Source organism: Polistes dominula, unplaced genomic scaffold (genome assembly GCF_049000335.1).
Source record: "Polistes dominula isolate Pdom_NZ unplaced genomic scaffold, Pdom_raw_medaka contig_15, whole genome shotgun sequence".
NCBI classification, from domain to species: Eukaryota; Metazoa; Arthropoda; class Insecta; order Hymenoptera; family Vespidae; genus Polistes; species Polistes dominula.
The window spans coordinates 2,863,263-2,935,351 of record NW_028300915.1 but is presented as its reverse complement, the minus strand read 5'-3'; the positions used below and the strand labels follow the sequence as shown (position 1 = coordinate 2,935,351).

General features: G+C 27.0%; 6 protein-coding genes and 1 long non-coding RNA gene across 9 annotated transcripts in view; 4 read left to right on the top strand and 3 right to left on the bottom strand.

The window, feature by feature from the left end:
* LOC107071355 (uncharacterized) overlaps positions 1-806 on the bottom strand; it is a 10,310-nt gene extending 9,504 nt beyond the window's left edge. The window contains exon 1 of the mRNA XM_015330303.2: positions 358-806. Within this exon, the coding sequence (XP_015185789.1) occupies positions 358-479 (122 nt within the window). The 5' untranslated portion in view covers positions 480-806. The remainder of the gene's footprint in view (positions 1-357) is intronic.
* Positions 807-14,625: 13,819 nt separating this feature from the next.
* Positions 14,626-24,116, top strand: LOC107071346 (putative fatty acyl-CoA reductase CG5065). The gene is made up of 8 exons (XM_015330280.2): positions 14,626-14,950; positions 21,112-21,391; positions 21,792-22,108; positions 22,202-22,449; positions 22,538-22,724; positions 22,797-22,982; positions 23,067-23,327; positions 23,404-24,116. Exons 2-8 carry the CDS (start codon positions 21,149-21,151, stop codon positions 23,477-23,479), a joined length of 1,518 nt encoding a protein of 505 aa, XP_015185766.1. The 5' UTR covers positions 14,626-14,950; positions 21,112-21,148; the 3' UTR covers positions 23,480-24,116.
* A 143-nt stretch (positions 24,117-24,259) lies between these two features.
* On the top strand, positions 24,260-29,117 carry Gnptab (N-acetylglucosamine-1-phosphate transferase subunits alpha and beta). Of its 2 annotated transcripts, none has more exons than XM_015331759.2 (7): positions 24,260-25,378; positions 25,748-26,169; positions 26,260-26,471; positions 26,542-27,289; positions 27,375-27,546; positions 27,628-27,815; positions 27,885-29,117. In XM_015331759.2, exons 1-7 carry the CDS (start codon positions 25,226-25,228, stop codon positions 28,192-28,194), a joined length of 2,205 nt encoding a protein of 734 aa, XP_015187245.1. In that variant the 5' UTR covers positions 24,260-25,225; the 3' UTR covers positions 28,195-29,117. The 2 variants fall into 2 exon arrangements, with proteins under 2 accessions (XP_015187245.1, XP_089026182.1); XM_089170056.1 differs by having other exon boundaries at positions 25,273-25,396.
* A 1,037-nt stretch (positions 29,118-30,154) lies between these two features.
* On the bottom strand, positions 30,155-32,715 carry LOC107069275 (uncharacterized). Its single transcript, XM_015326448.2, has 5 exons — positions 32,320-32,715; positions 31,568-31,826; positions 31,054-31,283; positions 30,604-30,960; positions 30,155-30,378 (listed from the first exon to the last, which is right to left on the bottom strand). Exons 1-5 carry the CDS (start codon positions 32,573-32,575, stop codon positions 30,227-30,229), a joined length of 1,254 nt encoding a protein of 417 aa, XP_015181934.2. The 5' UTR covers positions 32,576-32,715; the 3' UTR covers positions 30,155-30,226.
* Positions 32,716-35,688: 2,973 nt separating this feature from the next.
* On the top strand, positions 35,689-47,405 carry LOC149033166 (uncharacterized). The gene is made up of 2 exons (XR_016175882.1): positions 35,689-36,014; positions 44,372-47,405. It is a non-coding gene; the product is annotated as an uncharacterized LOC149033166 (long non-coding RNA).
* An 11,105-nt stretch (positions 47,406-58,510) lies between these two features.
* Positions 58,511-61,833, top strand: nvd (cholesterol 7-desaturase nvd). Its single transcript, XM_089170058.1, is given in 5 exon segments — positions 58,511-58,600; positions 59,709-59,863; positions 60,036-60,249; positions 60,252-60,452; positions 60,675-61,833. Coding segments are annotated over 5 exon segments (1,437 nt in total). The 3' UTR covers positions 61,452-61,833.
* A 149-nt stretch (positions 61,834-61,982) lies between these two features.
* Positions 61,983-72,089, bottom strand: part of exp (expansion) — a 10,588-nt gene continuing 481 nt past the window's right edge. Inside the window, exons 1-10 of one of the 2 annotated variants that reach the window (XM_015329347.2) lie at positions 71,159-72,089; positions 70,569-70,782; positions 66,323-66,453; positions 64,398-64,555; positions 64,048-64,279; positions 63,702-63,900; positions 63,371-63,609; positions 63,150-63,243; positions 62,772-63,002; positions 61,983-62,217 (exon numbers count right to left, since the gene is read on the bottom strand). The exon at positions 71,159-72,089 is cut by the window's right edge and continues 481 nt beyond it. In XM_015329347.2, the coding sequence (XP_015184833.2) occupies positions 62,102-62,217; positions 62,772-63,002; positions 63,150-63,243; positions 63,371-63,609; positions 63,702-63,900; positions 64,048-64,279; positions 64,398-64,555; positions 66,323-66,433 (1,380 nt within the window). In that variant the 5' untranslated portion in view covers positions 66,434-66,453; positions 70,569-70,782; positions 71,159-72,089 and the 3' untranslated portion in view covers positions 61,983-62,101. Of the gene's footprint in view, positions 62,218-62,771; positions 63,003-63,149; positions 63,244-63,370; positions 63,610-63,701; positions 63,901-64,047; positions 64,280-64,397; positions 64,556-66,322; positions 66,454-67,082; positions 67,879-70,568; positions 70,783-71,158 lie in introns of those variants that run through there. The other variant, XM_015329355.2, reaches the window with a different exon arrangement.

The following is a 72,089-nucleotide window of genomic DNA, read 5'->3' as shown; positions in this document are numbered from 1 at the left end:
GAATAACTCTCGAGACGTTTTAAATTATTTTATTCAAATGTAATAGAATTTTATGTTAGATAAAATTTCCTTATTTTTTTTTTTTTTAAATACAAAGTGAAAGGAACATTTTTATTTCTATAAAAATTCCTACTTTTAAAAAAAAATTATTTCGTTTTAGTTGGAAGTATTTGATTGAAAACAAAAAATCATTGAAGTATACGTTTTTAAAAGAAAAAGAAAAAGAAAAAGAAAAAGAAAAAGAAAAAGAAAAAGAAAAAAAAAATTATTATTCTCTTTCTTAATGATAAAATAAAATCAGTACAAAGAATAAAGGAAAAGAATTAGTATGAAAAAATATGTTGGTTAGATGCTTACCTGATAATGAGACCGGACGGTCTGGCTTCGGTTGGTTCTGGTATCAAAATCGTCGCGAGTACGCTGAGCACCAGAAGAGTCACCAATGGGCGTGATGTAATACACATTTCGTACTTGGCCATATTTTCTTTTATACTTTTTAAATAAATAAAACACTCGAACTTATGTTCAAAAAGAGAACAATTTGCACCACGAAAATAAATGAGAAAGAATATTAATTTCTTTCACAATTTTCTTCTTTTTTTTGTTTTTTTTTTTTCACGACAAATAGTCAAACAAAATAAAGAAAAAAAATTACAGACAAGACAAGGCAAGAAATGATTTTAAAAATCAAATGATAAATAATAGAAGAGTATCGTGTTAATCCTTATATGGAACTTTTGGTATCCTTTTGTCTGTAAACGCGATTGTTAATGCCCCTCTTTCACTTTGCTGCTTTTGTCTAGTTGAACTGTAGCATACCGTCACTCGGTTCGAGCATATATACTCGAAGCAGAGTTAACGCCCCCTCCTTCCCCTTTCGACAGTGGCATCCCCCACTCGCTTCAACTCGAGATCCTCCCTCACCTTTATCCTACCATATTAGACTTGAAACCCCTTTTTTCTTTTTTATTCAATTTCCTTCAACGATTCCGTCATCTTTCCCATGAAATCTCAATTATCAACCTATTCTGCTAACTTTCCTGTTTTCGTTAATTTTTTTTCTTTTTTTAGAAGTCTGACAAGTTATTTATACCGTATATACCACGATTGGTTTGAAATTTTAAGATTTGAATTTTACAGTTAATACTTTTTGTCATTTCATCTTATATATTATTTTTATTTATTATTCAACTTAATAATTTATCAGTTTAATTATTTTCAAATTCAGCGTTAATGATTGTAGAATAGCAAAATATGCAATAAGATGCAATAGTGATAAATTGAAATATTATATATTAATCATTCTAATCGTGCACATTATGAAAAAAAAAAAAAACAAGGATGTCGATGTATATTTATTTAAAATAAAAAAAAGATTTTGTTTTCTTCATATACAGTTTCTCTCCCCCCCCCCATACTGTTTTTCTTCTTCTTCTTCTTCTTGAATATCTTTGACTCGTAAAAAATTACGAAGATGACTAACGTAATTATAAATAAGATTAATTGTTCATTATTTAATCTAAACATCACGTTTTTCCAACGTGTATTATATCTTTTTCTTCTTCTAGTATTATCTCAAGAGTTGTTTCTAGGTATCCACAAGTTTCATTTGTGAGTAAAAAGTAGTTTTTTATTTTTCCTCTTAGAACATGTACCAATGACGTAGATGTAAAAGGATTTTCCATGTATACATGTGTTTTATTTGTACAAGTAGTCATGCACTACTTATAATTATTACATGTGCAAGAACACTTGATTCCCCCCATCCCCCTCCAATTGAAATCCCTCCCCCCTCCCCCTCCAATTGAAATCCCTCCCCCATCCCCCTCCAATTGAAATCCCTCCCCTTTTGGCCCTTATCACTGATAAATTAAGTTATACATTATTTTCTACTCTTGTTAATCAGTTTTCAAGTTGTTAATTTGACGAAATCACTAGATCATGACACGATTACATTTCCTTTTCTGTATATTCCCAATGGAAACGTTCAATACGGATTGATTGCTGATTCATTGAAAATTAAAATACAGTATGAAACATTAAACAGCATGTACTTATATCAATACATATATTATATACATGTGTGCTCGTCTACGAAGCGGATATTTATCTTTACTAGATTGGCCAATATATTTACTTGATAACTTCCAATAAATGATACCTACAGTTGCACAACAATTAGTCATTTAAGTGGTCAGACACATTCCTTCGTGTGATAAAATTCAACCAATGACTTTAATTCAATGCGAAATTTGAAGAATTAGGATAACTACAGTAATCTTAATATTATCTAATTAATAATATGGCGAATAATATTTAGAACAAAAAAAAAAATAAACCCGTTTACTGTAACGGGCAAATATTTCTAACGATATTATAATATTATATCGTTAATTATAATATTTAAATATTTATAACGCGTAAATAATTTGAAATAATAAACGTAATAAATTTAAAATAATTATATAATATTTATAACGTAAATAAATTTTTTATATTTGATTGACAACGCGCGACGTCTCATTTTAGCAATGTTTTAATTAGGTCATGTAAGATTTGAAATTTTGTGTTAACAAAAATGGACAAATTCTATTATAAATATAATTATATAATTAAATAAATGGAATTGTGTTGAATAACTCGGATTAAAATAATTATAAATAAATATATTTATTTTATTGATTTAGAAAATGTAATATTATGAATTTTGATGCAACGTATCACAAAATTGGGTGAACTTGTTTATATCCTGTAAATTGAAATTATTTCAAAATTTAACATTAGATAATATTATAATTGCAATTATTTTATACTCAAATAATTTATAGATTTTAACATTTTATTAAATTTTAAGATTCATGTTTCATCATCTTACTTTCGAATTACACATTTCATGGTAGATACGTGATTTGGGGAATTTTTTCTACGAATCGATTTGGGTAGCGTTTACTTTCACAGAATGAAAGGTCACTAACTAACGAAAGAATGTTGAACAGTCATTTAGTCATTCCTTTGCGTTCGTTCGATGTCAGAAAATTATTGTATTGGATTATCCGGAAAGTCCTGCATGCCGATTTTCGGTATGCAGGTGGCATCAAAAGACAAGTCTTAATATATTACAAAAAAAAAAAAAAAAAGACTTAAAATTTTCAAATTACTTGGAAGATGAAGAAACACAGAATATGGTACATATATATAATTTAATATATTTATAACAAAAATTTCAATGTTCGTTCTCTGTTTTAATCTTTCGTTAAAGTCTGCATGAACTTTCCAGACAATCCAATATTAAAATGATTGGTAAAAGCGTATTACAAATAATCAATAAATACTGTTTTTCTAATATGTAACGAATATTGCATTATTTTATGAAATCACATGAATTAATTGCACACTCATCTTTACTTTGATACTATCTATGTTTTTGATATTTTACGTTACATTACTATATCCAGTTAAACATCATTTTTATTTAAAAACTATCTATTATATTTAACCTCACGATAAGAATGTATCTTGATGTAATACTTTGACTTTTAACTTTTCTATAACGAATGGAAATTTAATAAACGTTTATTAAATGTTTCATAGGTATTATTAAATGTTGATACGATAATGTATATCCTTTTTTATTTTTTTTTATAATTTTAAAAAATTTTGTTTCAAATCCTTTTTCAAATATACAATTTCCGGTTTCATGTCATTGATATCGCATCTTTATCTCTCTTTGCATTTTTATATCTGTTATTTTATATCTATATTATTATAACTATACACACATACATACGCACTATCGCTAGGGACACGATGTTTCATGTCAAGTATACTTTAAATAATCGCATATGTTCGCGAACTGTTACGAACAAGCCAATACCTGGAATTTGAAAATGAGAAAAATGTTTAGATTTTTTGTCCTTATCTTTGTATTAAAAGAGGTTATCAAATGGTCATGAATATTCGTCAAATTAAAATTTCATATATAAGTGCGATAATTGTTACGGACTATGTGTGTGGACGAGCTGACTATGCGAACCAATTTATCTTTTAGGATTTATTTGTGATAAAAGTGTAAATTATTAAACGTTACGTACGTAACTTTTTATTAAAAAAATAATAATAATTTATAATTGTGTTGTCAAAATTATCAAAATGTATAACAAATTTTCAATACAATAATAATCGGATAACGAATTTGAACACGTTCGATAAACGTCACACATATTTTTGGTTAAACGTTAAAATTAAAAAAAAAATAAAATAAAATAAAAAAATAAAATAAATCAAAATTTAGTAAGAAATGTAAAAGATAACGAAAGAGAGAAAGAAAGAAAGAAATAGCTTCTCAAAATATATTAATCTACTAAATGTTTACGAGTACTCCGGTCAAAGTACGTGCTCGAGCTGCAACAGGTGGCTTTCCATGTTTCTCTCTCTCTCTCTCTCTCTCTCTCTCTGTCTTCTTTTTTCTCTCTATCTTTCTTTTTTAATTTATCCGAGACATTGGAAATACTTCACTAGACTTCCCTTATTTATTACGAAAGAAATAAATAGTACGGATTATTCACGATAATGTTGCATTCTCAACATGGTTACGTATAAAATTGCATTAGAGATACAAATTAAGTTTTAAATAAACATAATGGAATTTCCTATCTACGATCAGGTTGTTTCCGCTTGATGTTGCAAAATTATGTTATCTATGTATGTGTGTATAGAAAAGGTATAGTTCAGTAAGTATTATAATTATTTTTCTTTAAAAGGAAAAAATACGATCATTTAGGTATTTTGAAAAGTGTTTTTTGATATTTTTACATACAGATATCAAATTTACATATTATACAAGTAGTTTTCATTTACGATGGATTTATACTTTAAATGAAATAAATTTTTAAACAAATTTTCCAATTTATACTTTAAATAAATAAAAAAAATTATATTATTTATTTTTAATTTATTTTCTTCGGTTTTTTTTTTTTTTTTTTTTTTTTTTTAAGGTACGATATTCAAATACATTTTAAAAGTTAAGATTGCAATTTGTATAATAGTAAATAAATGATATATATTTCTATATATATATAAATGATTAATAGATGATAAATAATTTTTTAAAATTATTTTTTTATTTATATAAATAAATATAAATGATTAATAGATGATAAATAATTTTTTTGAATTATTTTTTTATTTATATAAATATATATAAATGATTAATAGATGATAAATAATTTTTTTGAATTATTTTTTATTTAATAAAAATTATCTATGATACTCGTGTCAGTTGATTTCAATGAGACATCCTGATTATTGTTATCACTAAGGTACCAATGAGACAGATACGATGTTCGAAATTTTTATAATGATATATATATATGTATATATGGTTAGATAGTGGTGTATCCAATTAAAAAGTTTACTTGACACGCAGTATTCCATCGTCTATGAATAGACAGATAGTTATCGAACCTCTCGATGTAATTTTTATGCCTTTTTATACCTTTTTTTTCCTGGAATGAAAAAGCCCAAGTTAATTTTTATCGAGGTCAACTAATTAGATGATTAATGTTCTATGAAAAGCATAAATGCATTATGTGCATTGCGTATTCTTTAGAAAATTGTCATTAGGAATCTCGTCGTAGTAACATTCGTATTATGTTGTAGATAAAAAAAATTTGATAATTAGACTAGATCAGATGTTTGATAATTCGGCGTAAATTAATTTTTATTGATAATGGTTAAAAACAAAAAAAAGCCATTAATATTTTCAATGTCAATGACTATCGTTAGATCAAAGAATGTATTTTTTTTTTTTTAATGCAATATTAACCGAGAATGTTTAAAGATACATTTACATATTTTGATACTTTAGTATCAAAGTACCGGTAAAGTATCAAGTAAAGGGTTGGGGATGAAGAGGAAGGGACAGGGGTGAGTTGGAAGGAAGGGAAAGGGTGGGACGGTACTCCGATCATGAACTAGGAACCATCCTCTTCGAAATTCACCTTCAGAATGACAAGTGGTCATCTATGAAACTGCATTTATTCAATGTTGTTTATATGACTTCCAGAACGTTACGCATGTGCATAACTGAAATAATTCACCTAATTAATACAATTTAAGATTATAACGTTGTAATTTTAGTAATTTTTGCATTCTAATGTAATTATTATATAAATAATCTTAAATTCTCTTTATTAGGAATATTATTACTGTTCCACACATGCGCAACATTCGAAATGTCATATAAACTACTACATTGAATATAAGAATTTTGATAGAGGACAACGTGCCAGTCTGAAGGTGAATTCCGAGAAAGACTGTACTCCGATCATATACTTGGTGTTTTTAAATAACAATTCACATTTCTTTCGATTAATTAACAATTCTTTTAATACTCTAATACACTCTACTTATATTACAGTAAAATTTGACTCTCGTAGTCATCACTGCACATGAGCGTCCAAATAATTACATTGGAGTGTTAAAAATACTAAAATATGAACGTTATTACCTTAATTTCTATTAATTAGGTGAATTATTACCGTTTCACACATGCATGACATTTGAAAAGTCATGTAAACAATATTTAATATAAGAATTTTCATAGATGACCACCTTTCAGTCTGAAAGTGAATTTCGAAGAGAAAGGTACTCCGATCATATACTTGGTGTTTTTAATTAACAATACACATTTCTTTCGATTAATCAACAATTCTTTTAATACTCTTATGCATTTTATTTATATTATAATAGTTATTATATACGAGTTATATACAGGGTGTTAAAAAAAAAATCATTTAACATTTCTAATGATATTACTTATTTTTTTGATGCTTACAGAAGTTTTTTCATTTGTTTTAACAACATGTAAGATCCGTGAGAGATCTTAAATTTATCAAATTAATCTGTTTAAGTCAATTTGAAAGGTTTAGGTTTAACCTCGAAATAAAAATTGTCTTTATTTTCACAAAAAAAAAAAAAAAAATGAAACTACTTTCCACACAACCCTATAATTTTCGCATATCTTTAACATTATGAATGAAATGAAATTTGATTAATATTTTCTAGGAATGATTTATTTAGATTTTGCTTTGACGTGGATCGGAAAATTCGATCATGCTATAGATGTACATGATCAAGTTGTGTTTTCTGAGAAAACGTAGAAATGTGGGATGGGAAATGATTTTCTTACGTAATCAGATTAAAGTTTTTAGACAAACTATATATATATGCGTAATTCGTGGAAAACGTTTATAAAGACAATGTATGAAACATCAAGTTGGAACTCCTAGCAGTTTGTTCAAAATTGTGATCGTAGGCGTGCCTCGTACGAGGAAAGAATTCGAAAATATTACGCGTGCGAGCTATGCTCAGAGTTCAGAACAGGAAATAATTCAACAGACGAATTTAGATACTGTCTTATTTATTTATTTTCAGTATCTTTCTTTCTCTTGTTCTATATATTTCTAATTTTGGATCTTTATCTCTCAATGAAGAAAGAAATACAAAAATAATCATTCAATTTTCCATTATTTTTCAACACAAGGATGATCATTATTTTTTATCGTATACATTATATTTATTTATTATTAATATTACATTATCCGATTTATCAAAATCATTCACATTATTTTGATGAAATGTTGGAAAAGACAATAATATAATAAATTTCATTTACAGAAATTGTATAAATTGATTTAAGTGTGTGAATATTTATTCTTCTTATTTATAACTGATAGATTGTTCAGTAATTGTTATAATTTATTTTTTTTTTTTTATAAATTTTTGCCAGAATTTTATATAAGTTATAATGTTATTTTGTGATTTAATAATTATTATTAAATAAAATTAATAATAAGTGTAATTATTATATTGTTATATTAAAATTTATATTATTATATTTTAATATAATTATATATTATAAATTTAATTATTTTTAATTTTTTTATTATTAATTTATTAAATTACATTAATTACATTATTAATTTATAATATATTTTTTTTTGTTATACATATAATTTCAAAAATATATATGATTTTTTATACATCTATGAAAATTTGATACATGTACAATGTATACATATAAATTATACACATGTATAACAGCAACGTTATTTATATTATTAATCGATGTTATATTTTATTAATGATATTATTACTAATAATATAGTATTATCATTAAAATAGATATTTATCTGCGAATGGAAATACATTGTTTTGTTATTTATTTATTAGTTTTATTGATAATACAAATTTTCTACCGTATTTTCTGCACATACATACATATTAGAGGATAATCATTCGACCGATAAGAACATAACTTACATTAATGGATTTCGATATGGGGAACGTGGCGCAACTCATGTGTTATCGTACTTTTGAGAAAAATGCAATAAACGTGTCGGTTTTACGAGCCAGACGGAATACTCGTGGTATTGTCAAGGGAGATTTTTATTTCTTTGTAATAATATAGTAGATATATATCTACCTAAACGAAAGATAAATATACAGATATAGAAGCTCTATTAAAATTAAAAAAAAAAAAAAAATTAAAAGAAATGTCATAAGTATTTTTTTCAGGGTATTTTTTTTTTTAGGTGTATGCATTTTTCGTAGAATTATTGCAAGCTTCGTGACTGTAAAATGATTGGATTGTTTTTTTATCTTTTTTTTTTAACACGCTTAAGTTCATTAGGCGTTAAAAAGCAATGTCATACACGTGGTCATGTATTATGTTTAAAAAAATGTACTTCCTTAGTCGTAAAAATTTTTTTTCTATTAAAATTAAAACAAAAAATTAAAAGAAATGTCATAAGTATTTTTTTCAGGGTATTTTTTTTTTTTAGGTGTATGCATTTTTCGTAGAATTATTGCAAGCTTCGTGACTATAAAATGATTGGATTGTTTTTTTATCTTCTTTTTTTTTAACACGCTTAAGTTCATTACGCGTTAAAAAGCAATATCATACACGTGGTCATGTATTATGTATAAAAAAATGTGTTTCCTTAGTCGTAAAAATTTGTTTTTCTTTTTTTTTTTTTTTTTTTTAAGAAAAACTTGAATGTAAAATATTGCATAAAACTATTAAAAATTTTTCGATTTTTTTTCGTCACATATTAAATATAAAAAAAAATATATATATATATATATTTCTTCAGTAGTAAAAATTTGTTTTTGTATAAAAAGACAATTCAAATGCAAAATTTTTGCATAAAGTTATTTAAATTTATGAACTTAACTTAAACTCGTGTTTATCGTAATTGAATTGTTTATAGTACATATGTAAAAATATTAAAAAACACAATGAATGATTTAACAAATGTGATAGTGTTCGAAGTAGGACACGAGAATGGTTGTCGTCAGACACCGAGTAAAAGCAAGAAATTGTGCTATCGATAAATAACGTGCTACGTCACAAATTTATTTTCTTTTTCTTTTTTGATTTTTCTGTATTCCTCTTACCCCTCTCTCTTACTTTCTCTGTCTCTCTCTCTCTCTCTCTTTTCTTTTTTGATCAAGATTCAAATCGAGTGATTATATTTTTAAGAACACGCCTCCATACTGAAATTGCGTCACGCATACGTGCCTCCGTTTCTGTGTGGTGATTAGCATTTCTATTCTCAAACATACGTAAGCATTTATGCGATGTATCTAACCGATTTTGTCTGAACGATAATATATAGAACGTCGAGACTGTTATCTTTTATCTTACAATTAAAAAGATCAACAACGACAAGTCTTTATCTTCAACACTTTAGTCGACACGTTTTACTTAGTAGGGGGTCTTGTTTAATTGCATCATTTCACTCTAATCTCTTATAACTTGATGTAACTTTAAATTCACACACACACACACATACATATATTTCTTTAATTATTTTTCTCTTTTTTTTTAAATTTGATCTCTTCAACAAAATAATTATTAATTCATATATACATTCATATATATATATATATATATATATATATATATATATATATATATTGAATTATATATATAGTGTTATATTATATATATTTATTAATTTATTATTTTTATATTTTATATATATATATTTTTTTTTGTTTTGTTATATATAATATAAATTATATATATTACATAAATAATATTATTGTTAAATAGTAGTAATACTATAATATATATATTATACTATTTATTATATATTATATAATTAATATTATTATAATAAATATTATATAATATAACAATATAAATTAACTAATTAATTTTAGTAGTTAAATAATAATTATATAAATTAATTAAATAATTAATTTATAAAATATATATATTAATATAATTATATATATATATATATGAAGATCTTTATATTGTTTTTTTTAATATGAATTTATATTCTATAATAATACAAATAATATTTTAATTTTTGCAATAGAAAATTTATTAATAATTACACAAGAAAAAATTAAGTTATAAAAATTTAATTTCTTAGTTTGAATAATGTATTACTTATAAAAATATTTTAATTGTAACTATACATTATATACAAATAATACTTAAAATATAATTAATTATAATTTGCATGATTACTATTGTTGTAACATATCATCAAATATAAAATCATCGGTTTATTTACAAAGATTTTTTATTTTTTTTATTTGGTCTCATATGTTTACATTGGAAAGTAGACTGTCCAGAATTATAAATAGAATTTGTATTTATTCGTAATGTGTCCAGGTCGTATGATGATAACCCGATCTAGTTAGAAGTTGATGTAACAAAAGGAATTCAAAAGTTATTGGAAATTGATATATTTCGTTAGAAATAATTAGAAAACAATGTCAGCATAAATAACAGATATTCATAGCGTGTAGAATTGGTAGATATGTAATTACATTGTAAAACAACTTTCTCTGAAGTTGGAAAATCCCGACACGTTCTCGTCATGATCATCAAGGATCTGTTTTTGCATCATCCTAACATTTTACATCATACTTTTCAAACATCAATGCACACGCGATAATTAGTTCATTTATTTATTTATTCTAGATCTATGTTTACTCATTATGTCATTCTTTTAACATTGTAATCATTTTATATAATCGTACGCGACGTTACAATAATAATCGATAATAAAAATAATAACAATAATAACTATTTATATAAGAAAATAAAAATGCAAATTTTTTTTATTGAATTACATCAATGTAATATTATAATCAATAATTATGGTCATATTAAAAAAAAAAAAATAATAAAAAATGATTCATGAATTCCCAATCGAATTTATCGTGACACAAATGTCCCCATTATTTTCTTCTAATTAAATAAAAAAAAAAAAAACAATTTATTTTTATTAATGTCAATAGAATCATATTGGTGAACAAAAATATCGGTAATGATAAACTACCGTTTCCGATACGACGAAGAAACGGTAAGGTCAGTTTCCAGGTCGTTTTTCTATCTTTCTACTTCTCTCTTTTTCTGATGTAACTTGGTAAAGTCTTAACTCGGTAGGTCAAGAAACTCTCTTTCTCGTTTGTTCTCGTTTTTTTTTCGCTTCGGTTATGAGGAATGTACGAAGAAAGCTGAATCATGTGTTTACATGTGATACGAGCTAAGGTTATTCCTTACTTTTTTATTTATTTACATTATTGAATGCGTATGTAATACTTAAAACCTGATACACATACATATGCACCTGCAGGATTGGAAAGTAAATGTGCAAGATATGACATCACGAAAAGTTCAATAACAAATATGTTTACATCTTGTTGTCAATCAATAGATTAAAAATTTAAGTGATACGAGGTAAGGTGTTTTTCCTTACTTATTTATTTATTTACAGTTTTGTTTATGTACATACAAAATACGTGCGTTAACACCTGATACACATACATATGTACCTGCAGGATTGAAAAGTAAACGTGTGAGGTATCACGTATGACGACATATTACGAAAAGTGCAATAACAAATATGTTTATACCTTGTTGAATTAATAAATTAAATATTTAAGAACATTTATTTGATTATATTTCTTTCCTATTTTAATCGATTACGTTCGAATCGTTATTATCTACATTATCAATAAATTATGTGTTACCACCCCTTTAATTGTCATTCAGACGTCTTTAGGGACTTCCTTGGTATTTCCAATTGAAATTTCAATTAAAGAACAATGCCATTTAATAATAAAACTACGTTGGTATATACTAAGAATTCGAATTTTAGTCAATTGTTTTTGATTTATGAAATGAGTCACGTATTCATCTTTTTAAAGATTATGATACAAATAGTAAATTCATTCATAAATGAGATATATGTATTATATATTTCGTAGAAACTTATGTCATTCGATCCTTTTAACTACTTCACTTCTTCTTCATTGATAATTTTTTTTTTCTTCACAGTATGTGTTATTTATGATAAGACGAAATTATAACATTTTTCCAAGAAACTTCAATTACGTTTTGTTGTATTTAAAAATATCTCACTTATTACATATATCTATAATTTTCATTGAATTGCGCAAACAAAAATGCATAATTATTTTCTATTCGAATTTTTTAATGAATATAGATTGCAATTACTATAATTATATTAATTTAAATATACTTTATAATATATTGTAACCTTACGTAATATTATTATTGATTTTATACGTAATAGATTTTGATACAGGATTTCTTAAAAGGATCAATTGGAAAGATGATAAATTTACGTCAGAAATTTGCAGTTGTTATTATTCAATGAATTGAGTTGTAAATAAGAATGGGGTTTAATCACCGCGACGATGTCATTCATTATAAGATTGAATTTTTTTTTCCTGTTAAAGGCAGACGTCAATGAAACGACAAAAAATTACTTCAACTAGTTGAGGAAATATTTCGAGGAAAGGATGAATGATTTGTGCCCAATGACGTGCATCTTATAATTGAATATTATTTCTACGCATTTTAACCCAATCTCTGATTTTTTTTTACATATAGTTTAAAACTATATTAAACTATATGTAATATAGTTACATTATATGTTAATATAGTTAAATTATATGTAATATATATTAGCAATATATAATAAATGTAATTTCCCGAATTAAAACAAATTTCATGAATGAAAATTATATGAATACTTTGTAAAAATGTTTTGACCAATGACACATTATTTTTGATTTTAAAATTAAATTTCATAGAGGTGACATTTGTCAAAAGTGTGTTAGATTTTTCATATCTTAAAAAATATGAAATGTTATATTTTTTAAAATAAATTATATATTTATATATATATTAATGTATATAACATACCATGTTTTAAAATAAATTGGTATATATTTTAAAATATATATGATTTATGTTATATATAACGTGAGCAGGTATATACGAGTACAATTTGCAAGCTTGTTGATCGTGTTGCAGTTACTCCAGGCTCACTTTGAAAATTTTAAAGCTACTCTTGTTGACGAAACACATGGAAAATGTTGAATTTCTAAATTTCACGAAGATGTTTTATAATATCTTTAAAATGATTATTTAAATTTTAGTCTTATAAATGTAATACAATATTATTTACTATACATTGTTTGAAATTTAACAATAAAAATTCGAACGTGAATTTATTGGAAATTTATAAGGTCATTAGATATATATAGATGACTGCTAAAAACATCTCGTTTATATATTTCATTATTTTGTCAAATTAAAAAAAAAAAAAAAAAAAAAAAAAAAACAATCAAAAATTGAACATTTCTATATAAATCAGATTTCTCGTTTGGCAAAATATTGAAATGTTTCAAATTCATTCAATATTTGTATATTAAAAATCAAAATATTATTCAAAAGTGAATTAATTTTAATGAAATTTAATTGAAAATATTAGTGATAATGACGTGTTTTCTTTTTGTCATAATTCATGAGAGTAGAACTGTATCTTCAACGTGTTATCATGTGATGACACGTTATCTGATCATTAAAATATTATTTGTCTTTTTTTTCCCCTTCTTCTTCTTCTTCTTCTTTTTCTTTTTCTAGAGAGATGGAAGAGAGGATAAAAGGTATAAAGATCTAAATGGTGCGAAGTTAAGTCATTGAAGAAAGTAACCATCGAAATGAAGTTTACTAAAACTGTTTGTTTATTTATACTTTACTACTAAAAAAGAAAGTATTCGTAAAGTTTACAAATTGAAAGAAAAAATCGAACAAGTCAAGTCAACAAAAATTCTTAATTATTTATCAAATGAACAATTATTTTATTAAATAAACAATACGATATTTAGATTTGATTTGAAACAAACAAATCAAACGATGTTTCATATGATTTAAAACAAATTTTTCTTCCTATTTTTTTTTTTTTTTTTTTTAATTCCTTATTAAAATACAAAACATTTTATTATCGAATGATAATTCAAAGGCCCGTTTATTTTTTATTTCGTGAAAAGAACGTTTTAAATAAAATAAAAAAAAAAACCGATATAAAAGAAAAGAAAAGAGAGAAGAGAGAGAGAGAGAGAGAGAGAGAGAGAGAGAGAGATAATCGGTAAACAAAGGAATAATTACTGACGAGTAAAACGAAAGCGTTTTGCAAGCAACCCTTGCAAAATTAACCCTTAGAAGTGTTCCATCTGGCGGTGTATCGGTGTACTATCAAAGCATGGAGCGATTCGCAGGCGTGGACGGAGTCAGTTTTGCCCCTTCTGTCCGTAAGGCAGGTCGAAAGGGGGAGAAAAAGAGTGTAGTTAAATAGTTTAGTGTTCCTACCGGCTGAAATTTGCACATATAGTTTGTGTTACATAGAAAGGATGAACTAGTTTAACTAGTAATAATACTTTAGTAGTAGTAGTAGTAGATAGTCAAAAAGAAGGGTGTGATCCATTTTTAGGGGTGGGGGGTGGACAAAGAAAAAGATATAGAACAAGGAGGGAGGAACCATAGGGAAAAACCATAGGGAAAATATCCTTAGGGGATATATATGTATATTTGAAGTGAAGACAAACAGGGGTATGTTTCAATCCTTTCTTCTTATTATTATTATTGTTATTGTTATTATTATTATTATTATTTCATTATAAATATTTAGATATTTTTGATTTTTTGTCCTTTTTATATTTTTCTTCCTTTACTTTTTTTTCTATCTGTCAAAATACAAGTTTAATTTTATTTATATTGTATATCTTTTCTCACTTCTTGTTCTTGTTCTTCTTCTTCTTCTTTTTTTTTCTTTTTCTTTGTTTTTGCTTCCCGTCATTTGATTTTATATTCTAGATTCAATTATTAATTCATTTTTATACTATTATATTGAGTTATTTCTTGCAACCATACTTTTAACACGCAGATGCAATTGCGCACGTCTCGAAGGACGCGCGAGCACAAAGTAGAAGTATAACAGTATATACGTATATGTGATGATGACATGAAGTACAAGGTTGCACGTGTCGTTACTAGCTGTGCCCTATCTTTGATACTCACTATCGATGAGGATAAAAATCTTTTTGCAAAAATGTACCAAAATACAAATACCCCAGTCAAAAAAAAAAAGAGATGATAAAGATTGAACAAAATAATATTACAATTACTATTATCTTTTATTATTTCCTGGAACACCGTGTTTTCCTATTTTTTTTTTTTTTTACATGCGTGGCAATTTACGTGATGAATTATCTGTATTTTTTTTTTATAAAATATAATGCGTCATTTTTTACGTATCGATATTCAAATTTTTAATCGTTTGGTTCAAACAACGTTTTGCACAAAGAAGGATAAAATTCGACAAAAAGAAATCCTAAAAGAAATTATAGATTCATTGCCAATATCTGCTGCTTACATGTACGTGCGTGTGTGTACACACACACACACACATATATATATATATATATATATATATATATATATATATATATATATATAGTTGTGTACGTTTTATGGCGCACGCTTCAATACGTTAGGACGAAGTGCAACCTGTTAAACTTATGATAGTTATATATATTTGTACATATATATATATATATATATATATATATATATATATATATATATATATATATGTATGCATATACGTATACGTATACATCATATCTACATATATGTATATAACTGTATTATTTTTTTTTTTTATTGTAGAAATAAATGTAAAAATACCATCAATTTTAAACACAGTAAAGAAGGTTGCACGAATACGTTTTTGCATACGTAAGAGATAAGATAAATATGGATAGAAATCGCGTTATGCAGTTTTGTCCTTGAATATTAAAATAGTTTCTTTGAAAAAAAAAAAAAAAAAAAACAATTAAAAAACAATGATCTATATTTTCATTTGGACAATTTTCAAAAAAAAAAAAAAAAAAAAAAAAAGAAAATAAGCGAATAGTCTAATCAGATTAATTTTTTTAAATTTTATTACACGTTTTTTTTTTTTTTTTTGGTTTTTTATTTCAATATATAATAGAATTAATATTACATTATTTGTAAGAAAAAAAAAAATTGTGCACTCCAGTTGGATCAACAATGAAGATAATATTAATCAAGCTACGTCGAACGAAGAAATTTAATTTTTTGAATTTGGATGAAAATGCAATAAAAGAGGGGAAAAAAGCAATAAAACAAGATCATCTTATTTGAGTATTTTTTTTTTTTCAAATTTCAATGTTGTTTTGTGTCAATAGGAAAAGAAAAAAAAGTCAGAGTTGATAATACTGTATCAACTATTTCATTAATCTCTCTTTCTCTTTCCTTTTCCTGCTTCTTATTTTTTTCCTCCCCCCTGCAAGTTTAAGATTAAAAAACTTATGTAAGATACGCATAAAAAAAAAAAAAAAAAAAAAAAATAGAGAAAACAACATGCGCGTAAATGATCGTTAAAATATTGTACATATTATAAACGTGATTATATTCGTCACACTTTCTTGATATATCTAACGTGATAACAATTTTTAAAGTAAACTACAACATATTTTTACAATTAACGTTTTTTTTTTATTGTTCTTGGATACGCAAATAATAATACTTTACTGCATGCGTGTAAATAGTTTTTCTTTTTTTTTTTTTTTTCTTTGAGAAATATAAATTCTTTTATTTTTGCATTTTTTTTTAATTTTCACATTCGTTCGATCGTGTACCGATTTTTAAACGAAGCCCTGTTTCCGCATGAAAATAATTTTTCTTCTATTTTTTTTTTCTTTTTTTTTTTGAGAATTATAAATTCTTCTATTTTTATTTTATTTTATTTTTTTTTTTCTTATTTTCACATTCGTTCGATCGGGTGACGATTTTTTAAACTAAATCCTGTTTCCAGTAACGACAATCTATACAATAGTTCTTTCTTTTTTTTTTTTTTTTTTTTATTATCAAACATATTGTCCGTCATTTTTGCGAATTATACGATTGGTTGGGCGGTCCCTTTGAAAGTGGCCCTATATACTCCCTTTTTTCATTTGATTTCATCGTATTTTCCTCGAATCCTCTCTCTTCTCTTGCGCCGAATGTCTGCGCTTCGGTACAACGTCGATAAAGGAAAATCGATTCGGTTTTCATCGTTTCATCGTTTCATCGTTTCACTCTATATCTATTTATTACAATAATAAAAAAATAAGGTACAATATTTAAATAACATCATACATAAATAACATTTTTTTAATGTATTATATTTATCATTAATTTAGAAAAAAATATCAACGCGGAATTTTTGTTAAATTTAATATATCTATATACATTTTTATTTATTTATTTATAGCTGTTATTTATAAGTTCAATGTTTTACGAATCTTTATCGATTAATATTTTAAACAAATAGGCCAGTATTCATGAGTTTAAAAATGAAATAGTATAAGAATCTATATCACCCTGTATTATAACTTTTAAAACAATTCTCTACTCTCATTTTAAATACCAATTATTATTTATATCTAATAAAATATTCATATATACTTCAAGCATATATTTTTTAATACACTGATCAAAACTATTGATCAACACTTTAATGGCCGCACGTTTACGCACAGTCAACTTTGTGAAGAATTCATTTGAAACAAACTTTATTTAATTCACGACAAAATTAACATGAAACAAAAAATAACAATTTAACAACACAAATTTAATTTTGTATATAATTTTCAATATATAAAGTTATAAAAATAAATAACAACAAATAATGCTTACTCCAGCTATCACACAACATGTTGTGTGAGCGGCCATTAAAGTGTTAAAGATTTTTATTAAAATATTTTTTTCTTTGTTTATTCATTCTTTAATTTTTATGATTTGTTCTTCCTGTTTTTTTTTTTTTTTTTTTTTATAGATCATCTTTTCTCATAATTCATTTTCCTCGCATAACATTTATTCTTCAGAACACCTTAAGGTTTGTTGTGAACTTGACGAGTTCGAGTGTAACCAAGACGACGCAATGCAAATGTTCGTCTTCTAATGCAATAATTAATTGAAGAATTTATATGCATTAAGATACATATTTATTTTATTATTTTATAATATGAAAAACATTCATTTTTTTTTTGTTTATTTAAATATTCAAATTGAATCATAAGTGAATAATTTTTTCATTGCAGCAAATTGCACGATCCTTACGATCCTAATCAATCAATCAGTTACTACCCACATCATATTTTATATTAAAAACATCAAAGACAGGGTCATGGGTATGATAAGATCAGTTTTTTACTTTATCAGTATAATAATAAAAAAAAATTCAATTTACATACGTTTCTGTTTCTCACAAATTATCCATTCTGTGTTCTATAGACCACGGTTATACCACTCTAAACTTTATTACATTTAATATTAACGTTATTTTTGATTTACGAACAAATTGTTCTTGACGAAAGTTTGAATAATTTCTATACCTCCACGAATGTATAGAACTTCATTTACAATTCTTCTATCAAACTATGTTCAAAAGTAATTTTAAAGTAATATAATAAAATATATAGAATAATTATTATTTTTATATTTTATTCTAAATGCATTTTATTTTATATTATATATATATATTTATTATACTATTATTTTATATTTATTATTATTATATTATTTTATTATTATTTATATTATTTTATATGTAATACATATTTTTTTTACTATTTTATATATATATATACATACATACAGACGTATATTCGTAAAACAAACTAATTACCTTTAACATTATATTTGAAATAATAAACCCATTAATTACGACATGTTTTTCCTCACAAATGAAATTCTAATATAAAAGAAATGAATTATTATTAACTTTTATCCCATCATAATTTTGTGAGAAAAAAATAAAAAGAAAAAATTACCAAATTAAAAAAGAAAATTTTGTTTTTGACATTGGTTAGCATAAATGTGAGTCTCTCATAGATAGAGAAAGAGATATACACGCATCTATATAGAAGAATAGATAAGCGTGAAATATGGGTTATGGAAAGGGTGACATTTCGATATTTATCATGCATAGGTATGGCGACATCGATTATTTTGTGGCATGCTTTCCATGCGCACGTTCACATCGTTGAAAAGGAGTATAGCAAACTCATACCTGTATATGAGTATGTGCTATATTTTCTATTCACAATATTGTACATTTGTAACCACATTTTGCATTTACATGAACAACATAACTATATTTATAGTATCCAAGACTGGCCATTAATGTATCGTATGTAAACTCTTGTCATCTCTTACCGTAATATCTTTAGACGTATTTATAGTCTTTTTACAAGATCATTCTATTGGAAATCATATATAAATTATATATTTATTTATTATTTATTTATATATTATACTACGTGTTAGTATTATATAAATACTCAGTGATCCAATATATTAAACAAAAATATCTTTTTTATTTATATATTTTTTTTTTTTATGGAAAAATCTTGTCAAGGATCAACTTATACTATTTTAATAATGGAATTCTCGTGTTCTTCATGCCAGGAAAAGTACCTTTTCTCAAGGTCATTTTTTTAAAGTTTAGTAGTTTCTCTCTTTTTTTTTTTCTTTTCTTTTCAAATGGAAATTTATAAACATTTTTTTGTCCATAAATTAACTTCGCGTTTTATTATGAATAGAACTATATTAGAATACAAATGAAATGTTTTTTTTTTTTTTTTTTTTTTTTTTTTTTTAAACAAATTTATAAACTGTTAATTAATCGTATTTCGTTTCTTATAATTAAAGTAAAAAATAAACATCATTGGGAAAATTTTTAATGACGTTTATATTTTTTACTATAATTAAATTTCTTTCTTTTTTTAATTAGAAGTGTATTATGCAGCATTACATGTGCATTATTATAAATGATGCATATAAAAAATAGTAACAAGAAAATAAGTTTGTTAATAATTCTTTATATTCCTGGTGTGTGTGCGTGTGCGCGTGTGCGAGTGTGTCTATGTGTGTATGTTAGTTTATAAAAGTTTTCTAGAACACGCATAAATGTAAGAATAGTTTAAACTATCAAGGGAGAAGGTTGGATAGGTGAATTTATACAAGAATAAAAAAAAAATATCTCACGACGATCGATTTTATTCACGTAAGCTGTCCTCGTGATATTTTTATCAAATCATTTCAAATACAGAACAATACAAATACAAAATCATAATAACAAATAGAAAACATAAATAAAAAACTATACATATATATATATATAATAAATCGATCAATTTCTTAGTATGTTTGAACAAACATTAGCATCGTTCTTCGACACATAAGTCATAAAATAGTTCTGGAACATTAATCGATTTATCGTTGAAAACAATAATAATAATAATAATAATCTAATAAACTATTTATGAAGAGAATAATGAAGAAATAATTGATAATTAAATATGATAACCTAATTTTATATCATTCGGATTTGTTAATAAATAATGTCGGTATGTTTATTAATTCATATTTAAATTAACAAAAATTTCATTAAATAAATGATATAATAATATTTTATATATTTAATATAAATTATATATATATTAATATAAATAAAATATTATATGTTATATAAAAATAATTATTTGTTTTTGTATTAAATTGAAAATTATGACAATATTTATTGACCAATCCGAGATAAATTGATTAAAATAAACAAAATGATATAATTATTAATTCTTATTATATTTCTTATCGTTATCTCTTATTTATTTATTTGTTTTGTTGTTGTTTTTGTTGTTAAGAGTTAAGGAAAGAAGAGTTTTTTGAGTTATCATCAAAATGGGTACAACAAGTGCTTACACTGATTCGGAATGTATCAGAGATAAGACCAGTGATACTTCGATCGAGGCCTTCTTTGCAGATTCAGTAATATTCGTAACCGGTGCAACTGGTTTTGTCGGAAAAGCTCTCATAGAAAAACTTTTACGATCGTGTTCACGATTAAGCAAGATCTATTTACTGATTCGCCCAAAAAAGGATCAAATAGTTAAAGAAAGATTTAAGATGCTTATGAATAATTCGGTAAGTTTTAATTGCGTCCCCCGTGTCTGGTGTGTGTGTGTGTGTGTGCGTTACATATTTTATTTTAAATTAATATTACACACTCCCTTTGATAAAACCCAATGTTTTATTCAATATCGTGAAATATATGAAAAGATAGTAGAAAAATGGGTCAAGTTATTTTATCAATTCTTACAAATTACAAAATAATTTTATAACTCGATGTTTCAATATTGTAATCAAAATATCAATTAGAAATATAGTTATTTGAATTGTTTTTAATAAAAATCTACGCGAATCAAATTAAATTCAATTTTTTTAGATCATTGACGATCTCTCTGCTTAACTTTACCCATACGATTATTTAATTCATTATCTTAAGACTAAGGAATAATGTGAGATGTTCTTTTTTCTTTTACAGATTTTCGATAAAATTCGTTGCGAAAATCCCGATTTAATAAACAAAGTTTATCCGATAAAAGGTGATGTGAGCGAAAAAGACTTGGGTTTGAGTCACGAAGACAAAATGAAATTAACTCAAACCGTAAATATAGTTTTTCACTGTGCAGCTACTGTGCGTTTTACCGAACCACTCAAATTAGCCGTTAAATTGAATATTAGAGCAACGGATAGGATTTTAGATTTATGTAAATCTATAACACGTCTTAAAAGCTTTGTCCATGTTAGTACAGCTTACAGTAACGCTGATAAACACGAAGTAAAAGAACTCGTTTATAAGTGAGTTCATATTTTTATCATATTCAATCGTTCTTTGAATGAAATAACGTGAAAAATATTGAATAATGACAAATGAAACAACAATTTTTACAGAACAAAAATAACACCACAAGTCATCATGGATATGTGTGAAAATCTTGATGATGATACATTAACGTTATTAGAAACAAAATTACTTGAAAAACATCCAAATACTTATACATTAACAAAAGGTATTGCTGAAGAGCTCGTATCGAAAAAAGGAATTGATTTACCAACTATAATAGTTAGACCTAGTATAATTTGTGCTGCTTATAAGGAACCACTTCCAGGATGGGTAGATAATTTATATGGTATTACAGGTATGAGAGAATAAATTATATAAATTACTTATATTTATTTACCTAAATATATCAAATATTGTTCATTATTATACTTTGTATTTTGTAGGTATTATAACTGAAATTGGTAGAGGTACCATTAGGAGTATATACGGGGATAGAAAATTGAAAATTGATGTTGTACCAGTTGATTATGTTGTTGATACATTGATATGTGCAGCTTGGCATGGTACAGTACATCGTAATGGTTCTATTCAAGTTTACAATTGTACAAGTAGCACTAGCAATCCTATCAGGTAATTTATTAATGACAAAAATAAAATGATTAACAATATGTTTAACCATGACAATCTTATATTTTTTTACAGTTGGGGAGATTTTGCTAAACACATAAGAAAACATGTTATAGAATTTCCATCGAAATATGTTATGTGGTATCCTAACGTTGCAATTAGAACCAACAAATTAATTCACAAAATAATAGTCGTTATATTACACTTTGTACCTGCATTCTTATTGGATATGTTGTTAATATGTCAGGGTAGTAAACCGATGTAAATATTATCAAAGAAAAGGTAACTCTTAAATTGATAAATATGAACATATCTATATAGATTTGTTTCATTTTTATTATACAGGATGTTAAACCTGTCGAAACGTATCGATCGAGCTGCAAAAGTTGGATCATTTTTTGCCTTACACGAATGGAATTTTGCTTTAGACAATATGATGGATTTGATTAAACATGTTAAAACTATGAACGATTGTAATCATTTTCGTGTTGACTTTAAAGACATCGATTGGGATGCGTATACGCGTCAATATACTTTGGGTATTAGAACATACATTTTAAAAGATGATCCTGATTCCTTGAAAAAAGCACGAAGTCGACTTTCCAAGTGAGTTTCAACTAATTCATTCATTTTTTTCATTTCTTCTAATCTAATTACATTTTTGTCTTTTTCTATGTTACAGGTTGTATTGGCTACGTAAATTAATTCAAGTAATGAGCATCTTATTTTTGTACAAATTTTTAAAATACGTTGGCTAGGGAATATTCTTTTTTGCTCAAAAAGCAAACGAAAAATTGATTAAACGTCATTAGGAAGAATTATATTGTGGCCAATAAAATCAATTATAATTTCATAAATATTTGGTTTTTTTTTTCTATAGATAGAAAAATCACCAAATTATTGTAATATAAATTATTTATTGATGACCAATTACAATTTTAACAAATTTTTACGCTACATCGCAGACAAGAAAGTAATTATAAATAGAAAAGTTGTCGAGACTATGATAAATAAGATTTTTCTTTTTTTCTATTTAATCTTTAACGCAACGTCCAGAAATTATTTAAATGTACATAATTCTTTATAAGAGCAACAATTACGCTTAAACACTTGAAAAAAAAATGTACAAATTTGACGTTAGGTAGAGTTCTATAAAAAGAAAAGAATACAAGAAGATAAAATAACGTGAAGAGAAAAAACAAGACGGACCACCGATTTTTAAACGTTTCGATTTTAATACTTTTCGTATTTATTGTAAATTAATTAAATCAATCGATCAGAAATATTCGCATATTTATTGTAATTTTACCGTTTATTCTTTATTATTATTTAAATATTTATTATTTAATTGTATTATATACGAAGATAAATAAATACATTTGAAATACTTTTAAACACGTTGAAAATTAAATTGTATTATATATATATATATATATAAATGTTTATTAAAGATATTATATTTTATTGCTTAGTTTGAACGAAACAAAAAAAAAGAAAAAAAAGATTGAAAATTTTGCGCCTGAAGAAAGGCAACACTCCAGACTAGGGGTCTGGATAACACCCCCCATATATGGCAACCCGTCGTTCATATGCATAACATCGTATTGCCTATCATAAGGGGTATTAAAAAAATTTATTGACAATATATATGAGTCAAATTACTAATTAGAAATATAAAGCGTTGCCTATCATCAGTGACACTAATAAAAACACGTGATTTGTTATTTTGGTAACTTCATTTAATTATTAGATTATTGGAATTAACAATAGTAATTAATTTATTTCTTAACAAATAGATCATTTTGCTTAACTTATATAGATATCATATTATTTTTTCAAATTTTTTAATAAGATCAAATTTGACAGTGTCTTGCAATATTTTTTTTCTAGCTTAATGATTTGAAACCTCTGCTAAAAATATTAATTTATTAAAGCTGTAAATAAATATATTTAAAAATAGCAAACGTGAGAGCGTCAGAGCTAGCTATTATTATCCCACGGGATCATACCCTTAACCAGTGAGACATACTTCCCAGGATATTATATTTTTTTTTTCATTCTCTTTCTTTTCAATGCCATTTAAACAAAATTTTGTCATTATATTAAATCATCATTTTATAAATCGAAAGATTTAAAGAACGATAATCGAAACATGCGCAAAAGTATCATAACCTTGAATGCGGCAAACTGTATTACAATTGAGAGTTAACTGCGTTTTATTGTTGAGAGAGACCACCATGGATGGTGATATGACAGCGGTTTATTAAACGTGAATGTGTGTGCTTGTGTGTGATATGTGTTCAAGTTTTCTATTAGTATACCGATGGTGTATTAGTAATAAATTAACCTTCTATGAAGAATAAATATTGATGTATATATGTGCAATTCATCAATGCAGAGGACACCAACACAAAGTTAATCATTAAATCAATTGAATTTGCATGATCACGGCTAAAGAGCCGTGAATTGCTGCTGTTTGATGGACTTTAACGTGTTTACCGGCTATGTCAATTACGTGTAAAATATTTCTTAATATAATGAGCGCATGGAAATTGTTCCAACGACGATGTTACGATATTCTTTCGTACAAATATTCGCTCTTGGTGATTCTAGTTGCATTTACTTGCATATTCATCGGTATTATACACTTTGGAGAGGTTAGGATTGACATATGAGTAACTAAGATTTCTTTATTATTTGTTTCTTTTTCATTTATTATATTTTATTTTTATATTCTTTCAAATTTTATTAATTAAAATTATGATCTAAAGTGTTATAACATATTTGATTTTAAATGACTATAATTACGTCATTACATTATCTTATAGATAAACTTAATTATATTTTAAGGGAAATTCATAAAATTTTGGATTTTTTCTAGTATTAAAAAATATCTTTTATTATTATTTTTTTATTTTTATAAACAAATAATTGTATTAATTTCTATTTAAAAATATTTGTATTTTTAATGTATTTTTGTAAAAAAAAATTCAAAATAATTTGTAAATGTTGCTTTTTTTTTATAGGTTTGGTTGGCATGGAGTAAAGAAAAATATGAAGCTGTTTTTCATTCCTTCAATGACAATATATTAGGAAAATCTTTTCAAAAGAAATTATGCCAGCACGTACCTATTGATGTAGTTTATACGTGGGTTAATGGATCCGATCCACATTTTTTAAAAAGTCTTCAAAAACATATTCCTATTACTGATAGTAATACAGTTTCATCAAGGTTCAGTGACAAAGATGAGTTAAGATATTCTTTAAGATCATTAGAAATGTATGCACCCTGGGTCAGACATGTTTATATCGTTACCAATGGACAGATTCCAAGTTGGTTAGATATGGATAATCCTAGGATGACTCTTGTTACTCATGATGATATTTTTCTTGATAAAAGTCATTTGCCAACTTTTTCTAGTCCAGCTATTGAAAGTCATATTCATAGGTATATTACTTAAATTTGAATTTTTATCTTTTATCCAACACATGATAAATAAATTGTACATTGATCATGTGAATGATTTTGTGTTTTTAGAATTCCTGGTATTTCTGATAAGTTTTTATATTTTAATGATGATGTAATGCTTGGCGCTGAAGTATGGCCAGAAGATTTTATAACTCAAGCAGGTGGTCAAAAAGTGTATCTAGCATGGTGGGTTCCTGACTGTTCTGATATTTGTCCATGGGCTTGGGTAGGTGATGGGTCATGTGATCCTGCATGCAATACAACTTTATGCGAATTTGATGGTAATTGGCTTTTACAATTTTATATGACGGTATGATTTATTTGCATTATTATAATATCTCTCCTATTTAGGCGGAGATTGTAATTCTACTTTATTATCTACTGATAGCGAGCCATTCGAGGAAGAAAATGATTATCCATATAAATACTTACAAATAATAGAAGATAAAAATAAATCTACCACTATGATATATGATAACTCAGAAGTAATAAATAATAGCGCTGTAGTTGCATCTGTGCATACTGCAACGATTACTCATAGAACATTAAATTCAAAAAATCATAGTTCTTCTACAAGTGATATTAAAAAGTTTTCTGATATCAAGGAATATTATGATAATAATAAAACAATAAAACTCAGCGACAGTAATGACTTACCTGATAATATACTTGACAATTCTAATCATACTAAATTACATATACAATTCAAACGCTACCTCAATGATGATATCATTAATCTAGTACAAGGAAATAACACTATTAAGTCAAATAAATTCAAGTATAGCGATCAATGGAAACATAAAAAGAGACAGCTTGATACATATGCGGAATCTTTGCTGCACGTTAACAAAATATATAATATAAATTATGGCTTTGACAGAAGAAAAGTTCCAGCTCATATGCCACACTTGATAGACAAATGGATTGTTAATAGTATGCAAAGAAAATTTGAGTCTGATTTTATTAAAACTTCTAGTCATAAAGTAAGAAGTCCAGAAGACATGCAATTTGCATTCTCATATTTCTACTTTTTAATGAGTGAGAACCTGTACATACCGGTTGGAGATATATTTGATAAATTTGATACTGATAAATCAGGGTAAATAATATTACATCATTTTATTTAATTATAATTAACTTATAATAAATATAATAAAATAATATTGATATATATTTCTTTTTAGAACTTGGTCGGATAGAGAAATACGAACACTTTTATCTAGATTGTATCCTTTACCATTAGATTATAATTTGGTTGTAGAATTTGAAGATTCAATCATTAATTGTTCTAAACATTTAGAACTTAAAGAAGATATAAAAGCACCACCTGGTGAAAGATATTTAGATTCTACTTTGGTTAGTAAATAATAAGATGTAAAATTTCTTGACTAATATTATGAAACAAATATAATAATATTTTTTTATTAAATGTTACAGCCAGTAGTATCTAAAGAATTAATATCAAATTGTGATTGGGTTGCATCAAAAATTGAGGCAAAATTTGGTGAATGTAAACGTTACAAACACGAAGTTATAAAAGCTGGAAAAAATGAGATATTTGAAATGTTAACCAGTAACGTGTCTCTAACTGTGCAACTCTTAGATGAGATTAGACGTGATCCAAAGTAAGTTTTACTTTAATACATTAAATAAAATAATAAAACATGTTAATTATAATTTTGTATATGTTACAGAAAATTTATATGTTTAAATGATGATATGGATCCATCACGTAATTCAGAAAATGAAGTAGTACGAGCATTATTGAATGATTTTTATCGTTCATTGTATCCTTTGAAAAGTACATTTGAACTACCTCCACAATTTCGTAATAGATTTTCTTATCGCGAAGAACTTATCGAATGGAGATCAAATCGTGCAAAAACACGAAACTTATTATTATTGCTCATAATTATGTTATTTATCATTACGATTTACCATTTATCATATTATCATATACGAAGAATATTTCGTATTCGCACATTACCTACTCTCCTTGTATAATTATAACTAATGAACAAATATTTTTTCAATATTGATTTCAAATACGAATCAATCATTCGTATATACCTAAGTTTTAATAGTAAGGTGAGAAGAGAAAAGTAAAAGATAGAATAGTCAGTTAAATCGGTATAATCCGATTTATTTATAAAAACAATTATCTTCAGTCAGAAGAATTAATCAGATTTGATCTCAGGAAAAAATATTAATTGTATATGTATTCTCTCATGTAATTTTTTGTTTATTTCTAAGAGATTTACGTATTAATGAAAGAAATGAAAAGAAAGAGAAAGAAAGTTATTTCAGTAAACAATTTATCATTCAATCATAAAATCATTCTTATATGGACATTTTTCATTATTAAATAAAAATAATTAATAGTTGGGGTTGTGTATGTACATATTTACAACGAATTGTAAAAAAAAAGGTGAAAAACAAAAGCAACATATTGTTATTAGATAACAAATTATTATGATATATTGTTGAAAGTATGTGATATTATGCATGACTTTGAGAGATTCTTTTCTAAAAAAAAATAAGTAACAGCGTTTTGACTGTGATATATGATAGATATTAATATAATGATTATCTTTCTATGAAATAGAAATATATATATATGTATATAATATTGTTGATCTTATATAAATAACAAATTTTCATAGGTAAAGAAGAAAATGAAAGAAAAAAAAGTTAAATAACAATTTTTCATAGCTTTTTTTATTTCTGTGTATTATAATATAATATTTTTAAAACGTAAAAATTTTCTAATTTTAAGTCTAACTGAAATATTTGCTAATCATTAATAATACAAACTGACTAAACTATATAATAGCTTAATTTTTATGTAATACTTGCAAAAGGATATGATCTTTTTAGCTTCTTATTATAATTTTATTAAGTACTATGTTATTATTATTATTATTATTATTATTTAAAAAAAAAGGTGACTAAAGACTTGAGTACAAGCCAAATTTTTATTTGTACAAATCAATTGTTTTTTTTATTCTAGTTAAATATAATTAATTGTGAGTGATATATTTTGTTTTTATTGATTGATGTTTAATATAGTCAAAGTAAATGGCTTTATAACTTACCATATAAAGTGTATATATTAAGAATCAATAAAATTTGCATATCTATATCTATACATAAATGTTCCAAATAAAATTGAAGAAGAAACAAAACTAGTCATTTATATCTGGATAAAAATGATAAAATAAATGTGTATTTAGATACACGATGTTAAATAGACAATTTTCTTTTTCTAAACTTAATCAATGATACATTGTACACAATAGAAAGAAAAAGAAAGAGAGAGAAAGATAGTAAATAAAATATATTTATTAATAATAAGTGAATATATATGGGATGTTCTGTAACTGATGATATCACCTTCTGTTTGCTTGTACCATCAGTTACACAGGACACCCTGTATATATTCATAGAGTTGATATATAATATATGTCATATAATTTTTAATAATATATTATAATTATATTATTTTATATTAACTATACGTTTAGAACAAATAATATTATTTATATAGAAGTGTATATGTACAAACTTATGTCAATAATAAATTTTCTGTAGTTAAAAGAAAATACAACAACAAAAACAAACCATAATATTCTAACGAAGACAATACTGGTGATATTAACAAAAAATAATCTCGACACATTTTTTTGTGCAATTATAATGAAATCATATATATATATATATATATGTATCTATATATACATATAAGTATAATATTTGTTATATGATGGTTGCATCAACATATATATACCAAATAAACTATATGTCATTCTTTATATACATGTATTAAAACAATTTTGAAATAAACTTGATTTGTTTTATGTGCTTATAACAAAAATGAAAATATTGAACTGTGACAGATTTTTCAGATAAAAAAATATTAATCTACCTTTCAAAACGTTTTAAATAATTTTATTATAGAACGAATAATTTATTCTCAGCTAACAATAAAGGAGATTGACTAATTTTTGAAATTTCAAATATACTGTATACATTACTATCATGATTCAGATTGTTTTTGCTTACATAGAGGAGGACATTGTGGATGTCGAAGATTACGTGGTCCTATCATTCCTTCTTGTAATCTAGCACATTCACTCATCCATACAGCAACACTTGCTACATCTTCTGGAGATAAACGAGGACCTATACCTGTAACAAATAATATCAAAAATGTGCATAATATATTACAACCCTATATGAGACGTTCACTTTGAAATTGACCTAAGTTAATTTGTCAGTTGTTTATTGTTAACTGTAGTAACATATAACTGTCATAGAAAAACACTTTGCAGAATAAAAAGTGAACTCAAAAAATAAAATAAAAATTAATATAAAAATTAGAATTTAAATTGTTAATGAAACAAAAAGATATACCTGGAATATTTGGATAATATGAAAGTAATTGAGTATTAGCAATTTTGAATTTTTTTCTTTCTTTAGCTATCGACACGTCACTTTTATTAGACGAATTTCTTCCATTTGCGTCATCGTTTGTTACGTTTTTCACTTTATCTTCACTTTTAGATGATTTTGTTCGAACATCTTCCAAATTAAAAGATTTACTTGGTTCTATTGTAAAGTCAGAAACATTGCTATCATCTTCCCGTTTCAATGTTCTATCTGATGATGATTCTTCTGTATTATTATTACTGCATGAAATTTTATCTTCGACATTATTCGAATCCTCATCTCGAGTTGAACAACTTCTGCTAATTTCTGGTGATAAGATCACTAATGAGAATCAAATTATTGATTAAATATTTAATTTATTACTTCAATACATTTTGTTTTGTATTAAAGTGAGAGAATTCAAAAGGTATTTACTGTTCGAGGAATCAGCAGCTTCTTTAGAAATTAAATCCAAATCTAAATTGACATCGGCATCGGTATCTTGACTAGCAATCGAATATACTCGATCAATAGAAATATTATCAAGAGATTCATGTCCTTTTGAAGATGAACTACTGTTAGATTCATCAAATACAAGAAATTCTGTTGGATCTTCATCCGATGAACTTCTTTCACTACCATCGCATCTAAGACCAGCTAAATATCTATAAATAAGATTAGAATATTATTTATGATTAATTATACTTCTATTTGTTTGGTCAATATTTTATACAATACATTTTTAATGTATGCAATTAATTCGTTCACTGTAATTAATAATTTGTGAGTATTTTTATTAGATAATCATAGAGTATTTATAATTGTAGTAAAAAAATTATTATCCATGCTCTCATATTATAATTATAATAAATATTGATCCAATAAATTAGAAGTCATATTTGAATATATTATATCTAAGAGATTGAATTTTTTAAAATAACGCACAGACCCATAAATTTCCATGAATAATGTAACAGGAACCATGGCCGATCCACCATCAGGTTCATGTGTAAATAATTCACAAATCATAATCATTGTCTCACGTAAACTAGATCCTAAAAGTCCAACGGCTATTGCCAAAAATTTTTTCACTTGACACTTTCGACGAAATTTTCCTATCATCATTATTAAATTTAATTCTTTACGATCGAGACACAAACATTCCCAACGACGTGAGATAACATCGATGGACAAAGTTTTGTTATAATCTAAAAAAAAAAAAACCACTAAATTTATTCATTTACATATGTAAGATAATTATATATATCTCTAATTACTACTTTAAAAGTTTTATTATTTGATAACTATATTGTAATCTAATTATTCCAATTATTTCTACATAATGTTTTATCTTTATATATGCGATAATTAAAATTTATTTTTGTTATTTATGCAAAGCATGATTGTTCAACAATTTAACTCTTTTTCTACTTTTAGTTATTTTGCTTATTTATATTCAATGTAATTATATATATTTATATAATATTATAAAATATAATACATTATATTATTATAAAATATTTAATATATATAATTATATATATTTTTATAAAAAAGATATTTATATTTATTATATTTTATATTATATATTTATATATTTTTATATATTATATATTTCCTTCTAATTAACAAAGATAAATTATTAAACAATCATGTGAATAATAAAAAAGAAAAACCAAAAATAAATATAAAATATCATACCTCCAAATTGACGAAGAAGAACTCTAAGAAATCCAAGTGTTAGACCAGAAGCTGTGCTTGGTGGTGGATATTCTAATCTTAATTTAACCGGTGGTTCCTCGCCATCAGCCAATGCACGAAAATACGCACTGGACCATCTCAAAAGATCATAAGGTTGAGTTCGTATAGCTGCTTTACAAAATTGTTTCAATATCGTTGGTAATCTCGGTGGTATTGTTACTTTCTGATTAGAAGTCCCTTGTTCTATCAATGGCATTGTTGCTTTGATAGATATTCAATGAATCAACATGTAGTCACTATTAATTAATGTCTAACTTTATCAAATTCAAACTTTTCAAGTAGAAATCGCGTGGATAAATGTTGGAGCATCAAACCAGTGCTGTGGCTTAGGCTCATTTTGTTGTCCTTTCTTACTATTCTAGATCACCTAGGAAACGACGTTTAGTAAAACGGTGTTGTAAGGAAATCAATATTCTAAGCGATATACACGTGTTCTAATTTTTTTAAACTGAATACCAACAGTCTTGTTTAGAACAATCTTAATATTAATTTCATTTTTCTTAATCCTAATCACATTTATTACACAATATAAATTAATATACAAGGCATGCAAATTTGGATAAAAGAAATTCAAACAGAATTGGGTTAATAAATTTATATATATATATATATATAAATAAGATAGAAAAATATTTGTAACGTTAGATAATATAAAAAATAACAAATAAGATAGAAAAATATGTGTTAAAATATTATTTTTATTTTGAATTATTTTATGCATGACGCACAAATACAGTACATCCCCTGACAACACAAGGGATATCTAGACCTGTTAATATTATCAAACTAGGGTTGTGATTACGGGCCAGCATGCGGGTGCCCAGCTTTGAATTTGACCGTACTCCAACATGGAATCCCACGATTTTCAACGTCGAGTAACTTTTTTAAACAGTCATCGATTTGCCATCACTTTTAGCAGAATTAAGTGTTACATTTAAGAGTATTGTGATCTAGAAGGGTACCCGTATATTTTTTTTTAACTAATATAGATGACGTGTTGTAGGGTGGCACGCGACTATAATTATATCATTAAATTACTAAAGTGTGTCTATATTTTCTAGGGTTAATCTAATTCTTGTTAGTGTGATTGAGATTATTACAACTTTTATTATTTTTGTTATATCAGAAGATAATATTTATTAGAAAAAAAAAAACAACAACAATTTAGATGCATACGTGATAATTAAGGATATAAATATATCCCATATGTTTAGATATTACCATAACATTTATAAAAATAACATTATATTTATGGGATTGTGTCAAGTTACGATTTAAAAATATCGACCATGACGAAACGCGACTAACGATTTTTCCTCGAAATCCTGTGTCGCATCTGCGTACTTATTTCCAGCTTGTACACCCTTCGCTTGAGAAAATCCAACGAAATTTGACAATACCTCCAACGGTTAACTCGTGAGAAACATCGAGGGAAGGAAAGAAGTCTTTTTAAAAAGGAGAGCATTTTCTTCTTGCCCAGAGGAAGTTTCGTATTATTAAAAGAAAAATACTTTTCCCACACCCCCTCCCCCCATTTTCCTTTCGATCAATTATAAATACATACACACACGTATGCATGTATACGTTTAATCTTTATTAAATTAACGAATTTATTTCAATTTTTTTGTTCATACGGTCTCGATCGAAATCCCGCCATTTTTAAAAACCCGTTTCGTTTGATATTACGAAAGGGATGATGATGATGATGATGATGATGATGATGATGATAATAATGGTGACGGTAACGACGATGATGTCCCGAATCTTTCCCACAACAAAAAAATTTAAACAAAGTGAACAAAGATGAATGAATGAAAAGACGTTCCCACAGTGTCCTTATGGTGTTCTTATTATGTAAATTTTGAGAAGCACGTGCCTCTCTTTGGTAACGTCTTTTCTAACAGAAGGATCACGTAGTTTCTTATATTTTTATTCTATGAAAGAGAAAGAGAGAGAAAGAGAGAAACGGTTCGTGGATAAAAATGGTCAACGTCTAGTAAGACCCGTGTAACTGGATATCAAATCTTGCCCAAGGGCAATTCGCACGGCTATTTAAATTACTGTAAGTGAACGAAGCAAAAGAAAAAAAAAAAATAACAAACATCTAACTTCCAGTTCTTTCGAATTTAACTGCACATTTCTATTTTAAAAACAAGTTCAATATATAACGTTCTCATTCATTGTGTGTAACATTTTTGAATTATTAATGAAATCAAATGACCGTTGAATTAATTCATATGCATATATGGTATATGTAATTTCATATTTTTAATTAAATATTGTAATATATGATTGGTTATTTCTATTCAAAAATGTTTAAAAGAATTTATTTTCATTAATAATAATAAAAATATTAAATTTGTCAACATTTTAACCCTTTGAGTGCTGAATACTTGCAACCAAAATGTTTTGTAAGGACGGAATAATTTATTAATAATAAATCTATATTTAATAATTAAAGTTTTTCTTTTTGTGTGAATATAATTTAATTAATTAATATAAACATTACATTATTTTACATTAATATTAACAAACACGTATATGTGCATTCATAGTACTCTAAAGGTTAATTAAATCGCATTGAAATATAACAAAATATGTATACACAAATAATATTTTATTTTATTTATTATTAATAAAATAATTGAAAATAAAAAAATATATCAAAGATGAAAACATTTCTAAAAATAATAATAAATTAAAACGTCAGTTAGACGTAGGTCGGTTATAGGCACGGATAAAATCAGTTTATCTGAAGCAAGGAGAGAGGAGCACCTGGAAGTTAAGGGGTGGGTCCTGTTGGTGAATCTGTAGGGTAAGTTCCCATAGTTGAAAGGAAAGGAAGGGAAAAGAGAAAATCGAAGTTTGACGCAAGCAACAGGCACTACTAAACTTAGGAACAGGTATATAGAACCTACTGACGACGGATATCTGTTAGAGGGTCGATTTCTCCCCCTTGTCAGGGTGAGATCACGAACATTGCTTTGGATTAGGGGAAAAACAGGACCAAATGCAGAATGAGAAGTAGAAGAAGCAAAAATAGTAGCAGAAGAAAAAGAAGAAGAAGAAGAAGAAGAGGAGAAGCAATTAAAAAAAAAAAAAAGAAAATAAAAGGAAAGAAGGGAGAGACCGGTCCTGCAGAAGGTAGTATTGTGTTGAGCCCTTTTTCCCAGGACCTTCCTCTCTCCCCCAAGTGTACGAATGAGACCCACATGTGTGTCCTTGGGTGGGGCCCTACTTCCAAGGTATATAAGGACTGGCAGTGGCAAACAGAAGCACAGAACAGCTCGATCATCTGTGGAGAGAGCATCGAGAGAACATCGTGAGAGCATCGTTACAAAGTATTGTGGCTCTCTCCTCTCTCTCTCTCTCCCCCACTCCACTTCACTTCAATCCTTTCTTTGCAATCTTTATCATCGTCATCGTCATCATCATATTTGGACATTTTCTCAACCATAACGGGAGTTAGCGAGAAGGAAGAGCCATGATCTATCAACGTTGTTAACACGATAAACAAAGAAGAAGAAGGAAGGAAGGAAGGAGGAATCATGATTCATATATCTAATCGGAGGTGTTCCTATTATTTTTTCTGTCGCAGATCTATCAAACTATTTACTTGGAGAATACTATAATGGGTGAGTCTTGTCTCGGCTTTTTTATTTTCTTTATTTTTATTTTGATACAACTATTCGGCATATACGATTTTGGTGCTTCGATAGACTAAGCTAAAGTTTGTCATATTTGACATGATTTATATATAACATTGGTTATTTTATATTTTTGGATCTATTTATATCTACGTTGTTCTGCTTCGTGAATTATTGATAATATTTTTTATTTTATTCAAAAGATCTTTAGTATATATTTTTATTTACAATATAATATATAAAAATTTAGTATAGATTTTATCAGAATTATTTACGAAACAGAATATATCGTAATAACAAAATTATATTCGTCTAAATTGTTATTCGAAATTTTATCACTCGGCCCTACTCTATCTAGGTACTAAGATCCAATCAAAATTATTTTCTGATCAAATTATCATTTCAATCATTGATTTTTATAATTTTTTTATTTTTTCAATTTATTTTCCTAGTTTTATTTCTTTTTTTTTATCTTATCTTTCTTCTGATTTCCTTTTTTGTTTATTTATTTTCTTTTTTTCTGTTATGTTAGCTCAGACTCACTGTGTCCTTTCTTTAGTTTATTTATTAATTTAAGTAAATGTTTATTTGTTTATATTTTAATTTTATTTAGTTTAATTTACATTTGTTTCCCTATAAAAGATGCACCAAGCACATACTCTCACGCACACAAAAAACTTGTCCATTAGAAAAATAGATAGAATGTAGATTAAACATCTGAAACATTATTATCATATTTTGAACCATTAATTTGGTAAACTTGATTTCTTTTTATTAGTTGATATATATATATATATATATATATATATATATATATATATATATATAAATATAAATGATAGATTTAATAAAATTTATTCAACAGTTGTGAATCATGTACACGCGTAATATCTGATCAATTTTATTTCTAATATCGTCCTGTACCTTTCACAAACATTACATATATATATAAATATATATAGACACTAACTATATTAGAAATCTTTTATATTAGAAGTAGTTATATGAAAAAAAAAATCAAAAAAGATAAAGTATTACGATAGTTTGGCACGGTAGTGTAAAAAAACATAATAATTCCTAATAACGTAGATCATAAATAAATAAATAAAAATAAAAAAGCAACAAAAGTCATACCGAGAATGGCAAGAAATGAATTTAGTTTTCATTTACGTATATTACCTGCTGCACGTTGTATACATTTGTTTATTATTACTATGACTAATTATTATTATTATTACTTTTTATCTCTTTTTTACATTTTCGAATGTAAGCACGCCGCTTAGTAGTACCTAAACACATTACTGTTACTGTACATTTTTCATAAATAATCATTGGTCTCGTTAAAATCATATTTTCTTCTTTTTTCTTTTTTCTTTTTTCTTCTGTTCTAAAATAGCTTTTTTTTTATATCGAGCCTAATAGCAAAGTAGTTATATATAAAAAAAAAACATAATAATAATAATTCGAACCACATGATGCATCCTGTAGTATTATATATAAATTTCATTTCTACCGTAGTTAGTGCTCAAAGATTTCTTTAAGAACTCGTTGGACTTTGTTTTTATCTGTGGATGTCTTTTTTTTTTTTTAATAAAAGAAAAAAAGAATATTACAAAAAAAAAAAAATAGAAAGGAATGAATGAAAAAAATAAGAAAACCAAAAATTAACACCGTTGCATGTGAAAGTATAAATATTACATTTTTATAAATACAATCCTGATGAACGGTTTTTTTTATCCTTTTTATAATTACAATAAAAATATATATATATATGTATTCATATATATATATATATATATAAATATGAAAAAGAGAGTAACACAGATACAAATACATAGAAAAAATAATAATTTATTGAAAGGCATATCACATTGGATATACTGGCCAAGTTGTCATCAAAAACAAACAAACAAATAAACCAAATTTTTTTGTTTCAAGTCTGGCAGATCTTAAAATCATCTAGAGCATTTTTATAGATTTTTTTCTTTCTCTATATATATAAATATTTTCATCTTTTTCTATTATATTATTTTTATTCTAATTAATTTACATACATATAAATATATATAGAAATATTTGATAGATGATATTAACATGGTCGACGACTGAAGACATTGTGAGAAATCTTTTATTGAAAAATGTGATTATAGTTTATTATTATTATTATTATTAAAAAACTTAGAAATTAACAATTGCACAAGACTGATTTATATTAAACACGTTAGATTTTATTCTTTCATAACACAGTCCTCTTTTTCATCATCATACATTGAAATGATTTCAATATCACGTAAATGCAATAATCAGAATGACATAAAACCATGAAATACTTTGTATTCTGTAACCGTGACATATATTTGCCAATTTATTTTGAAAAAATAGAAAACATATTCAATAGAAAATTGTCTTTTAAAATAAACTACTAATCAAAATCCATCATTCGTGAATTAAACGTTTTCAGAACATAACAATATAATTACACAAATATAGTCACTTTGTCATAGAATATTAAACAAGTATTATGACATAAATGCAACTATAAATGCAAACACAAATAAAACACAATTATGATTTAGTTAATAATTAAAAAAATAGCATAGTTGTTCGATTTGATCAATCACGTTGAAGCATATTTCATATTTTGACATTTTCTAAATTTCGATTGATTTTGAGAGAAACGTGAAACGTAATTTACAATAAAAAAAAAAAGGTACTCTGTTTTTATCAAATTCAAATGAAATATCTGGATAAATAATATTTACAGTATTAGAACAAATTTTTAAATAGATCAATCAATTGACAAAATTTTATCAATCAGATTAACAAAAAACATATTGCATCGGATTTCAAAAAAAAATTCTTTTGGTTAAAATTCATTGTTCAAATTCATTCAAACACGATCAACATTAAACCAAAAATAATAAATTGGATATCATTTTTACATGCAATTTATAACAATTCAAAATTTCATGGGAGCTTTCATTATCTCAGTCATTTTCTCAATAAATTTTTGGCTTCATTTTAGAAATTAATTAAATTTTTCACTGGTACCTTCGATCATTAAATAATGGATTACAATAAACAAATTTTCAGAGATCACTGACATGTTGTAAATTTTAAATAGAACAGATTATATTCGTCAAAATATTTCATTCATACAAATTTATGATCAGACCACTTTCAGAAACACAACAACATTTTAATACATACTTTCGTTTACAATTCAGACCTATAATCATAAACATTAAAAACATAACAAAAAAAATAGCTTATCAATCAATAAAATTGAAGACACGAAAGAACAAAACATTCTTTGGACATAATAATTGAAAATAATATTACAGTAAAATTTCAAATTTCATTTATACATGATACAAAGTACAGAATATATTTCTAAATATTTTAAAAACAAATTTTCAACTATAGAAAATATATAATAAGAAAATAATTCGTAGCTTGGAATAATTAAACATTAAATTAAACATTTTGACAATTTTGAGCAATAGAAAAGAAATAAATCTAAAACTGTATATGGAATAATATGAAACTTAATAATTTGAAACATTTGTGAAACCATAGAAAATATAAATATAAAAATATTGAACTTGGATTACCAAAAAATAATACAACGAATTGATTAAATATATTTCAAAATTTTGATTGGTCAAAAATTAGAAAAATATTTTTGGACATTACAAAAATCTCTCGAGATTATTTTTGGCATCATCAAAATCCGTTTCTATTGGATCAAATATAACAAAATATCAATAATTCTAAATAGTATACAATTTAAATATTACTATTGATAAGGACATAACCAAATTTTGACAATTTTGAGCAATAGAAAAATAAATAAATCTAAAACTGTATTTGGAATAATGTGAAACTTAATAATTTGAAACATTTGTGGAACCATAGGAAATATAAATATAAAAATATTGAACTTGGATTATCAAAAAATAATACAACGAATTGATTAAATATATTTCAAAATTCTGATTGGTCAAAAATTAGAAAAATATTTTTGGACATTACAAAAATCTCTCGAGATTATTTTCGGCATCATCAAAATCCGTCTCTATTGGATCAAATATAATAAAATATCAATAATTCTAAATAGTATACAATTTAAATATTACTATTTATAAGAACATAACCAAATTTTGACAATTTTGAGCAATAGATAAAAAATAAAACTAAAACTGTAATTGGAATAATATGAAACTTAATAATTTGAAACATTTGTGAAACCATAGAAAATATAAATATAAAAATATTGAACTTGGATTATCAAAAAATAATACAACGAATTGATTAAATATATTTCAAAATTTTGATTGGTCAAAAATTAGAAAAATATTTTTGGACATTACAAAAATCTCTCGAGATTATTTTCGGCATCATCAAAATCCGTCTCTATTGGATCAAGTATAACAAAATATCAATAATTTTAAATGGTACACAATTTAAATATTACTATTGATAAACACATAACCAAATTTTGACAATTTTGAGCAATAGAAAAAAAAATAAATCTAAAACTGTATTTGGAATAATATGAAACTTAATAATTTGAAACATTTGTGAAACCATAGAAAATATAAATATAAAAATATTGAACTTGGATTATCAAAAAATAATACAACGAATTGATTAAATATATTTCAAAATTTTGATTGGTCAAAAATTAGAAAAATATTTTTGGACATTACAAAAATCTCTCGAGATTATTTTCGGCATCATCAAAATCCGTTTCTATTGGATCAAGTATAACAAAATATCAATAATTTTAAATGGTACACAATTTAAATATTACTATTGATAAACACATAACAAAATTTTGACAATTTTGAGCAATAGAAAAAAAAATAAATCTAAAACTGTATTTGGAATAATATGAAACTTAATAATTTGAAACATTTGTGGAACCATAGAAAATATAAATATAAAAATATTGAACTTGGATTACCAAAAAATAATACAACGAATTGATTAAATATATTTCAAAATTTTGATTGGTCAAAAATTAGAAAAATATTTTTGGACATTACAAAAATCTCTCGAGATTATTTTCGGCATCATCAAAATCCGTTTCTATTGGATCAAATATAACAAAATATCAATAATTTTAAATGCTACACAATTTAAATATTACTATCGATAAGCACAGAACCAAAAAATTATAAATAAAAAAAAGAAGAGAAAAAAACAAATTATTCCGGCAATATCATCGAAATTCAATTTCAGTGATTTTCCTAAGAAAACAAAAAGTTTACCGGTAACAAATAATAATCAAACATAAATGAATTTGACGGAACATAACCACAAAAACTCTGATTCACTCATATTTCATAAAATTATAAATCAAATCTTAATGAGACCTCCCAATAAATAATATAATTAATAGAAAACCAATTTTGAAGATTAAAAAAAAATAATAATAATAATTTATAATATCAAACATCTCATTGACAATTAAAAATTGAAATCGTGAAAAAAAAAGCAAAGTATGTGTCTCAAAAAAATAACAAAGAAGCTACAATGATTCACATTATTAAATATCAATTTTAATAAACCATTGGATAAATAACCATAATAAAAAAAAACCAGTTGGCATTAAAGAATCTGTTGAATGAAATAATAATCATAATAATATACTAATAACAATAACAACAATAATAATAATAATAACAACAAACAAACAAACAAACAAAATTGAAATGTTTTCTCACTTCCGTAAACAACAACGTGGCAATATGGAAAATAATGTTAATTATACGCATATTTATTCATCCATTGTGTACATACTTCCGTAAGAGCAGCCGGTGTGACGATTATTATTCCTTTTTTTCCATTGACCATTCGAACAACCGGAAGTGAACTACCCCTGGATCGTATTCTCATAGAGTAAATAGCGCGAAACGAACATTTAACCCCTCTCTGATTTCATACGATTCACAAATTATATTCTTGGCATCACTGTTACGGTAGAAGAAAAAGAAAAAGAATAAGAAAAATAGATTTAATTCAATACATTCAAATTTCATTGAAATGCAACCAAAATTTCCAAGGTTTGGACATAACCTAATTCATTGGAATACAACTGTAAATTTTCAAAAATATATTTCATTCGTGATATTCAAAAAAGAAAAAGGAATAATTATTCGTAAAAATATACTTCTTGAAAAATTATTCAATATTATTGGAATATAATTGAACAAATAATACTGAAATTCATTTAAACTGATCATCCAAATCAAATGCATAATTCATTTGAAAAATATCATTCAAATAATAATCAAACAGCAGATGTCCCATTAAAAAATAAACAATCAAACTTTAACTTAATAATAAATTGACAGTAACTTTGTATTAAAGTATATTTATTATTAAATAATTTCAAAATATGATATTTGTAAACAAATTGCATCACTTAAAAAAAAAAGAAAAAGAACAAAGATAGAGAAGCAGGATAAAATCTTTTCAAATACGATTTTCTAGGGGTAGAAATTTCATAACATTTGATACACTTAAAACATTTTTTTCAACCTGTTAAAAAATAGTTTATTCATTCAACCGTACAAAAAAATAGTACACATACCTGCATCATTTACCGAAGATTATGAAAATTTGTTACGAAGTTTCATTTGGAAATTGTTAAATTCAATTAATAATCAAAAAATTAATTCTTTTTGTCATCGAATTAATTGATAGAAAAAAAAAAAGAAAAAAAACAGAGTACCTTCAATTTTGAAATTCTAATTCCATAAAAATTGAATATAAACAGTTTTGATTTTTACATTAAATCTACACCACAAGTAAAAACATAACAAAATTAATAGTACATTAAATTCATAATTGAAAATTCAATAAATAAATATATTTAATCTTTTCGATTAATGATATCAAAAGAATATTTGTTACTGTCGAAATTAATAATCCAAAAAAAAAAGAAACAAATACAAAATAAATTTAAATATAAATCAACAAAAAATGATTACGACACTCGAAGATACTAAAATACCTCGGAAGGTACTAAAAAAAAAAATAAAAAATAAACAACTGCTGATAAATTTCGATAATATTACCAAACAGATAAAAAAAAAAAAAAACAAACAAACAAACCAACAAACAAAATTGCAACCAAACGAAAATTTACAAATTCATTCAAAATAATACACAAAAAACCTTTTTTATTAATCCAATTTAAATAAAAAGTGCATCGAGATAATTCGTCAAGAAAAAAAAATTTCACAAAAATTCAATCCTCAACTCTTAACCCCCTTTTTTCACGAAATTACAACTGGGCCAATTGAAAAATCGGGAAGCAGAGTGACAAAAATAAAAATAACGATTACAAAAATATTTATAATACAAAATACGTGCAGAAAAATAAAAAATAAAAATAAAATGAAAAAGGAAAACAGATGCAACGAAATAATTATGAAGAATTATAATACAATTCGTGAATTCGAATAACAAAACGGAAACGAAGATATCGTGTTCTTCTCTGAAGTTAGCAAATAAAAAAAGAAAGAAAGAAAGAAAAAAATAAAAATAAAAATAAAAGAAATCTGATCCTCTGACCGAATAAAATGACAAAGGGCTAACGAACACACGTAGATACACACAAGCATACATATATACACTCAATATACATATATATATATACATAGTGTGTAGGGAATATAAGAAACGACAAAAGGATTAAATTGACCCTACCTCGAATAAAAAAAAAAAACGTCCATTCTCGTTTCTCTCTTCAACCATTCTGTAGAAATGCACACATACATAGAAATAAAAGCAACCTAAATACATACATAACCTCAACCCATTCTCCAGTTCGGTGATGTAATTTTAGAGGTTCTCTCGAAGAGTAAGAAAACAAGAATGCCAGCCAATCAGTCAATCACATAACCTTTTTTTTATATCAAACTTCATTCTGAACTAATGCAAATCGTGCACGTAAAATACCGACTTGTGTTCATACAAATCCCATCAATACAACCCTTAAAACTAACTAAAAACTTTTTACAACAGGCCTTCGGGTATTTTTAGAATATAATCAAAAGTACAATTGTGTCTACTGTAGAAAATTTCTTTGAACAACTTTCTCTCAGTATACTTTTGCTTATTATACTTTAGATCATTTTCTATTTTTCTGCCCAAATACTTTCATCATTTAGCAATATCATCGTTATAGTTTCATTATAGCAATTACAAATAATTTTCAATGCCTTATTTATACTCATTTACATGTAAACCCTTTTTAATTTCAACCTTCTATCCCCTCCCCTTTATCCCCTAGTGTGTTTTTTTTGTAGCTAACACTCACATCTTTTTAGGTTAACTGTTGGGATCAAGAAACTGCAAGGAAGGAACGTCAACAGGACTACTACTTTACTTGGGATTTAAAGGAGCCAATCGAGGATGCAGAATCAACCGGATGCAGCTACTACTCTAATCAATATAATAATTATTCGAAAAGAAGAAATAATAAAGAAACATGAAGAATAATAAGAAGAATATTCAAGATTGTATTACATCTGATTCAAAGAAGACAATGGGATATGATCAAAATGATAATCAAGAAGATTTAACAAAGACTCTTCCAGATGATCAAGTGAATTAATTTAATATTCCGAATAATTATCTCTCTGAATACTTATATGGGGAAACATATTTATTTAATGGATAGCTATGGAATTTCATCGTACTCAATTGACCAATCTCCTTTTTTGTCGTTGTTGTTATTATTAATTGTTGTTGTTGTTATAATCACAGTTAATGTTACATTAGACTGAACAAAAAAAAAACAATTTTCATTTTCAAGAATAATACCATCAAACTAACAATTGTGGAAAGAAAATAATGTATTGACGATGGTCTGTGGATGCTTGATAATAATCAAAGATAATAATCCTTTTAGAAAAGATTACACATGGAGGCATCACAAAAATACAATTTTTTTAAAGTAGACGATCAAAACTTAGTCAATACACGAATTGAAGTTTGCTGATACAAATTGATGAAAAAAAAAAGTTACATCGAAATATGAAGGAAAAAATACGTGAAAGATCGTTGACCATAGAAAAGCAATAGTATGGTTTATATTAATAAAAATATAATCAAAAAAAAAACGAAACCAAATTCCAAAATAATATCAAAAGAGAATCAAATAAACTAACATGGCGAAAATAAAAAAAGGGAAACCAGTAAATCCAATTTTACTGTTTCTAACATTAATAATGGGAATATTGAATATCAAATAAATCAAATGAATAAAAATAATTGAAGATAATCGAAAATAATCCAGTAAGAAAGATGAAATTCAAAAAAATCAATTGTACATTTTGAAAAAAGAAAAGGAAACCAAACAAAAGAAGAAGAAATAATCGTACAATGAACTCCATTGATAAAAATATTTATCGATTAAATCTATATCGATACATCTATCATAATGTCTACAAACAAAAATGATAAAAAAAGATAGAAGAAAAAGAAAGCATATTTAATCGAAATATCTACAAAAGAAATAAAAAAGAAATGAAAATCCCAAAAGAAGATAAAGAATAAAAATTCAATGAATTGAATAATTTGAATGAAAAATATCAATGTAGCAATAAAAAAAATGAGATAGTTGAAAAAATATTGAACAAAAATCAACGCTGCACTCGTAGAAGAAAATCAACAAAAATAAAAAATAAAACAACAACAAAAAGAAACCCTCTTCCCCCCCCCCCACCCCACCCAAAAAAAAATACAGAAAAAGAAACGGGAATCTTTTCAGACCGTAATTCTTCGATACATTCATTAAATGATCTTCAATGACCAGAATAAAAACAAAAAAATAACAAAAATACGTGCGAATAAAAACAAATCAGATATTTTCATTAAAAAAAGGTGTCCAACTTGTACCTCAAAAATAATCAAAGAATTTCGATGAAAAACCCACTTTGAAGTATTCACTTCGTGGCATCATCGTTTTGGTAAATAAAAATATTTCACAGCAGTTGCTCTAGAAAAAAAGAAAAAAACAAAAATCAAAATCAAAATACGAGAAATAAATATTCGATCGTTTGATGATTCAAAATCGAATAAATAAAAAAACAAACGATGATCTAATTAAACTCAGGTGATCTAACTTGAGATAAAAAAAAAAAAAAATCATTTGAAGAAACAGAATTTTACTCACACTCAGCTCAATAGAATTTTGCAAATGAATTTCTACATGAATTATTATTATAATTTACAGAAATATTAACCAAGATTCTTCGTACACATATAACCATGCACATCAAGTATACATTTTTCTTTATAGAAGAAAAAAGTTAATTAAAAACAAAAAAGGAAAAGAAGAACGAAAGAAGAAGAAGAAGAAGAAGAAGAAAATAAACCAAACAAAAAATGATAAAACACAAAAAAGAAACAAATCGATCATTTTTCTTCGTCTTCTAATCAAATATATACATAAATCTATCAGAAAAATAAAACTTCACTTTATATATCTGTTTCTAATCTCGAGCATCACATATTTAATCGTCGTATTTGAATTCTCGTTGGATTCAATGGAAATAAAACAAAAACAAAAAAACAATCTACAATGTCGAACGAGTCAACTTCATGCAAAATAAAAATAAAAAAAGAAGAAAAAAGAAAATGGAAAAAAAAATGGATAGAAAAGTTCTGACGTCATCAAACGATCATCATCATCATAACCAATAATAATTCTTTTTATTTTAATCTTGCAAAGAAACGCATAAATACAATTTCTCATCGTTAAAAGTTCATCCAAAATGACACGAAAATAATTCACACAAATGAATATGCCCCTCGATATTATTTTCAATCGAATTATATGAAATTATTTGAAGAAGAAAACAAATTATCGTCACGATATTCAATTGGCCATTTGATAATAATAAAATTTATAATCTCCATCGAAATGTTTCATTCGATTCAAAGAGTCAACAGATTTATTGAGCCAAAATATTTAATATTTTATTCACAGTGAATAATAAAAATAATAGAACGGAATGTGTTCGAATAATAGTCTGCAATATATTGAGTCTAAACATATACATAGATATATGTGACCTATATTGCAACTATGTTTACACATTTATACTATTAATTACATTTTATTACGATACAAATTATAAATAGTTTTGATTAAAAAAAAAAGAAAAATCCAATTCAGTATTAATTACATAATAATAATAATAATAATAATAATAATAATAGAACGGAATGTGTTCGAATAATAGTCTGCAATATATTGAGTCTAAACATATACATAGATATATGTGACCTATATTGTAACTATGTTTACACATTTATACTATTAATTACATTTTATTACGATACAAATTATAAATAGTTTTGATTAAAAAAAAAAGAAAAAATACAATTCAGTATTAATAACATAATAATAATAATAATAGAACGGAATGTGTTCGAATAATAGTCTGCAATATATTGAGTCTAAACATATACATAGATATATGTGACCTATATTGTAACTATGTTTACACATTTATACTATTAATTGCATTTTATTACGATACAAACTGAAAATAGTTTTGATTAAAAAAAAAAAACGAAAAAATACAATTCAGTACATCGGGGCAAAATGGAAGAAAATAATTTCATCAAAAAAAGCAACATCATCTAATATTTTTGCAATATTTGTTAATAGACAAATTATCAATCAACGTCTGATCGAATGGATGATGCAATGAACAAAATGAAACGAAACTAAACGAAAAAAATTAATAATTAAACGTGTCATCTCTATTAAAACGTTCCCTACAATTTCAAAATCAAACTGAATATAAAATTACGTGAGATAGGAAACAAAGATAATTATCAAATATAAACTTGTTTACAAGAAAGAAAGAAAAGTAAACAAAAAAACATCGAAACAATTCTCATTTGTGATATCAAAAAAGTTGATGAAAATTGTTCGAATGTAAAACGTGGAGCACTGCTGATACTCGACAAACAAAACTACTATCAAAATCAAACAAATCATCAATTTATCAATAATTATTCTAATCAATAAACAATAAGGGTCTCACCAATGAATTTCAAAAAAGATTCAAATTCAATATACAAATTGTATAAGATAAAAAATACTTAAGAAGATAATATATTTTGCTTTATCTTACTCGTACACGCACCCCCATCGACGATTAAGATAAAAAAAAAAAAACAAAGTATAATTCTGAGATCAAAAATATTTCAAAGATAATACTCGAAAGAATTAATTAATAAACGAATCAATCTAAAAAAAAAATAAAATTAAAAAAAATAGAAAAATCTACTTACGAATGTGACATCAATTGTCGAAAATGTCAAAACGAAAACATACAGAAATATTTCAAACGAAAAACAACCCTAAGAATCGAGAAATAATTTCAAGGATTTAATGTTTATTGCACGTAAACGTTAGAAGAGGAAACATGAGGGAATTAATCATCAATCATCGTGGGATTTCAATTTTGAAGATTGGCAAACATCGTGGGATTCATTCACAAATAAAAAGTAATATATTTGTTCTTTTTATTTCTTATTATTATAATTAATTTATTTAATTTTATATTATCCTGCTCGACATACAATATTTATTTGACCAAATAATATTTCAATAATAAATGATAGAATATTTTTACGAAAAAAATACAATTGCAATTTATAATTATACATTTCTGACCAATATTACTAATTCAAATGATATATTATTAAAAAAAAAAAATAGAATTAAAATAATATTGAAACATGAATTATATCACCAGAGTCGAGCAGGTAAAAGTAATTTAGATTTTAATTTTATATTACAAAGATTTATAATATATTTTTTTTATTTCGTATCACTTTACGACACTAAATTTATTTTATTTCATTAATTTATATTATTATATTTAGTTTAATTATTAAATGTTATTAATGATAGTATAAAATAAGTAGGCTGATGCTCTCTCCACAAAAATCGTGACAGCTGTTTTAGTCGTAAGCTTAGGATTAAAATTTTAGTTCTTAAAAATTATTTTCTTTTTCCTTTTCTTTTTTTTTCTATTAATTTTTAGTTAATATTATTTTATTGTATTATTATTATTGTTTTTCTTTTTAAATTCAATCACGTATTTTTGTAAAACTGTTAACACAATCGTACCAATTTTGCAATAAGAATTCATCTTACTTCAGTTATTCAAAGATGTACAAACATTTGCGTTTAAATTAAATTACAAAAAAAAAAAAATAGAAAAAACTCCAAAAAAACTTTACATTGAAATAATTATACAAATTTGTCAGAATAAATCAATGTTGTTAACAGTTTTAAAATAATATACGTGTTTCAACTTATCATTAATTTTATTTCTATTCATTTATTTTTCGTTTATTTCGTTTTGTTTATGAAAAAAAAAACAAAGTATACGAAGAAGCAGAAAAAAAAAGAAAACCATAAAAAAAAAGGAAAGAAAAGAAAAATACACTTATCTCGGCAAATGAATCAAAAAAAAAAAAAGAAATAATAATAATATTCCGATTCATTGAATCATTTTATAGAAAAGAAAAAAAACCCCCCAAAAAAAACAAAAAAAAAAAAAAAATAGAAAAAAATAAACCCAAAAAAAAACAAAAAAAGAATGAAAATAAAAATATTCCGGTTGTTATTCGATAAAAATATTTTAATATCTAATCATTGTTAAAGATTTAAAGAAAATGGAGAAATAATTTATATCAAGTACGATATTCGATCGAACGAAAAGAAATAATTATTTTTACGAAATAAAATAAATCAAAAGAAAAAAAAAAAAAAGAATCAAAAATGATTTCAATCGTAAATAATAAAAATACATATATATATATATGTAAAAATTTTTATTTCGTTAAATAAATATTTCTTCTATCAAATATCGTACTTAACAAAGCTGAAACTTTTTGAACGATCCATAAATAGTCATCCATTTCAAAAAGTCCGGCATTATTTTATTTAAATTTTATTTATCTATACAATATTTTTGTTATTTTTTTAATTTTTTCTTTTTTGTATCTTTATTTCTATTTTTTATTTTATTTTTACTATATTATATATTTATTACTTTATTTTTACATCGGTTGACGTTGTGTATATCGTAAAATAGCTCATTTCTTTCAATTAATTAATTATTTAATTTTATTTGAATTAATTTTTTTTTTTTGAAAATAAGAAACACCAATGTCTGATCGTAATTTATTTATACAAAATTGAACGATTTTTTTCATTTGTATGAAACATATTACATAAAAATATTATTCGTTGATTTATTATAAAATATTTTTTACAATATACGTACACACAATTTCATTTAAAATTGACAATAATTTATTCTTTTTTATTTTTATTAAAACAAACATACATTTTTTTTTTAGATTGATTTAAATACGATCAGACATTGTTAATTTAACATTTATTATTTACTTATTTTTAATTTATTAACCGCTGACATTGAAGAGTTAAATGGATAATAAACCGGTGAATAAGATTAAGTTTTACATTTTTATACAATTATCGATTACAAACATATAACAAAATGGAGCTTCAATTAATAATATTTAAAAAAAATATTTTCAAAATATGTAGTTTTTAAAATTCATTTATAGAATATTAATGATAAATGTTAATTCGGTTTCTGTCAAAGTATTTTTACAGTTCCATATAGAATGTAGAATAATTTAACCATAGAAAAATTATAATCATAAATTACAGAAATTACATATTATGATACAAATATAATTACAGGATAATTTGTTATAGTTATTACGTATAATTTTTCTTAAATATTTTCTTTTACTTAAAGAACTTTAAAAAATAAAAAAAAAAGATTACAAAAAAAAAAAGAAAAAAAATTAATAGACGAATTGATCCAAAAGAATAAAATCGATTAGGACCGATTTTAATCTTCATCGTTTTTCTATTAATTTTTTTCTACAAAAAAAAAGAAAAAAAGAAAAAAATTCACGATTATTAACAAACTATATAACAAGTATTTAATATTAAATTTTTACTTTGTATAGTTTTTAGTTAACATTTATTTTCAAAAGAATTGTTATTTTAAGAAAATAGTTCATATTTAGAATATAATAACTATAATTAGATTATTATCATTCCGTATCGATACGATTATTATTTTTTTTTTTTTATATTTACAGGCTCATATATAATTAATTATTTTTAAATTACAGTTACGTCAAGTTGCATTAACGAATAAGGGGCCCCTTTAAAATTTGTCATTTATTTGTCATTTTTATTTTCTATTTTTATTTTCTTTCAATATTTACTTATTTATTTATTTTTATTTGTTAGTTTCTTTAAACACTGGTGAAAAAGTTGTTATCCCATTTTTTTTGTTTCGTTATTTTTTTTTTTTTTTTTTATTTAATTTCACCAAGGAAAATCTAGCACTCTTGAATTTTATTACACGAATTTAAAATTCATCAGCTTCCAGATGTTTTATTGATTATGTTAATTAACAAAGTACGTTTCCGTTGAGTTATCGTTACAAAAAAAAAAAAAAAAATTCGTTGAATTTCCGTTTGTATTATATAAATTTTTAATTTGTTTTGTTTTGTTTTTTATTTTTTTGTTAAAAGTTATCTGTTCATTGTTTTTTCATTGATTGTTTTAGTTAGAAAAAAAAAATTGTAACATTGGTGTTGCATCGTTACATCTTCAATGTTAAAAAAAAAAACATTAATTTGTTTCTGTTTATAAATTTCTGTGTTTCTGTTATAAAACAAACTGTTTTATTATCTTTAAAAATTTACTTTCCGTTTTTCAATCTGTTAAGTTTCAATCATATTTAACGTTGTGATAAACGTTTTGTTTCCCAGAATATTATAGTTCTTCATCGTCGCATTTCATCGTTAAATTATTTTTGTTCATTGTTTGAATATTGTTGAGTTTCCAGAATCATATTATATATCAAACAGTTTAAAAAAAAAATCTGTTATTTGACCAATCTTGTTACATTTTCAATATTCTTCTCTTCTTGTTTTTCATTCACATCTGTTCTATCGTTTAACATCTCATTTTCTTACTTCAAATTCCATGCGAATCTTTCGTTTCAAAATTTTTTTCTAAATTTCCATATAAACCATTTGTTTCAATTAATATAGGTATATATTTTACTTTCATATTTAATTATAAACAATTTTTTTGTTTAGTTTCCGTTAAATTGGTCATATTTGTGTTAATATTTCATTTAATGTTTTATGGTTTTGAATTATAATAGTTGAAGTTATTTGTTCGTCACATAGTTACCTTGGCTGTTATAAACTGTTTTTTATTTTTTTTATTTTTTTTTATTTTTTTTTTGTCATCATTACGTTTGTCGTTTGCCTATTAATTGTTTATAATACATTTATTAAGTTTGTCATCGTTATCATGATAAAATATTTTCACGTCACATTCAACAGAAAATAATTAATAATAATAATAATAAAAATAATAATAATTCATAAAATTTCTATTCAATATTTCAAAATAGACGACATTTCTTTTAGAAGAGAAGACAAATACAAATTACACATAAATCAAATCAAATCAAATTTTACCGATATTATCAATCATACAGCATCAAATTCAAAAGTTTACATGTTTGTTACAAAAAAAGAAAAATGAAATAGAAAAAAAAATAGTGGACAAAACTGTTAATTACGTTTTACTTCAGTGTTGTGTATATTGTTATGATCATTGTTATAAAACATAAAAAAAAAAATAGCAAAAAAAAAAACTTATAAAAATGTTAAACGATTACCAATGTTACCTCGAAAATTCAGAGAAAGTTTTATATGAGATTTATTTAAAAAAAAAAAAAAAAAAAAAAAAAAAATATTCCTTCGACACTTTTCTGAAATATTTTATTCAAGTTAAGTTTATTGTAGTTTCTTTTTTTGTTTACACTGTTATGTTTAATTTGTGACACAAATATGTGCTTTGTCTAAACTTTTACATTCGACAGTACCAATTTGAAAGAATATTTTATTTCAACTAAATGAAAAACTTTCATAAAATACTACGAACAGAAAAAAAAAAAACAAAATAGAACGAACTATTGAATGTAAAAGTCGAGATCACGGAAAAAGAATTTCTGCGAGAAATACTTTAATTTGTTATTTTATTTCTATTTCTATTTATATTTTGATTAGATTCTCTCATAAGTTGTGGCTCCCTTCTTCGTTAATTTTCATAATTATTATTTATTTTATTGTACTGTATTTTGGTTTCACCATTAGTGCCTTACATTATTAATATTTTTGTCTAATTTTACACGTAATTTGACAGAAACCGATTAGATGTTAAGGAAACTTTAGAAATAAGAAATTCAAAGTTTAAACTAACGTGCTATTTTACGAATATACGATCTGTATACTCGTATATACATTTACATATAAATTACAAAGAAAAAAAAGAAAATAAAACTATGTATGTAATTTAGACTAAATATTGTTTTAGTTTTATCAATCATAATGTAAAATTAATTAATCCAATTCTGTCCTTATATATAATACATTAGAATAAGTTGCCCCTTACAATAGGCAACACGTCCGTACAGCAACGTTTCACTGTAACATACAATAAGGCGCTTGAAAAAATAACACAACTCTTGTAATCTGTATTACCGACACTATCTTTCTTTTTCTCACCAAAAGTAAGAATAATAAAGGAATTAAAAAAAAAAAACAGAATTAAAAATGATTTTAAATTAATAAATAATCTCACATTATTTATATCAATTATTTTCTTATATAATATCTTTCCAAAAACATTATTAGTAATTAAAAATATTCGTGTAAGTAATTATCACTAAAACAAGTGGAATATTTTTAAAGCACTAATGAAAATATTATTTAATGCAACAAAGAAAAAAGAAAATAATCTTATACAAAAAGTAAACATTATTTATGGTTATTCGTATAACTAGTTAATGTGAGTGGAATATTTTTAAATATAACAAAAAATCTTATGCAAAAAGTAAATATTATTTATGGTTATTTCTTATAACTAATTAATGTAAATGGAATATTTGGGAACCACTAATAAAAAAAAAAAAAAAAAAACTAATACAACACAAAATCTAATGCAAAAAGTAAACATTCTTTATGGTGTATTTTGTTTGTATTTTTGTATATCCATTAAAACGTGTTTTTAACTTGTTTATCAAGAATTGTCGAAACGTACAAAAGAGATCATCTTAGGAAAAAAAAAATGTCTCATGCAAATGATTCAAGAAGACAAGGAGATCGGATAAAATGATTAGAGTACGATTGACTGTCAAAGAGGAAAGTTGCATTTGACTTGCAACATTGAACGTTGATCTTGATAGGACTTGATCAAAAACGTAAACCGTTAAATTTCATTCAATCTTTTCAATCAAAAGCTTTTCTTTTATCTGATTGTCTAACATTCGATACTTCAAAAATTGTCTCACTACGTAATCCAAAAAAAATATTTCGTTTTATTAATACATACTCAATTACTTGCACGACTCGCATTAATTTGTCCGTCAGGTTGAAATAGGAAAAAAAAAAAGATAAAAAAACAAAGTATTGAAATATTATATTTTAATAAGCATCGTCATCGTTATTTTTTTCGAATAACCGAAGTTAAAATTAATTAACAAACATTACAATAAATTTTCTATGTTTGAAATGAATTAATGAAAATGTATGACGTTTGTTTTGTTTAAAGATGAACTAAAATATTTGTTTCAAATAATGTTTTAGATTTAATTGTAAATTACAAAATATATTGAAATCGATGGGATACATAATGGTCACGTTGTAAAGAATAAAAAAAAAAGAAATGGGAAAAGAATATTTCGAGTCGTGTGCTTAGTCCCAAAGTTTTCTGCAAAGGGTAGCATTTTCAGAAAAGCTATTACGCATGAGTGTACGTAACGTGTTATGTCCAATGAAAAAAAAATTCACTGACGTTTTTCAACTTAAGTATTATAACACGTGTAAGATAAACGTATCGGTATAACAACACAAAACATTTCTTTTCTCTTGATATTTCTTTTGAAATAAAAACTATTTTTTTTCGTATTGTCAACGATAAATTATTATTATTATTATTATTATTACTACTATCGATGTGTCTCGATATTTTTAAATGTATCCAATTAAAAAAAAAGGAAATATTAGATAATTAAATTTAAATAGAATAAAAATTCAAATGAAAAATACAAACATTTCTTTAAATATAAATTAAATATTTAAAAATAAAGTTTGAAAAATTGTTTGAAAAATTTTATTAAATAGATTCAATATTAGAACAAATTTAGAAAACAACCCTAATTACATATATGGACAAACAAATTATTTACAGTACATTAAAAAATTAATATTTAGATAAATTAATAATAATAATAATTATTATTTAACAAAATAGTAACTAGTTATCTTAAAAGAAAACTTTATTAAAAATAAGAAAGCAAAGAATCTAAATTTAATCAAAATAATAATATCTATGATTAATATAAACAATAAATATACCAATATTATTTTTCAACTTATTTTTATAAATAATTGGTTAAACAAAAATTTGTCTATTAACTGTCTTTTCTATTTTCCATTTTTCTTTTCTATCATATCTCTCTTTTTTTCACATTGTCATCCTATCTGATGATACAAATTTTGATCAAATAAATGTGAACGTTAGAAAAATTTTTTCAGATCCTCGTACACACATATACATACACCTATACAGAGTTACAATCACTACACAACGCACAACGACAAGGATGAAGAAGGCAGTTTTGGTTCCCTAATTTTATTTCCATCCCTTAAGCTGCCATGTATTTCATTCGGCGCATTAGTCAAAGTTATCTCACCCATGATCGCATATTTTCGACGGACAGTCCCATGAATATTTTTAAATAAGATTTTTTCAACGATAAGTCTTTCGAAGAAAACACGTTGGTTGCGATAGTTTCGATTATCGTGGTGATTATTTAACGATACAAAATTTATTAAACAAAAACCATATAATCGATGAGAATGACATTTTTCCTATTTAACGAGAAAAACACACGTAGTATAATCATCTCTGATCTCTGAAAAAACAAAAAACAAAAAACAAAAAACAAAAATAAAACAAATATTATTAATACAATTTTAATGACGATATTATTTTGAAATGCACAAAATTGTGTGTCAAAAATTTGAAAAGAATAAAACACTTGTCACATTTTTACCTTTTTGTGTTTCTTCTTACCTTCATTACATCTTCCAAGTAAACTGAACATCGTACGATGATACAAAAATCCAGGACAAGATCGTACTACGTAACGTATTTAACTAAACAAAACAAAACAAAAAAATTCGATGACGAAAGGTGGAACTTGTTGAAATAACAAATGGTGAGTTTGATATGCTAAGTGAACGAATAGACGTAGTAGTCGTATAAACTTGCGGAGGACAACGCATATATTTAACTTACTCTGAATTTATCGATATACGATACGTATGATAATAATAAAAAGGGAAGTGAGAAGGAAATTGAAGAATATAAAAAATAAAGAAAGAACAAAACAAAAAGAAAGAGAGAGAGAGAGATAGAAAATTAAAAAAAATATACACTGACGAAAAAAAGGGGGCAAGAAAGAAAGATAAAAAACTATCGAGATTGGTTTTTTAGATTGAAGAGAAGTTAGTATACATTTTCCTTCTCTCTCTCTCTCTCTATCATTCCGTAAACAGGCATATATAATTGGATGAGAATATTAAAGCAAAGAGGACCCCGATGGAAAAACGTACGTTTCGATAGATTCGTTTTGGAGATAGTGTACTGAAAACACGGTGATACCTTTGAAGATGGGTCCTCACCGAGTCCGAGGACATGCCAAGTATACCATACGCATACAAATACCTACACATATGTATATGTATAAGTATATATATATAGAAAGTTGACGATGGACCTCCCGTGCGTTTCAGTCGACCGAAAACCCTTAAACCCGTAGACCTCTTTTTCCATGCACCTTCTTCCTCCCTTCTCGGTATCCTCTTTTCTTCTATCTCGTTCTACTTCTCTTCTTGTTTATCATTCATCAACCTCTCTCTTCCTCTTTTTCGTTCTCTCCTTGTTTTGGTACTTTTTCTTTGGTTCTCCCTGTTCCTCTTTCAACCGCTTACTTCCATCTCGGTACGGTAAAAGACGAAGAGGAGACGTTCTCCAAGTGGATAGCCAACGTAACTGGGCAAACGTTCGAGTGCAACAGAATTCACCTCATCCTCCTCTTCTTCTTCTTCTTCTTCTTCTTCCTCTGTTCGATCTTCTTCACTCAACTTTCTTTATCTTTTCTTCTTTTTCTGTTACGCGCGTACGTCGTCAGCGTCTCCTTTTGCACCCTTTTTATCTCTCGTCTCCGTCCGCAAGGACGAACGCGTGCACCTTCCTCCTCACCTCTTTATCCTCTTCTTCCCTCGAAACAACTTATCTTCCTTCCTCTTTTTCCTCTCTCTATCTCTCTCTGTTTTATTCTCTCGCGCCTGATATCCTTCAAGTTGTTTTGCACGTCGGCCTACTCCTCCTCCTCCTCCTCCTCCTCCTCCTCCTCCTCCTCTTGCTTCTCTTTATCCTTCAAGCTCTCCTTCTGCTCTCCTTCTGCTCTTCTTCTTCTTCTTCTTCTTCTTCTTCTTCTTCTTTTAGCTCTCGTTTTACTACCTCGTTTATATCATCGCAATACTCTCTCTTTCTTTCTGTTTATTTTTCTTCCTCTTCTTTTTTTTTTTATTACATCAAATGCACTCTCTCTTTTCATTCTTCCTTTTATTTTTTTTTTCAACTAACAAAATTGATACTTTTCTTTTATAGTAACTCCCTTATCACCCTTCCCTTTCTTCTAGTTTGATTATATATATATAATTATATATATATTTTTTTTTGTTTAACAGACAACTAAAAAAGTGAGATAAATTCTCCTCTGTCATGAATGAACATTGAAAAAGTGCTACGTAATTATTATTAAATATTTTGAAGAACATTGAACTCTCTCTCTCTCTCTCTCTTCATATAATCTCGTATTTCATAAGTTTATACGTGGTTCTGTATACCGAATTGCCGACTGAATTGACGATCAAGTGAGAGACATATAGTGGGGGTAAACGTATAGGGGAATCGGGAGTCAGCTCTTGCTCATGAGCAAGCTGTTAGGACGCCTCTACTTTAGACGTTCGCCGGTAGTTCCTCGATCATACTCTTCGTCCTCGTTCTGATACCACCAGATACCAAAAGTATTAGAGAATATTCATTATCCCCCTTTGAACGGGATAAAAAGAAAAAAAAGAAAAACAGAGAGGGAGGTTTATATATATATATTTTTTTTTTTTAATGTGAAAAATCCTGTGTTTTTTTTTATTTCGGACGATAGTGAATTTTATATTTTTTTTTTTTTTTTATTTTCACTTTGAAATACGAAGATCGAAAAAAGAAGATGATTTTTGGATTGTACAGCGTCCTACTTGCTACCCTCTTGGCTTTTTTAATTTATATCGCTTTCTTCTGGAAGATCAACTGGGTCAGAGTGAGTTAATATTCTTTTATAATTATGATTGTACTTAATTTTCCTTCTTTCTTCTTTTTTTTTTCTTATTGGTTTTAATTGTGAGTCTTAGGATTGAAGTATTCACGAATTTATGATTATTTAATAAAATTACTTTTGCTAATTATTTTACATTTTTTTTTCTTTAATGTTATGTAATCTATTTCAAACTTGTTTACCATATATAAGTCTTTAACATAGTTTAATGGAAGACAATTTGGCAATTAAGGCCTTACTCTACTTTGAACGCCTAAAAAAAACGCTACTTTTATGAATTTTTTTTGAGAACATTATTATTTTTATTGATGTAAAACTTTTTTGGGTTGTTAGATACACTCTTTAAGAATAGAATAAAATTTTTTTTTTTATTTATTCAAACACTTTTAAGGTACAAAAATTGCATTCAAACAGGAGTCTTTAAGAAGTACGTGGATGTGTACGTGGATGTTGAAAAAATCTGAAGGTCGGTCCATCTGAAACGAAAAAATACTTTAGTTTTATGTTTGTTATACCAGTGGCTATATCCCGTACCAAAATTTTTAATTTTTATGTAAAAATAACAAAATGGCGGAAAAAGAACAAAAAAGGAAAAAAAACCATTGAATGTTTAGTCTAACATTGAATAATTTCAATTTTTAAATATTTACTTTTCATGTAAGGTACTAAATATTATTTTTAAAATATACATAACTAATTACAAAATTAAAATTAAATTTTCATCATTATTTATAAAAACATTACGCCTGTAGAAATGCAACCCTTCATATACACTTTGAAAATGTTGCTTGCGAGCCTCATCTGTTGGGACAGAATTTTTTTTCCGCCAAAACTGTTTATACACATATGTATTACGGGTTGCCTATCTTTCGAGAGGAAAAATTCCATCCCAGTAGATGGCGCTCGCAAGCAACATTTTAAAGTGCGTCTGGAGGGTTGCATTCATACAGGCACACATTTTTAAATAATTACAAGGAAAGTAAATAGAAAAACAATTTTAAAAATGTTTATAAATTAAATTTATATTCACGGATTGTTCCTTACTATTTTTTAAATATAAAATAAAACTTTTACTTGCTATTATTTTTGCAAGGACTATCGATGTCAGAAAAAAATAAAACACAGAAGGATGGAAAAATTACCGCCAGTCTACCCCAATGGATGGTTCGCTTTACTCGAAAGTTCACAGTTAAAAGTGGGAGAGGTGAAACACGTATCAGCACTTGGAGAAAATTTTGCCGTTTTTAGGTAAGCATAGAATTGATCTAATTAAATTCTATATAGAAAAATATAAATAAATTAGTTATTTAGAAAGAGATAATTAAATTGATTAATAAAAAATAATAAAATAATAAATAAAAAAAACTAATTGAAAAATAATGACGAAATAGTAATAATGTTAAGTCGTGTAAATACGAAGGACAGAGAAGGGTATCGTCAAAATTCTCGATGCGTATTGCCCACATTTAGGGGCAAACATGGGTGAGGGTGGACGAGTAAGAGGAGAATGTTTGGAATGTCCTTTCCATAAGTGGCTTTTTTGTGGTGACAATGGTCGTTGTTTGGATATACCTTACACCGAGAAAGGTAAATTTTGTTTAGAATTAAAAATATTTAATATTTATAATTATTCATCCAAATGTTTAATTTTATTTAAGTACCGAACTTTGTTAAAACAAAATCATGGAGATGCTGCGAAGTTAATAAAATAATATTTGTATGGTATCACGCGGAATCGGCTACACCGGATTGGCAACCACAATCTCATGAAAAAATTTCTAATGGTAGTTGGCGATTTCAAGGTCGGAACGAATTTATCATCAATTGTCATATACAGGTTCGTCAAAATTACATTGAAAAATATTATCTTTCAAATAATTCGAAAAACGTCATATTTAAATATATAAATAAATTGTATATTCGAAAAGAAACTTTTTCGGGGATTTCCAAAAAATTTACATATACTAGTAATATTAAGAAAACAAGATGAAAGCTGCCGATTTCTTTTCACTTAACAATTAGAGAAAGTAACGAAACGTCATAAAACGATGAATTCCAGGATATAGCGGAAAATGGTGCCGATATGGCACACCTTAGCGCTGTTCATGGACCAGCGTTGTTTCTCTCGGAGGACGTGATGCGTTTAGTTCGTCACACATGGTCGAACGCAAGCTGGACACCACAAACGAGCGTGTCGAAGGATGAATCATCGGAAGAAATGTCGATGAACAAAAACAACCCGGAAGATGATGAGACGAAATTCGAAAAGGAGACGTCTGATTTAACAAAGAGATCATCATCAACAAAAACAACAACAGCTAAGACAACGATTAACGGTGAATCGAAGAATTTGTTAAATGGCAAATCGACAACTGCAACAACAAACGGACAACAACAGAATTCTTATAATCAAGAAAATCATAGAGCCAATATGACACTTCGTCACAGTTTGTTGCTTTTTGATCGATTCGATATACTCGAATTAAACGTTAAGGTTGAACAAATCGGTCCAGGATACGTCGAATTATTGATTGAAACCACATTTGGGAATATGTTTATAATACAAACGGTTACACCGATCGAACCATTGTTACAACGTATCTGTCACATAATATTTTCTCCGCCATTGTTAGCACCGTACGCTAGTATTGTATTTCTTGGTGAATGTCTTATGTTCGAGAGGGACGTTGCTATTTGGAATCACAAAAGATTCGAAACACGGCCAATGCTAGTAAAAGAGGATAAAACCATTTCCACTTATCGAAAATGGTATGCTCAGTTTTACTCCGCTAATAGTCCGACTTATCAGACGGCAACAAAAAGCTTGCAATGGTGACGTAAGGATGTCTATTTTTTATTATTATTATTATTATTATTATTATTATTATTATTATTATTATTATTATTATTATTATTATCGTTTGAGAGCTAATCGTGCGAAGGACTCGATCGACGATAAAATAACTAGATATGTTGTTTGTTTTATTTCCTTACGTCCTTTTCCTTCATTGTTACACAATATTATTTAATTTGTTAGAGATTTTATAGTTAGAGTAAAGTTACGTCCGTTTGATACATATCTATAATATTACCATGTTAATATGAGGAATTTCAAGAAAGTATATTTTGTGTTTTCTGTTTTTTTTTGTTTTTTTTTTTTTTTTTAATATTTGAAAGGTAACATTTTCTCACTATCTGGTAAGTAATGTATATAAACTTAGATCTCACAGTTTATCTTAAGTGCAATTTCTAATAATCGTATGCATATCTAAGTACTTAAATAAACATAGGTATGAGTATATAGGATTCTAACGAGATTATTGAACTAGATAATGGAAAAGGATGAAATATCTTTCTAAGATGAGACTTATAAAGTAAAAATTATAATCAACATATTTTTTCGATAGCATAAAAATATGAGTATTTATGTGGTATATTAACAATATACAAGTTTATAGGTACAAACGTTGAGATACTTGTTTAAACTTAATCCCATTCTCCAATGTACATAGCACGCGGTGCAGGAGGTATCACGCCTCTCGTCGGGATGGGTAATCTTCCATATATATGGTTGTACGGCGATTCGATTCTATTATCCGAGTCTGGAAATGCAACGAAGGTCGTTTACATAAAGTCCTTCCAAAAAAAAAATAAACAAAAAAGATCCCTCGAAAGATCTATATCGGTTAAGAATCATATCATCGACACAGTTCACGAACATATCGCATACGCTTACAATTACACGCAATATGTAACATGTAATAAACATTTTGTTTAAATTGCTATTTATGGGATCAGTGACTTTTCTCATAGTTATTTTCAAATAAATGGTGTCAGTATTTTTTTTAATTAACTATCAATATCATTATGCAATTTTCTAATCTTATTTCAAATACTCTGACAAAATTATTATTATATACACTAATCCAATAATTAAGCAACTTTGAAAATATACACTGGAACGCAATGTTTTTTTTTTTTTTTTTAATTACGTTCAACAAATAACACACAACTATCCTTTCTTTCATCTCATTCTCATTCAAACACAATTCCTCGTTGAAGTGTAGACACAAACTCCGATTCGCGTGAATCACGAATTCTTTCTTTTTTTTTTCCTTTTTTTTCAAACTGTCATGTTTTGACCCATATTACGTACCAAGCCCACTCTCAAAACTTCTCGCGTGGTACATGATGTGTGGTCGATTCGCGGGAACGTGATGTCCATAAATCTGAGACGATTGACTACTTGTATAAACGGAGCCAGCATAAGATGGTGCAGGTTGTGGTCTAACATTTCCTCTAGGTACAACACCTTTATTTTGTCCGTTCCTTGCCATTTTTACGAAATTAGGTACGCGTGCACGTAATCCGCAATAATATGGATCGTCTATAACAAATTAAAAACAACAAACTATGCTCTAACATTATCTACCATCAATGATTACAATGAAAAAAAAAATATTAAAAAAAAAAGATCTAAACTACATGAAAATATTGAATCAAACAATTTATTTCGTACGTATTCAAATCTTACCATATTTTTTTCTATCGTCATTCTTGCTCCTTTTTTCTTCATTAACAGGTTTTATCGTTCTAGAATAATCATCTTCTATATCATCATAATCAGGCTGAAATATTACAATTATAATATTAATTATATACAATATAATTAATGTAATATTATAATTATAATATATACAATTTATTACAAACGTTCTTAAAATATATTTTAGTTATTGTATTGTTATAACAAACCTTAGGTATATCATGACCATAAAGATTTTCTCTTGGTGGTAATTTAGGTGGTCTCTCAGTTCGTCTTTGTTGGTAACTGGTAGATTGCATATAAATTTGTTCTCTTGAATCTCTGTCAGATTGCATTATTTCACTAGGTCCTACAGAAGACGAGACTCCAGCTACGCTGTAAGGATCTTCATCTGGAATTGGTATCCTTGGACGATTCTTAATATCTACAGGCCTTTGTAAGGCTAAAACTAAAACAATGTTTCATTAATAAAAACAAAAATCATTTTCAAAGTTGTAAATATTAAATACAAATGTAAAGAAATGAATTTTGATCAAATACCTGGCGGCAGTTTGGACTTGAGCATGTCCAGTCCAACAACGTTTACGATTAGAACCCAAACTGGGCATTGCAGTAAATCTGCTTCCGTTCTCACGAAGACAATAGCACTTAAACATTGCATTTCTAATCTTCTTCTGTCGGGATAAGCTCGTCGAGTTTCGCGATACAAATTTGTTTTAAATTTGTTCACATCGAACAACTGCATAGAAAAAAGAAAGAAAGGAAAATTAAGAATAAGGATAAATTTATTCAACGAATTATTATTCTCTGAACTATGATGATTATGTGTATTAAAAGAATTACGTTTAATAATAATAATAATAAATGTTAATGTGTGTGTCTTTACCTTTCCAGGTTTTTCGTGTTCGAGAGCACCCTGCGAGTTACGTATAATTTCAGGACCGATAGCATTATCCTCCTGATTGGTAGGCTTTATGTAAACGTTATTTTTACACAACCTTTTAATAAGAATATTTCCTTGTTCGTCCATTTTAATTTTAACTCCTTGATTAATAAGACGTTTAGCTTCTTCCGTCTTCGGATCACGCATTGGATTATCAAAACCGCAAAGTCCTATCCTGTGTTAGCGTAAAATAAAATCAATTAACTTTCGATTGATTAACTTGAAGAAGAAGAAGAAGAAGAAGAAAAAAGGATGAAGAATATTTTGAAAGAATAATAAAGAAAGTAAGTCACCTGAAGCCATCGAAGCCATCATTCGAACCGTTTATCGTGAGAACCGGTGCCCTAGCGTACGCTTTCGCGACGCGTCTGTTTCTCTCGAATACAATTACTTTCGCCCATATTTCGTCATCTATTTGATTCCATTTGTCCAAAACTTCTTGTATGTGATCCTAAAAGAAATCAATTTAAATATAATCAATCAATAATGCTAATTAGTGAAACGCGTAAGAGATATCGATCTTAAACGAAAACTTTTGACATTTGGCTGAATTGATATTTTTATCTTAATATTACGTTTTCTCGATTAATTATGGCACAACATTTTTGAAGAGAAAATCTAGATAAATAACCGATCAAAATTAAAATTATTAACCTGATTCGATCTCGTCTAGGTGTCTTTTACTTGAGAGAGAAAGGTAATAAGTTTCGTTCGGTGAATTTGCAATCGTTTGATCTTTCAAAAAAACCGTTCTAATCAATCGTCCGTATCGGTCAACAGATAGTTTATAAGTATACCTGTATTTATATATATATATGTGTGTATATGTGTTTAAAAGAACCTTTGGTGTGATTTGGTTAATAGTAAAAGATAAAAATAAAATAAATAAGATCTGGAATGATCTCTAGACAGTCTATCCAGATCGTTTAAACAAGATCGATCAGAACGAGGTGTTATGCAACGAAGGCTAACATAAGAGTTAGCTACAATTTCCGTTCTAATCGAATTCCTTAAGGTCGAATACGTGTCTGTATGTGTATCTATGTTTGTAAGTTAAGTTGATATACTAGGGGGATTGATTATTGCGTGACACGATCGAGTTCTATGAGCGTAATAAAGTTTTCTTTTAAAAACAAGACAGGAAAGAGAGACATAACGGTGATGGATGATGCATCAAACGATTGAATCGATCGTCATCGTTGACCGGAATCACGTACCAGGACAAATCGAATTCGAAGCTGGTTAACTCGTTCTCATTGTCTTAAGTCGGTAGTCGTTAAAAGTCGACCTAGTTACGCGAATACTCCTTCATAATTCATAACGTACGGTGAGAAAGGTTCAGTAGACTAACGTATATATGTGTGTACAATATATGTATAAATACGTAGAGACTGAAAAATTAGAACTCATTAAATAATTCGATCGAAACCATACTTTTCTCTCATTCAAAAGTTTCATAAAGATATATTATACTATTATACTATTCTTAGTAAATTCTAACGCGAGAGAATATAATTGTAGCAAAAAGAACATATGTATTTATATATGTATAATACGTTTATACTAGAAACACGCCATCATCGAGAGAGACTTTCGTATTTCGCTTTCGGCTACGTTTTTACCTAGCTAAAGGTTTTGTAACACATAACAGCCCATGCAGAGAGTGGAAAAAGAAAGAGAGACTCGCATTTCTCTTAAAGATAGCCGTGTGAGGGTTCTCTCTCTCTCTCTCTCTCTCTCTCTTTTTACTAACTTATCTTGCCTATCTCTTTCTTTCTTTCTTTCTTGTCTATCCTCTTTCTCATGGTACTATTTTCGTTATTACGAGCATAATTTTTTGAAAAGCGATAACCACGCGTTGCAAACCGGTTTGCATCAGTTTTAAGAGCGTGCATGCAGGGTCGCCAAAAACACTTTGCCTTGCATGTGCATGGCTGAACTACTAAACCGGTTGGTACGCTTAAAAGTCAGCGAGTAGAGTTGGCGTGTATGTAAATGCAAGAATACAAGATATTATTGGCTCTTATCGAGAAAAATCATAACCCGTAAGTACGTATTTACGATTAATAAAAACGTATGTACTTTTTTTTCTAAATGTAACTTTATAGGAATATTGTTTTATTTTGTTTTGTTTTTTCTCTCTCTCTCTCTCTCTCTCTCTCTCTCTGTCTCTTTTTATAACGTTAAATCGAAAGAGTTATCTTATGACATTTCTTACCTTGTACAATTTGTCGAGATTGTACCAAACGTCTTCCTCCTCTTGTTCCTCGTATTGAGATTCAACGAGATTGTCTCGCGAACGAGAGAGTATTTTTCTTCTCGATACCATCTTGTGTTCGTCTTCTCAATCTGAAAAACGAAAAAAATAGTAAAAAGAAAAGAATAAAAATAAAAAATAATATTACACACATCGAGAAATAAAATGATCAATAAAGAAAAACCACAAATCAAACCACTTCTTCCTCGAAAGAATAACGCAACGTATTATAATATTTTTTTCTTTGAAATGTATCCTCTGTTTTTTCATTTTTTTTTTGTTTTGTTTTATAACGTAACCATAGTCATCCGGATATACCTAATCTTTAAAATATTCCCTACAAAATTTATATAACGTAACCATAGTCATCCGGATATACCTAATCTTTAAAATATTCCCTACAAAATTTTAGATGTTTCGGAAGATGTGAAAAAAAAAAAGATACCGAAGATAGAAGGAAACCTATAAAAAGATGACAAAAAAAATGTCCGAGAAACCATTAAATGGTGTCATCGAGCTAAAACTAGACGCTAGACGTGACCTGACGTTGTTCAGGTAATATTTGTATCTTCTTTTTATTTCTTTCTTTTTCTTGTATTTTATATTAGCTAATCCAAGTTCGTTTGAGTACGAAAAAATTCGTATTCTCGTTGAGTACTGAAGAAGGAAGGAAACGACGACGACTACGACGACGACGACGACGACGACGACGACTACTCACCCGTTTGAAGATAAGATCGAATCTTGTAGGAAAAAAAAGTCAAAGCAGAACACTAAGTAGTCGGATTCGAAGTTGTGAAGCTTTTTGCGAGGAACTTTGAAAGATACGAAAAACATAACAACCAAAAAATATATATGAAATAACCGATACATTCCCATTTGCTCCCACTCTGCCTTCTCCTCCTCCTCCTCCTCGTCGTCTTCCAGCACTTATACCACGTATACCCACCACCACCACCACCACCACTTCCACCCCTTCTCAAACTAAGAAACGAACGAAACGACTGGAATACCGGCGCGTCAACTGCTCGGAAAAGTGAAATTCGCATTCCATCGGCACGCTCGCTACCGGCCGTACGTGGCACACGTGTACATTGGCATCGAAGTCAAAGCCGTTACACGACAACTCCTATGAGTTTCCCCATTTACGACATCATTTTTTCTATGTATCATATATGACACATATATGAGAAAAATAAGAACAGAAGAAGATGAGGAAACAAAAAACCAACTAAGAAACAGAATTCTCGAATGACTAATCTCTCATTAAATTTTCCCCAAAAGTTAAATTTCCAAAATATATAATAATTGGTCCATCGATAATATTCGAGACATAGTCATCATCATCATCATCATCGTTTTTTGTTGTTGCGTGATCGATTCACCTATACCATGTAGAAGCCGACAGAATTTCCCTGAAACTGCTGGCTTTCACTTCTTCGAAGAATGCGAAGGTTGTACACGAACAACGTCTAGCCTGGCAGTGGGTACGGCACACGAGTCTCTTTTTCCCTTTCCCCCCTCTATACCCCCTTTCATTCTCTTTCTTTCTCTCCCTCTCTCTCTCTCTCTCTCTCTCTCTCTCTCTCTCTCTCTCTTTCTTTCTTTTTCTCTCGATGTTTCTAACTCCTTCTTACACACTTCATCCTTCTATCTTAGTTAGTTAGTCTTTCTCTTGATCTTTCTCTTTCTACCATACACACACACACACATATGCAGACACATACAAAACAAACGCATATACAACAAGAGTCTCTATCTATCTCTTACTTGTACAGAGTCTCTCACTCCCCTTCGGCTAAACCAAGAGACTTCAACAGACCAAGAGTAAGAAAGAAAGAGAGAGACTTCGATGAGCGCAACCGCGAGATTTCAAGCAGTGGAAGGAAACTGGTTATGGTCGGCCGCGTAGGCAGGCATTCATACACACACCCTGCGTAGTGGACACAGGGCTTGGCAAAATACTCCTACAACTCGACCGTTCCGTACTCGTAATACTTGTATCTAAGTACCTATATATATATATATATATATGTACACAAGTATATATGTATCTAAGTATAGATATATTGGTATATACATAGGTATATTTATGCTCGACGAGAAATACACATATATATATATATATATATATATATATATAGATAGAGGAACGAACTATGATCCCCTCGAGTGAAGCAGCTAGGGACCGGCTTTTTGCATGAGAAAGAGAAAGATAAGATGCGAAGTTAGTAGTAAGACTCGTCGAGCAACCCGAGAGCCTCGCGAGTTCGCTTTCGTCGAGCGTAATAGCAGCAGGAAAAGAGAAAGGTGTTGTGCGGAGTAGTTTTGGGCCTCTCGCGGGAAGCCTGGAATGGGAGAACTCCGAGGCTAAATACACTATATGTATCCTAGAAAATAGTACTCTAAACTAACTCCAAGAATTATCGAACGACCTAACGCGAACTTTAATTTTTCCTACTTTCAACAATTATGAAAGAAATCGAAGACATATGGGAAAGAAAAAGATAGAAAGAGTGAGAAAGAATGAGATACCAAATGGGGAGACTTGAATGGAATGCACGTCCGATGAGTCGTCGTATTAACTGACGCAATTGTCGGGTCCATGACTTCTTCACGATAAATACCGTAGAGATTATTGAGAAAAATTTCTATACGAATCATCCTCGATCTTTTCTTTTTAATCATATTTCTTATTTATTTCTTTTTTTCTTTTTATTATTCCATTTTTTGTCATCTGTAAATTGAAGAACGTAGCTGTACGTCGTCGAGTCACGTCACGACGAGATCCGCTTGAGAGAGAAAAAGAAACAAACAAAAAATTAATAATAATAATAATAAAGTTCTATGAGATAGTTACGAGTCATCAATACGTTTCGAAGATATTTTCATCTCTTACTATAAAATTAATCATTATTTTCGTATCGATCATTTACTCTTTTCGATTTCTTTCTTTGCATCCTTGAGAAAGATAGAGAGAGAGAGAAAGAAATGATTAAGCAAGCGTATCTTATGCAATCGAAAGTACCAAATCTGTACAATGAACGTCATTAATACTTGTCATTTAATTTATATTTTTTTCTAAACAATTTTAATTTATATATATATAAAACAACAATAAAACAAATTTTCTTTTGTAATCCATTGTTCAAGAATAATCAATTTATTCCTTTACTCTTTGATCTATATTCATATCCTTTTACGTAATTATCATTTACATAGTAAATAACTTCACGGCATGATGATGAAGAAGAAGAAGAATAAGCAGTAGTAAAAAAAAAAGAAAAATATCGTTAACGTAAGAAGAGCGAGTCGCTTCGCAAATCGTAACGACATCGCAGCCGTCTTGGCTTTCACGATCTCTTGTGTGTTTGCGCGCGCGCGCGCACGCGAAAGTCGATCTCGCAATCGGTATGTGCATATATATATGTATGTATGTGTGTGTGTGTCTCTCTCTCTTTTTCTTTCTTGCTCGGCATATGCTATTTTAATTTCGCGCTTCTCAAAGCAATCATATGATCATCTTCAGAAGATTTAACAACTGTGGAAGTACTTCGATCCTACTACGTGAGGATATCCTCGTAAAAGTGTCGAGAAGACCGATGGATACCAATTTAGCTCTCTTTCTTTCTCTCTCTCTCTCTCTCTCTCTCTCTCTGTTTCTTTCTTTCATTCTTTCTTTTTCTCTCTCTCTCTGTCTCTTTCTATTTCGCGCGCGCGCATTGGGCGCGCCGAAGGATACGAAAGATCGTTTCTCTCTTTCTTTCTCTCTCTCTCTCGAAAGGGCGACGCACCAGTCGTTTAAAAAAAATCGCGCGAAGGGCGACCTTCCAATGGCGCCTCTTTTTAAATCCTTTTGTAACACGAATACTTGGAATATTTTAAACGTCTCTTTTATTATTTTATTTTCTTTGGAAGAAAAATGAAAGCTATTGATTGGAAACAGTTCGATTCGGTTCGCGTATTAGTTTCACATTTTCATAACTTTCAAAGATTTCTCTTTAATTTTATTTATCTTTATTTCTTTTTCTCTAGTTTCATGATAACGGTAATAACATGATTAGGTAAAAAAGAATGAAAGAAAGAAAGAGAAATAGTGTAGGCGATTTTGCATATCCGCGTATGGGAGGAGGACGACGACGGCTAAGAAACTGACGACGAAGTTGGACACATCCATATGTTACCAATCTAGCGGTACGTTACATACCTTTCGAGTGACAGCACCTTCCTGACACGGCGATGTTCTATAGCCGGCCTCCACCTTCAATATGGTTCGGATGTGTCAAAGATGTTAGCACTTTGTCGAACTTCTTGCCTATCCATAATCGAGGAAGGACGATGGAAGGCACAAGCCAAAAATGAAGTTATCTCTATTGAGACTGTTATTCCCTTCAATTTGTCTACGTGATCAAGAATCGGCACTATCATCGGTAAAAAAAAAAAAAAAAGAGTAAAGGGGGGAATGGGTTGGTATCGAGGACGAGTAAAAGTGAGAGTGAAAGAAAATGGAAGAGGAAAGGGAGAGAGATCAAGAGAATAAGAAGAGTAAGAAAATAAAGAGAGGGAGAGGGAAAGAAAGAAGACTAATTCAAAGAATGAAAGAAAGAAAAGGTTGTTGAAAATAAACAAAGTTAATAGAAAAAAGATAATAATAATTATAAGAAGAATGAGAGGATAATATGGGATGTGAAGAGGTAAAGATTAAAAAAAAGAAGAAGAAAAAAAAGATAATATAATTATTATCCCCCCCGCGTAAGGCTTAGCAATTGTCGAGTACAAAAGTTAACGAGTTCGGACCTTTATTCGGGGCCCGTGCACAAACGACGCGATAACCGCTCACTATTCGTCGTCTCGCAGTCAACCTTGCCTCCTCCGACTCGCGAGTGAGAGTTGCAGGACGTTCACCATGTTGGTGAACAGTCGCGCATGCGCCGTTAGTTAGGCACTCTCTTGTGCGCTCGCGTGACGTCAGAAATAGGACAAGGAGCCCGCTGGCCTTTGGAAAGGCGCGACTCGCGGCCGATGGAGGAGGGCCACTGAACTGTCTCTCGCCGATTCTATACTTCTTTCCCCTTTAGCCCCTTGTACTCTTCATCGTCATCCACCTCCTCCTCCTTCTCCTCCTCCACCTCTTCCTCCTCTTCATCCGCCTCCGCCCCTGCTTCTTCCTCCTCTCAACATCTCCTCGTACGAGGACCGAGTCGTCCTTGCATCTCTCAACCCCCGTTCAACTCGACTTTTCAAATCCTTCCGCTGACAACGACCCACGAATCTTCGTGTCTTTCACGACCTTTGATCTTGATCTTCTTTCATATATTTTATTATACATATATGTATATGTGGGCTAATAATTATATACAATGTATCAAATAAAAAATATATAAAATTAAAATAATGTGGAAAAATATAAATTGTATAATTTACATTTTTTAATAGCCCATTCTCGTAACGGCACATGTATAAATGTATTATGAGAGACATTCGTTTATCGAAAAAAAAAATAGAGAAAATTGATAAATACATTGTCGCTTTATATATTATTCAATGAAATTAAGAGTATAAGAACACATTAACGAAATTTCTTAAAATATTGTTATGTAAATCGATGAGTGTCCATAAAATGAGCTATAATTCGGAAACACGATCATATCAAACATGTATTTACATAAACTAATTTTCTCAGTTGTATGTCCCGAATCTACTACTGCAATTTTTTCCACGCGCACCC

Bases quoted from the DNA above. Each gene is read 5' to 3' on its own strand.
- LOC107071346 (XM_015330280.2), top strand. From the start codon at position 21,149: ATGGGTACAACAAGTGCTTACACTGATTCGGAATGTATCAGAGATAAG. The intron at 21,392-21,791 runs GTAAGTTTTAAT...TTTCTTTTACAG, and splicing joins AGATGCTTATGAATAATTCG to ATTTTCGATAAAATTCGTTG. The intron at 22,109-22,201 runs GTGAGTTCATAT...CAATTTTTACAG, and splicing joins GTAAAAGAACTCGTTTATAA to AACAAAAATAACACCACAAG.
- Gnptab (XM_015331759.2), top strand. From the start codon at position 25,226: ATGTCAATTACGTGTAAAATATTTCTTAATATAATGAGCGCATGGAAA. The intron at 26,472-26,541 runs GTAATTGGCTTT...TCTCCTATTTAG, and splicing joins AACTTTATGCGAATTTGATG to GCGGAGATTGTAATTCTACT. The intron at 27,547-27,627 runs GTTAGTAAATAA...TAAATGTTACAG, and splicing joins GATATTTAGATTCTACTTTG to CCAGTAGTATCTAAAGAATT.
- LOC107069275 (XM_015326448.2), bottom strand. From the start codon at position 32,575: ATGCCATTGATAGAACAAGGGACTTCTAATCAGAAAGTAACAATACCA. The intron at 30,961-31,053 runs GTAAATACCTTT...GATTCTCATTAG, and splicing joins AGCTGCTGATTCCTCGAACA to TGATCTTATCACCAGAAATT. The intron at 30,379-30,603 runs GTATATCTTTTT...TATTTGTTACAG, and splicing joins ATATTATCCAAATATTCCAG to GTATAGGTCCTCGTTTATCT.